General features: G+C 39.9%; 1 protein-coding gene, 1 non-coding gene and 1 pseudogene across 2 annotated transcripts; 2 read left to right on the forward strand and 1 right to left on the reverse strand.

Annotated features, from left to right (window-relative positions):
- The first annotated feature begins 10,195 nt into the window (after positions 1–10,195).
- rdh8a (retinol dehydrogenase 8a) lies at positions 10,196–26,804 on the forward strand. The gene is made up of 6 exons (XM_088330490.1): positions 10,196–10,545; positions 20,104–20,265; positions 23,379–23,558; positions 23,663–23,756; positions 25,529–25,712; positions 25,782–26,804. The coding sequence occupies exons 1-6, from the start codon at positions 10,437–10,439 to the stop codon at positions 26,007–26,009; spliced, it is 957 nt and encodes a 318-aa protein (XP_088186616.1). The 5' UTR covers positions 10,196–10,436; the 3' UTR covers positions 26,010–26,804.
- Positions 19,220–19,301, forward strand: trnas-gcu (transfer RNA serine (anticodon GCU)). The gene has a single exon. It is a non-coding gene; the product is annotated as a tRNA-Ser (tRNA).
- Positions 26,805–62,633: 35,829 nt separating the features above from the next.
- Positions 62,634–62,793, reverse strand: LOC148373959 (U2 spliceosomal RNA; annotated as a pseudogene).
- Positions 62,794–72,089: the final 9,296 nt, after the last annotated feature.

Below are 72,089 nucleotides of genomic sequence, written 5' to 3' on the forward strand. Positions count from 1 at the left end.
TGAAATGTTCTACACAAAATAAAAATAACATCAAGAATTCATATAATAATGAGCCAATCAATTAGTAATAACAGATCCATCATTTGCGTCAGCTGCATTTACCCTCAAGGGAAAATTATTTGACCGCTAGTTGTCACTGTATATTAGTACTGCAATAGAAAATGAGTGTTAATAAAGCAAAAGTAAGAATGCAAATTATTACTAAACCCTACCATTTTTTTTTGTTTTTTTGCCCGGCCTTTAGTAAGATTTTTGTTTTTTTAATACACACTGTCCTTTTAACCTTTCATACTAAGGCAGGGACTTTAAAATATGATTCCGCGGGCCACAGTTGGCACCCAGGCTAGTCTGAGACCACGGCCCTAGGTATTTTTGTGTTTTGTTTGTTTTTTTAATCAACGGCAAATGGCGCTAACCATAATGGCTCTGTGGTATGTAGGCCTTTTCTATCGATTTTTTTCTGGATGACATTATTTTGATGTTTAACCTTGCCTAAAAAAGTGATGTGTTAATTTTTACTTGAACTTTTGTTTGAGCTAGATTAAATCGCTATGGTATTATCTCAACGTGTCTTGTCTTGTTGAAAGATTTAATGAATTAAATATAACTGGCACATAAGATTTTCAAGGGTTTTTTAGGGTTGTGGGGCATTGACTGGGGGAGTGGGTAATCACCATGATAACTCAAAAAAAATAGGATAGGATTGATATATTTGTGTTAAACTGTCAGCTGGGATTTCTTTGGAGTACAGAGATACTTCCATACTTTATGCTTCGGTTATCGCTGGTTCACTGCTTCACACATTTTGAATAGAATTAAGTTGTATTTATTGTCATGTATACTTAATTGGTTGTTAGCAGACAGCACAGAGCAAATGCTATCACGGGGTAAGGTTAGAGAGGGTTCGGTGTGTTGGGTGGGCGTAATTGTATGACTGTGATAGGCTTGTGTTGCTTTTAGTTAAACAGCAGGGCGTGCACACAAGTCAATGTGTCCACCCCTCAAATACACTGTGAAGCACTGCTGCAGCTGAGCTTGTTACATTGAAAACAAATTCATCAATGAAATCAGACTCTGAAGAAAGTAAAAAAAAACTGCAAAAAATATGGTGATTGTCAGTGGGTGCTCCGTGGATTTTTACCAGGTCTGGGAAGTGACTGAGCCAGCTTCAGGAGAAGGCAGTTAAGAGGATGCAAGTCCGGTCTACTGCTTCAGCTAGCCTCCCAAGCCTATATCTCACCAATACCAGATCCACTACCCATGAAACGGATGACCTAGGGCTACAACTCGTGGGATACCGCCACATTTGGGAAGGTTGTATCTTGACAATCCAGAAAAACCTTGCTCAATCCGGGGATTCTTGATACAAGCATGCAGCTAGCCAACTGCTCTCTAAATCTCTTCCTTACACTAAAAGGAAAAATCCTCCAGTTTGTTGTACTTTCAGATGACAAAAAAGACCATTCATTTAACTGTAATTCTGTGTTTTTATTTGTAGATCTACAGCTGTTATTATGTTACAGGTGTATACCCTCAGTAGCTAAAGACATCATTTCGAGGTAGGTTTGACCCTTGGGTGCTTTTATGAAGGTTCAACGCTACTTTTTCACTTTTTACAGGGGGGTTCTGGTTCCCATTAACCGTAATAACCAAGGGATTACTTTACCTATTTATTGATATAACAATTACTGAGATAAAAAAGTGATGTTAATGCATTCGTCTGAAATATTTTTGACAAACTGGCAAAAAGTCAGACCTAAGACAGAAAATCTGCACGTGCATCTACAAACTATCCACAGGAAATTGAGTGTAAAGCTATAATAGAACGCTGTGAGGAATTAGGCTGTGTGGGGAATCAACCGATATGGAGCAACATTGCTTTTGAATGACATCAGGCCCTTCAACTCTTGCATGTGAACGTTGAGGTAAACAATTTGCTTTCAGGTATCGGTGCTGAAAGCTTTTTGTCAACGCTTCAGGCGCTGTCCATCGAAAGGAACTCCGACTTGAAATGAAGAATAAGGCTGCACCGGAAAGGATGGGGGTGATGTTGACAAGTTTAAACTTGCATTGCCTCTTCTTTGTCTCGCCAGCTCACTCTCGAGTCTTTCAGTTGTCCGAAATTCCACAGTGGCATCTTTTGGGGATTACAAAGAGGCCCGCACCTCATCTTCGGCTCCATTTACACCTGTCCACTTTCTCGACATGAGAATGCAGGGAACGTCTCTCCCCTGCTCCAAAGGTGGATTTAGAAAACCTCAGTCAACCCCCCAATCCCCCATTGCCCTGGCTTTAAAAAGGTGTCAAGTGATGGTCAAGTTATTGTTTTGTTTTTTCAAACACATTTGTGTAAGAATTTCTTGGCCGTACCTCTTCCTTTAGTGGGAAGGGAATAGATGTATGTAAAGGCAAAAATTCAAATTTCTAGTGAGTGTTGAATTTCTTCATTACAGGTGTCAGCTTGACGAAACAGTGAGAGAAATGAAGCTTGAGCTCTGTGCAAGCGGACTCTGAGCATTCTGTTGCTGCATTGATATTTGTTTTATCACAACTGTATTGAGCAAACATTAATTTTACAATATTCTAATCTGTTATCGCTGGTTCACACCTATGCGGATTTTCAATGTGCATTGTGTTCTGCATTCCGATTGGCTAAACTGAGGAAGATACTCTATATCGCCACAAAGTTGGACCTTTCCACCCACTAAACCTGTTCATGTTGGGTCATGAGTTCTCCCAGGTGGATCCATGGCAATTTTTCAAAAATGTTTGGTAATGGAAGGATATATGGTTTCTCAGGACAGCACCGGGAGGGAAATGCAGTTTTCCATCACGTCCATATGATGGCAGCAAAGTATCATGTAAAGTGAATTGGATCAGGTCCTTATTTCATTAAGTTGGGCAATAAAACAGCTAAATATTTTTCGACTTCAAGTTCCTCTTGAAGCCGTCATGTTAGCAATCATGGATCAACACAAGCACCGGGGGCCGTTGCCAAGACGCATAAGAAAGTGCTTTCTACCACCGACAATTTTGGACTTCTCCACCCGCTAAACTTGCTTCAGAGCCGCTTGTAGTTCTTTGGTGCTCCCTGGTGGCTCCATGGCGATTTTTCAAAAATGATTGGTAATGAAAGGATATGTGGTTTCTTTAGGACAGCACCAGGAGGCAAATTCAGTTTTCCATCACGTCCACATGATGGCGGCAAAGTATCATGTAAGGTGAATTGGATCAGATACTTATTTCATTAAGTTGGGCAATAAAACAGCTGAATATTTTTCGACTTCAAGTTACTCTTTAAGCCGTCATATTAGCAATCATGGATCAACACAAGCACCGGCGGCCGACGCCAAGACGCATAAGAAAGTGCTTTCTATAGCCGACAATTTTCGACTTCTCCACCCACTAAACTTGTTTTGAGGCCGCTTGTAGTTCTTTGGCGCCCTAGTTGCTTCCTGGTAACTTTTTCAAAAAATTTTGATCATCAAAAAATGTATGGTTTCTGTAGAACTTCAACAGGAGGCAAACATTCGTAACGTTTTCCAATGAATATAGATAGATACAGTATGTGTTTCTATCTATATAAGGCTTATATAAGGCTTTTCTTTTTTTGCGGCTCCAGACATGTTTGTTTGTTTGTTTGTTTTTTCGGGAAGGGGGGAGCGGTTTGTCTAATATAGTTCTTTCAAAATTTTGTGTAACCCCTGCGTATAGGAAGGTAAAAGCAGCTTTCCATAACGCATATAAATTATAATGTGACAGCACAGAAGTAATTGGAAAAAACTTTTATGAAGTACAGTAAGTTTATTTGTTAAACAAATGTTTGGGCCAGTGAATTGTGTTTGTTCTTTGGATTCAATGTACAATAGAGTATCTACTAAAATGAATAAAAGTTCTTTTTGTACCTTCTTGGAACACAACACCTGCAAAAAATGACCTTATATAAATTTAAATATTGAAACATTAATATATAATTCATCACACACCAAGGCTTAATTTGTCTTTACACCACCAACTAGATGGATCTGCATGGCCGCAAGAATATCTCCTTTCTGATCTATGATGGAAATCAGCAGCTGCTCCTCCACAGTGGAGGCTACATTTCACCTCCAGAGCATGTAAACATCTCCTGGCCTCCAGACTGTGGCCCCTTCTGGCAGCGTGAGTCCTTTACATAATTCCCTGCTGTGACCATTCAATGACTTTTACACTTTGCAAACATTTTGTGTTTTGACCAGTTTGAAAACAGAAACCTTGGAGGATTGTGTTGCCAATACTACAATGGAATTGGCTATTGCTATAGGATAGGCAAAACAATCATGTACGGTCATGCAGCTGTTGGGTCAAATGTTCCTCCGGTGTTGTACAATAAGTATCTCAGCACTAAATCCAAAACAGACAAACCAATCAGGAGTTTATAAAATTACAATTAGAATCATATTTAATGTAATTTATAACAAGATAGGGAATATGTTTACAATTTGATTATAAAAAAACATTTAACAAAATACATGTCAAGTCAAGTCAAGTCAGGTTTATTTGTATAGCCCTTAATCAAAAGAGTCTCAAAGGGCTGCACAGATCAAAAACTATTGCAAACTACAGAGTATTATGACACCATCCCCTGATCTAAAACCTACATGAGGGCAAATAATACACAGATATTGTCAACATAGAATAAAGATTATTCATATGCAATAGAATATAGGTGTGTTTTAAGTTTAGATTTAAACATTTCCACTAAAGTTGCAGATCGAATCTCAGGGGGCAGAGCATTCCACAGCACCGGGGCCCGAATAGAGAACGCTCTCGAACCTGCGTCTCTCTTCTTGGCTCCTGGGATCCCTCGTAGACCAGCGTTTTCAGAGCGAAGGCAGAATGTTAGGATAAACTGACAATATTTACAAGCTATAATAGCATTGGGTTTTAATTTCTTGTGCCATTGCATTAAACTTAATTCCACCATCTGAAACATATGGCTTTGCCTTACAAATGATACTGATTAAAAGCAGGGGAACATATTACTTGCGAGGGCATGAATGGCTCTTTCCGTGAGGCCATATGGCTCAGAGGTCAAATTTGACTATACTACATTTCTCGATAGCGTCCCAAAGTCAAGTAATTCGACATTATTTCAATATATGCAAGTCAAAGCTTGATATAACTGACCCACTGTTCAGTCCACTGTATGTAGGACACATTCTCAACTACACTTTACTGTCAGTGTGTCACATAAAAATGCTTGTTTCAGCAGTAGGTTGCCAAGAAGTATTATAATGTAAGTTCATTCAACTATATAAGTTCATTAATGAGATAAAAACTCACAAAACAAACTGCAAATACCCTAAAACCACAGCAAACCACCCAGGGCAATTTTATTGGATGAACAGTAGAGGTGGATCCCTCCACAGAGCGCAAGGCACTTCCTTCTCTCGCTCAGTCCAATCCGTGCCGAACGTAAATGCGACGGTATTCTTATTGTTTGCAGTATTTTGTTACATTTTTGAAAAATAACTTTGCTTGCACCTTGTTTTGAAACCATTATTGAGGACAAAAACAACAGTCTTAACTAACTGAGGGAGGGAGACAATTAGTAAGTGGTGTATACATTTTGATATGGGACAAGAGCTGTGTGTTATTATTGTTATTTCATATATTTGATCAAATCAAATGAAATAGAGTGAAATAAAATCTGCTGAAGAATTAGTTTTTTCTTTAGGGTGTGTCAGTATTGCTGAATTATGTTTCCAAATATATGGTGTGGCTCTTTCATAATGTATTTAAAATTACTTTGGCTTTTATTGCACTTGGGGTAAAAAAAAAAAGGTCCTGAGCCCTGCTTTAAAGTGTATGTTGCCTTCACATGTAGAGGATCAGATCGAAAAGGTAAGCGTGACTTTTTTTCTGTTGCTGAGAGGTTAAGGCGTTGGAATTCTAATTTATTGTTTACTATTGTTGTTTTAAATCCCATTGTGTGCGTTTTTATGTATGTTTAAAATGTGACTCGTTCTGTATTTATCACAAATGAACCATTACATATACATGGCTCCCGACTTCCATTGGAAGGCTGGACTCTGTTTTATTCATTTTTCTTAAACAATAATTTTGCCCTCTGAATTTGATATCCTCTTGAGATTGATGTCTGGCGACGGGTCTCTGTATATACCGTGTAATAATGTATACAAAATATGTTTGGCTGCCTTTGCTTGTGTTATGCGTTGTGACCACAAGATAGCAGCACAACCTAAGGCACAATTCGACTTCAACTGTTGTGTTTATAAACACCCTTCAAAATAAATTTTCTATATAAATTGCATGCGAATATTCTACACGAATGAGCTATATAAGGATTTGAAATGAACACTGTGTTATTCTTAAAAGAGGAACCCCTAGTTAAGGGATAAAAGTAAAATTGAGCCATTTCTGCATAGTTAGAAATTGTGTTACTGGGGTGCCGTGAATGTGTAACTTGATTTTTTTTATTTTTTTATTTTGTGAATTGATTCATAAATTGATCAAAAATACATATTCATTTTGTAATGAAAAGGCGAATACCGTGAAATATTGGATTTTTTTCCTTTCTTAATTTCGAAATGTTTGTTCCTGTGATATATTTATTTATTTTTGTTTTTTAGATAAAATATCGCATGATAGCTTATAATCAAATGCTGTGTGACGAAATAACGTATTCTACAATTGAATATGTTTGCAAACTTTTACATATAAAGATTGTAACTGGTTGATCAAAATGAGCTTTGAGTTATCGAGTTTAAACGGGAAACAAACTAACGTGTCTACGGACGTGTTTCCCACAGGATGCGTGCGCAATGCTGACCCTAAACAATGGCAATAGCAGTATGAGTTTGAATCGAGCGAGAAAAGCTTTGTATGTTGAGTTGCATTTTTAGAGTCGCAATTTTTGAAAAGAACATTCCTAGCTCTTGCTTGTAAAAGTACAACTCACTTATTAAGGAACACAATGTTTTTCGTAATTTCCAAAGGAAACAGGACCTTTCAAAAGGAGGCTGTGGATGCGAGGCATTTAAATAACTGACTGGACCGAGGACATCATTAGGTATGTCTGCGTTTGCTGTGCCCATGTCAAATCTGGTAAATTATTGCGGCGGTCTGGTTTGGATTTACTTGAATGCCTTGGTAAGTGTAAGTAAGATAAGTGTCAGGTAATTATGTTTGTTACCAATTCATATACAGTAGCAATCTGTAAGTATACTACAACTTGTTCTAGCTAGCAGATCTTTATTAATGATTATAATTATGATTATTATATCAATAATGATAACACGATTATTTGTTTATATTTTATGATATATATTTAATAATACTGTATATCATATTTTTTATAAAATCAATCAATGATTAATTGTCATCATTATTATCATTACTGATCCCACCAACACTAATAATGTGTTTAAAGGGACAGTGTATTTCGTGCCTCCAAGTGGTAGAAAAAACTTTCCTCTCATAAAAAAATACATTGATTTGAATACTAGTCTATACCAGGCATGTTAATCAAACGGCCCTTGGGTCTATAAGTAAAAAAAATTTCCTTGTTGTTATTATTTAACCGTACTTCCAACATGCTAAAAAACATGGTAAAAACATGACAAGCTGTTATTTTAGAAATGGATATTAATCTGGGTGCCCCTTCCACTAATTAGTAGCAAAAAGTATTTTTTGGCTTGAAAATGTTGGGAGACACATGGTTTAAAGTGTTCAATGTGAAATCCTAATTTAGGTTAATATTGATTTACTAACCCGGCTTTTATTTCTGTTGCAGTTTAATGACCGGTCGTCTACTCTACTTTTGGTTCATAACCCTTTATTAGTCAATAGTCATTTATGCCCATAGATAGGGTTGTAGAGTTAATCTAAATTTGTTCTGTGTCAGAATTTAAAGTCACACAATAATACACTTTAAATTTCAAGAATAATTTAAATAAATGACAAGAAGTTAAGAAGTGAAGAAAAACAAGAAAGTTTATCAGCTAACATAAGAAACACAATTCTGATTATTTCCAACTCAGGGGATCCCAAAGCCAAGTGTGTTGCTCAAAGTTCATGAATCCACAGTCAAGATCAGGGGAATGATCCACTGCCTACCGCGACCTTGATGTCGAGTTCTATGGTGAATCAGATCCTGGATTTGGATTCTTGGTTCCGAGTAGCCTGGCACAATTTCCAGTCATCCAAGTCGTCCCTATTATAATAATGAATGACAATTGTCACAAGCCAGAAACGAAGACAGGACCCAATAGCGTTCGTTTAACTCAGTTTTATTGAAAACGAGAGCAGTGCTTGCTTCCACGATCCGATGATCGTCGGACACGGGTAGCAGATGGCAGGAACGCGGAAGTGGCAATTAAGTGTCGAGCGGGGATAGTCGTGGGTGGCAGGGAAGCTGGTCGGTAGCCGGGACAGGGGAGCAAGGGCGGTAATCGAGTTCAGAAAAAAGGTCGGCAACAAGTATCAGGCAGGAAACAGGGCAAAACAGGTCGATGGCCGGGACGGAAGAGTAGGGCAGAAGCGGGTCCAAAAACAGGTCTGCAACAGGTAACAGGCAGGAGAAAGAAGAGCAGGAGATTGTAGGAGGGTACGGTGCTTGCCTAGCAAAAGCGTAGGTTCGCAGGACGGTCTGACGGCAGTTTTACACCTGCACCAACTCACCACACTGTACAAACTAAAGTGGGAGCAATGGAAAAAATACATTTTGCCTTAATTGTCGTACTGGTTTGAAATAAATACAAAAATAAATACAAAATAAAAGACATAGCAGTACATGGGCAATAAGATTAGACTACATCAGTACAAACGACTAGGCTGGGCATGCTAAAGATGAGATTATATCCTTTACTGCCCTCTAATGGTCAGAGGGAGATTTTATTTTGGATTTATTTGAAAACAAATCATAACTTTTGATAGAAATTACCCAGAGACTTGCTTCTTTTTTGACTTACTTTGAAATGTATGGTTGAGAAATGCACCCCTGCCGAAATTTGTCCCCCAAAGCGGAAGCGCGCACACGTCACTCCCGCTACTATAACCACTTTTACCTCGTTTTATTTCACTCTTATCTGACTTTTCGGGAATATAATAGCGAAAATGTCACCAAAACCATTTCGTCTTGCATTTGTTGGGAATGCAATATTACTTAAACCATTTCGTCTTTTATTTGTTGTGAATGTAATCGAACGGTAATGCACATATAAATCACTTTTAAGCAGGTAACTTGTTTATTTTGCCTTTTCCTACTCAAATCACTGATATTGAAACTGTTATGCACTCTACCATAAAGCGTATTATGCTGAAATGAACTGTCAAATCATCATACCTGTCAACCTCCTCAGCTCCATGCCCTTACTTTCCTTTCCATTATTTTCCCTTACAAAATAGCAAATAATCTTACACCATATATTTTTTTCCAAACCTGTTTATTTATGTCGTTTAACATGTTATATTGCACATGTGTTTCGTTATATCATATATATTGTTATTTAACATTTTGTTGTGAGATACTGAGTTGCTCGACATGAATGAGGTTTATTATAAAAAAGTTCGAAAATTAAGTGGCTTGGACGTTCACTGTAGAAGGAAAAAATACATGCAAATATGATTAAGTAGAATAATGCATTGTCTTATTCAAATTATTAATTCATTTTCTGCTTTAAATTATTGTTGGTAATATACTGATTAAAGGGATAACCACAAACCTGTATTTTTTCATTTCCTCATTTTATACTTCCTTTTTTTCTTAACTTCTTTATACAACATAATAATTCGTAATATAATGCATCAAAGCAAGTGAGCCGTTTGAGAGCCGGCTCTCTTTAATGAGTTGAGCCGAAAAAGCCGGTTCTCTAAAAAGAGACGGACTTCCTTTCACTACACAACTCGAACTCGTTTGACTTGATTGATTTGCCGTTTCGTGATAGTCGGTGTATACCGGATGGTACCCATAATTGACTAATTTTTCCGTACAGAATTTCTTGTACACGTCTTAAAATGCATAATAAACATACTTTGTACGGCAAAAACGTACAGGTTGACAGATATGAAATCATCAACCAATGGGCTGAGAGTCCGGCCTGCAGGCCGTATTTTTTTACTTTAATTTGGGGGAGAAAGAGAATGGGTGTCACTTCGTGTAATTCTTGGTCATCACTTAAGCTCTGCCCACCCTGTCACGCACACGTACTCACGCGTGCGGACTTTTGGTTTCGTTGAATCCCTTTAACCTGATTTTAGTAAGTCGAAATACGCATGGGTCCGCGCGCGACGCCAAGCCCCCTTGCGGCCGCTGTTATCCCGCCGCGAGAGCATGTGACCGCATTAGACGCTCACATGGCCGCCTCGGAGATCCGCTTTTAGTCTTCGGCCGAGCGAGCGCAATCAACTGGAGGACCCGAACGGCGCTCATCATGGCGAACGGCGGCGGCCAGAAAGTTGTGCTGATCACCGGCTGTTCCTCCGGCATCGGGCTGAGGATCGCCGTCACACTGGCCAAAGATGAGAAGAAGCGTTACCATGGTAAAGTTGGATTCTTCTTCTTTTTTTTTACACCGCAGAGGATTTGCAAAGTAGGTTTTGTTAAATCGAGTCCGTCTTTTACTTTTTGATCCCCCCGCAGAGGCGAACCCTGCCACAGAGGAACCTTTGACGCGCTCCGTGTCTCGCCCACGCGCGGTTAGGTATCTTTAGCACCCCCGCCCCCCCTTCCCCTTCTAAAGGAGGCTCGTGAATCAGTCACCTCTCTGTTTGTGTGCTGAGCTTCAACTATTATCATGTAAAGGCTGACTTCTTTCCTACGCCTCGGGGCCGCTTTCGGAGCGTTTTCCAGGCACCATCGTAAAAAGGAACTTGCCACTTCTCTTTCATGTGCCTTCTCCGCTACGACTAAGCCCCACTCCCACCCCACTCCGTATTTTTTCCCCTTAAGGCTGCTCATTGTGGGAGTATGAACCACTCGCTCCACTTTAGTGCCGTGTCTAATGGGCCTTCGGTGCCAGCCCTTCAACCACGGATTTTATGAGAAGCGAGGGGAGGGGGGGCAGTTGGAGACCTGTACGAGTTAAGGCATATGTGTCAACCTCAAGGCCTGCGGGCCAAATATGGCCCAGCACAACATTTTTTTGTGGCTTGTTAAACAATGCTGAGAAGCGCATGACAAAAATGCACCCGACAAACAATGACTTGCAGTTTTAAATCTATCCACTGGATGTTGCCAAGGCCAGGTGCCAGTTATAAAGCACCCATATTGTATTTGCTGACTATTATCAACCCCGATGGCATGCAGGTACACTTTACGTACATTGTCGTGTTTTTTTGTACAGACGCTCCCCTACTAATGACCACTAGACGAAAAAAAGTAGATACGAACGTTTTGTCAGGATGTTGAAAAAATATCCAGCTGTAAGTTGGATTTTGCATTGTGTGCACCTTTTTCCAAGTACAAGACATTACTGTGGTTCTTCTTTCGCCACTACTGGTGCTGCGAGAAATCACCCAGCATCCACTCCGAAGAAAAAAACAGCTTCTACTTCCTAGTTCGTGTGGAAACATACTACATGTACTGTATCTCTACCGCGCTAAGAACTTTGACGTTTTTATTGTTTAATATCCCGTGCATCCATTCCATCTGGTTGGTGTAAAGTGTAAAGAAAAAGCAAGCCGTCTTATTTTTCAATGACAGTGGAATAAGAAAGATTGATGCGGTTGATAAAGTGGTTAGATCGCTTTTTTCTTCCACTTTCTACCATGCAGGACGGTGTAGCCTAACTCTTGAAACTCATTTTCCACAAGTAAGTTAAACTTTAATTATTTTTATAGAGCTTATAATTTTATTAAATGTTTATGATTTAGTACAAAACAATACAGGTTACTTATACAAATCTTAAACATACAAAATTTAGCACTGAAGCAACTTACGAACAAATTCAACTTGCAAAAAATTGTTTGTAAGTAGGGCAGCGTCCGTATTTAAAAATATAAGAAAGTAAAAAGTGAAAAGTAAACACTAAAAATTTTCCACAAGTTGTGTTTATATGTAGATGTTCAAATGGCAGTTTTGATTTATATGTTATTACATGTGGGACCCAACAACATTGTACACACAAAACCTGTTTACGGCCACAGCACCCTGAGAATGCCCGATCTCAGCAAGCTAAGCAGGGTTAGACCTGGGTAGAACTTGGATTGGAAACAGCCTGGCAATACCAGTTGCTGTAAATCAGTCCGCTGGTGCACTCCCTTCTGCAACAGCAATGACTGAGACCACACACCGCCCCACTTCCAAACCCGGTAGAGTCCGTGAATGGGAATTTTCCTAACGAGACCAAATAATTAAATAGAAAACATGCTATATGTACATCATTTGGACTTATAGACACCTGTTATAATTAGTAAATTTCAATGCATGTCCTGAGATTTTGTTATTTTTATCTTCTCTGCTCTCGAGTCAGTTGTTTCCGAAGTACAATTTTTTTGTTGCGTGTTCAAACACCTACACCAGCAAGTGGCATCAATGCCCAAATGATAGTGGTTCGCAGGAATAATTGATAAGTGAAGTTTTAGCGGAAACTGCCGTTGTTAAAAGTTGGTATGTATTGAAATACCATCCATCCATTGACTGCACCACGGGGTGTGATGGAGACCATCACAGCTATCTTCAGGCAGTGGGCAGGGGACACCCTGAACTGGTTCCCCGCCAGTCGCAGGGCACACACAGACAGACAACTCCCTAGTTCATTCACCTCCAGGGACAATTTGGACTGACCGATTAACCTAAAATGCATGTTTTAAATGAAAAACGATATGTGTATGGCTAGCTCTGATGCCACTGAACATTTTGAGCGGTTAGGATTCATAAATGGCTGAGTTATCACACTTTCAGTACATGTCCAAACAATGTACACTGACATGCATTGTGTCACAATGTCACATGCCACGAGAGTTAATCAACAAGAGAACACTGAGGAAACCCATCCCTATGTTATTTTACTTAAAATAAAAGTAACAGATGTGCTGTCTTTAAAGAAGTTTAAAGAAACTTTCATTCTTTTCTATAATGCATACAAACTCAAACAGCAAAGTTCCAATATTGAGTTAAATGTTTTCAGTCAAAATAAAGCAGAAACGTTTAAATCATTAAATCAATCATTTAGATATGTGTTTGTATGCTATTTTTTTTTTAAATTTTGTTGCGGATAATCTAACGAGGGTTTTCTAGTGACAAAGCAAGAGTTTGTGTGAATCATTTGTCTCTGTACTACAACTCCACGATGCTTTGCGACATCAAAATATCCCGTATCACGTGTACAGTGTAGGATATCTGTCAACCCTCAAAATAGTATTGTGTTTTATCCCAAATCACTTACATTGACACTCATATAGCATACAAGCGGTCCATTCCATATTATGGTCCTGCTTGAGTTACATCTAGTGTAGCATGCAGACGATACTTGATCAAAAGTGTGTCCGAAGGAATGTATTGTATTAATTACCCTTGAAAACCCAAACCGTTAGTAGCAGGTCTAGACTTAATGTTAATCGAAATGTTGATTCGATTAACTTGAATCAACTCCAGTAACCAAAATCATCCGATATGAAAGTATCTTGCACCTGTTAGGTTTTTTGTCATTGTCACTGCTACCAAGGTTTTTTGTCATTGTCACTGCTACCAGTAATGTCACTTATAATCTTGGAAAATAGGGCTGCGATATTAGTATTCCAACAGAAAGGCTGGATTGACACACCCTATTGTAGCTCCAGTTATGGCATATGTGCATATATGAGGATGAGCAGTACTGAAAATAGATGAACGGATGAAGAGGATTCAAATGTACTTCTACCAAGTCATGACTCATTGTAATATTTTTTTAACTTTAAATTTTTTGAGATTATTTTTTTGTGTTATTACCCTTCCATTTTGTTATTTTTTTCTCAAGAATATTGGAGGTTTAAAATACATGCTAACCTGTCCAATCACAATAAACCTATTGTTTGAATTGAATTTGTTTATACTATTTGATGCCAAAGTATTATCTCATCAGGAGGCCATTAATCTGCATGTTAATTACAGATTGCCTTCAATCTTCAGTGAGTTGTTATCAACGACATCAAAGTCATATTCAAACTATTGGTTTGAAATGCAATGTTTTGTAGTTTTTAGTGAAAACAATTACAGTTCCTTTTCTGACTTAAATGTTTTAACATACATGCAGAGCGGCTAAATATCGTTTTTTAGAACGAAAAAAGGCATTTTTCAGATTTGGAATGTTTTTCATAGTAGCATTCAGTAGTGCCATTTTATGTTAAAAGTGGTCCTCATGGGATTATAATCCTCTTAAAAATGCCAAACAAAAATTAGAGATCATTAATAACTTAATTGTACACCTTTGGTATAAGCATAGGTCTAACTGTTCAATGTTTGTAATATTCATTGTATTTGTAAAAATCAAACTGTTCAATACAGATATGAACAATGCTCGATTTATTTTCCGATTTTGGTCATTTTCATGGAAAATGTTTATTTAGTGATTTGCTAAGAACTGCCGTTGTAAATCATGGAAGATTTGTGGTATCTGGTAGCTCTGTACAAGAATTTTTTAAACCATGCCAGTGATTATTTATCTTAACTCTCATCGGTCCTTATGTGTATAATTGTGTCCAACCATGAAATGTCTCAGAGGTAACCCTATATCTAAAAATGTTTTTTTTACCACAAATTAAAAGAAAACACATTCTTGATCCTCTTGGCCCCAATTCACCACACCTCCCGTCTCCGGCCTTCCATCGAGAGGGCGCATATCGATCAAGCATTGGGGACCCAATAATTTCCTAAGCCCCTCCGAGAAATAAGATTAAATATTGCGTTAAAGCAGCACTCTGTTCGCCCAAGATAAAGCGAGCCTTCGATTGTGCTGTGGTTCATACAAGAATGTTAACCCGGCCCAACAGTGATTTCTGCAGGAGCCCCTGAGAACAATGGCCCGCTTGTTCGACTCGCAGCCAAACATACGTTCCTTTGCGACCTCACAAACAGCTACATTGGACTTCTTTCGCTTCATGTTGGGAGTTGATATCTGAAGAGGATTTCCAGGCATGCTGACAATGTATAAACTGTATTACAGTTTAACCCGCCTCTTGTGTTAGTTTTCAGGTAACATGCCCCAAGCGGGTCGGTGGTGAACCAAGTCTTAAAAGACACAAAGTGTTTTAAGTGTGTTTTGAGTGCAATATCCCAATTCTAATGCAATATCCCAGTTGTGTATAGCTTTTGTTGTTGATGAGAATGCTTTGTATTAGAGGTGTTTTAGTCTTTATACTGTATTTTTTATGCCAATTGTATTGCAACTTTAATTTCGTTGTAGCAATACAATTATAATAAATTTGATTCTGAAAACAATAATACATCATCCATTTTTTATCACCTCTTAGATACTTTGTTAGGCTTCCCTATCAATGGAAATATCGGTATTTTTTTTCTATTTTTGCCGTGTGTCTCTGGTCCTTTTCCCAGCCCCTCGATTTCATTTTTTTTATGTGAACCTCTAAATAATTCTATAAATAAATTAAAGGTTGATTGTTATCTAGTATTTAGGAGTATCACAGCATATCTGCTAGCTCTTTGATTTTTATGAACTATGACTTCCTGTGTGGAGTTTGTATGTTCTCCCCGTGCTTGCGTGGGTTTCCTCCGGGCACTCCGGTTTCCTCCCACGTTCCAAAAACATGCATTTCAGGTGAATTGGCCGGTCCAAATTGTCCCTAGGTGTGAATGAGCGAGTGAGTTGTCTGTCCCCGTGTGCCCTGCGATTGGCTGGCAACCAGTTCAGGGTGTCCCCTGCCCACTGCCCGGAGATGGCTGGGATGGGCTCCAGCCCCCCCGCGACCCTAATGAGGATGAGCGGTACAGCTAATGAGATGAGATGAGATAACATTTATTGTGTTAAGTCAGGTCATGTTTATTTGTATAGCCCTTAATCACATCAAAGGGCTGTACAGAAAAAACACAGACATTATCAAAATAAAATATAGGTAATAACAGAGTTTTTAAAACTTCTTCAAGCTCACAATATCCATTAACATTATCTAATAAGTTGAAACAGGACTACATTAAAAAACTCAACTAAAATAGTTATGTAGACCGCCCTCGATATTAATTTTCATTAACTACATAATTAAATTATAATTCAGTACATACTTTATTAGGCAGCACGGCAGCGCAGTGGTTAGCGCATGTGCGGCACAGTTCATATCTTCAGACTCCAGACTTCCTGTGCGAAGTTTGTATGTTCTCCCCGTGCTTGCGTGGGTTTCCTCCGGGCACTCCTCCCACATTCCAAAAACATGCATTCCAGATGAATTGGTCGGTCCAAATTGTCCCTAGGTGTAAATGAGCGAGTGAGTTGTCCGTCCCCTGTGATTGGCTGGCAACCAGTTCAGGGTGTCCCCTTGCCCACTGCCCGATGATTGCTGATATGACCTCCAGCACCCCTGAGACCCTACTGAGAATTAAGCGGTGAAGCTAATGAGATGAGATGAGACATACTTTATTAATGTTTTGAATTGATTTTAGTATGTGCCTATTTTATAGTAGTTTAGGATCGGTTTGAATCACGGATATATATTTTAAGAACAAGGCTAAAGGCTGAGATATCACCTCCAGTTGATGCACAATATGTCCGGTCCACTTAAGATTTCAGTTTTGGCTGCAGCTCAGTTCATAGGCCTTTTTCATGGCCAAATTCAGTTTTATAATATTGTTTTTATAGCTGGGTCGAAACCAACACCAAAATACAAATGTAATATTGCAATTACAGCATTTTATAATCCAAGAACATTTTTTAACTTCATTTTGTTAAAATAAACCATGCTGACAAAGTCAAGGAGCCTTGATGTAATAAAAATGTGTGAGATTTTTGTATGAATTCAAATCTAAGACAGGTCAGTGGCCTCCCTAACACAAGAGGACAGACGAAAAATCTCCCAGTCATATATAAGAAATATGTTGTTGTTGTTTAAGTATAACATTTGAGGAAAACTAAATTTGACGATGATTTTTAAGTTTGAGATTCATTAGAAAGGCAAGTTATTTTAAAGTATTTCAACAGAAATGTAACACTTTATTTTGTATTGTTAGAAAGTTTTCAGTAACCCTTGACGTTTAAAGGGACAGTATAACCACTTGATGTTTCTGTATTTTGCCGTGCAACCGAAAATGAGCCCAAGGAAGAAAACAAACGATGGACACTCAAAAGTGACCAAAAAGCACCAGTTTTCTCCTCAATTTTTGAGGATGTAACATTAAGGAAAGACCCTAGTGAGGATGAGCAGTACTGAAAGTAGATGAACGGATGAAGAGGATTCAAATGTACTTCTTGAAAAATATCCTTTTTGCAAGAGAAAAAATGAATTTTAAGTAGGAGTTGCAAAAATCTATTCATCCATGATCTGCACCGCTTATCCTTAGTAGGGTCGCGGGGGTGCTGAAGCCCACCCCAGCTATCTTCGGGCAGTGGGCAGGGGGCACCCTGGACTGGTTGGCAGCCAGTTGCAGGGCGCACACAGACAGAAAACCATCCCCTCACTCATTCACACCTAGGGACAATTTGGACCGGCCAATTAACCTGACATGCCTGTTTTTGGGATGTAGGAGGAAACCCGAATGCCCGGAGGAAACCCACGCAGGCACGGGGAGAACGTGCAAACTCTACACTGGGAGGTTGCATTAGCTGGACTTAAACCTTGAACCTCTGTACCGTGGGGCTAACCACCGTGCCGCCCTAAACTGAAACATACTTTTAAAATATGAGCAATAAAAAACAGATTTTTAAAAGATTGTTCTGCCTGGCAACCGAATGTTTAAGGAGAAAATACTGGTCAAGCATCAAATACCTTTACCTTGATTATTCGGAACTTTACTTCTGTAATGACTCAGAGACTGGACTTGGGCCTTGGTGAAAAGCATTAACTCAAAAGGATTGTGTGGATTATATGACCACTAATCGTTGCTGTATGGTGTAGTGCATCTGAAAATGAGTGGCCAAAACGCACCATTTTACTTCAGATTTTTTTTACCAGACTTTTTGAGGTTTTTGGTACCCGTAGAGGTAAGATGGTGGACTGTTATGTCCGCTACCTCTAGGTAAGGCTCGCATTATGTCAAATGAAGGCAAATTCCTTGCCCTACGAGAATCTTAAATAATGCACATTTATTTGATGGTTCATGTAGTTTTGCTTATTTTTTTCAATCATTTTTTTAATATACAAATTAAGATTATTCACCATTTTGTGGCATCGAATAATACATACGGTCCCTTTAAATTTGGGTTTTCTTTTTGGTTCTTTAATAGTTTGCTCTTGTAAAAAACCTGGGTGGAAAGTTTGGTTTGAGTGGTTACTCGATTTTGTTTGTTTGATTTGTGATCAATGCGACAATGACAACCACTGTACTCGATAAATAGTTTAGCATTCTTGTTTGTTTGTTTTGTGGTCAATGCAACAATGACAACCACTGTAGTCGATAAACAGTTCTACAGAATGCAACCTCAATTGTGACAAAAGCGTCCATTCTAGCTACCTCTCCCCCACTCTGTCACTTGTAAAGAACCTCAAACGCAGTTAGCCTGAATCTAAAAATATCAGTCTTTACTCAGACAAGTGAGGTGAGGCTTAGATGTTTATCATTTGAGGCCTTGTTTGCCTCTCTGTTGTGCAAGAATGAAACCCCCCCCCCCTTGATAACGTCACCAGGCCGACTCAGCAAATGGTCCAAAGCCTCACAGCCAAGTTGATATATGCCGTCCACTTGTCACTAATCATGTGCTCACCGTCGACATTGTCGACTAATGCACTCCCCCGTGTGTAAAGGTCAAACCAACAGAGATATGTGTTCTATGAGGCGTGCTTGTCTTGGGAACTTTGACCCGATGATTACTTTCTGGGTATGAGTGCGGCTCGATGGTGTGTAAATAGGAAATGGCATAACGACTCCCTCTCAGAATAAAGTGCTCCAAGTCACACGTGCCACCTCAGTGCTGTGGTCATTATTGTTTACTAGAAGCCATAATATTAGATACACCCGCACCTAAGGTTGTGCTTATGTAGAGGGAAAAATTCCAAAATTAATATTTTGACGGAGGCCTGAATGTTTCAGACGGATTGGACATATTCAAGGGGTACCCTCAAGTGACAATATTCAGACGAGGTGGCCGAGTGGTGAAGGCGATGGACTGCTAATCCATTGTGCTGTGCACGCGTGGGTTCGAATCCCATCCTCGTCATACGGTCTTTATTGGATCACTTAATGTCACTGACCTGTGTTTTGCTGATTATGTTGCCATGCTGGCAGGAGTACAACAGGAACTCAGCAATCTGGTCATCACATGGACAAAGCTTCAACCCAGTATGGTACGGAAATCCGCACAGAAAAGACCAAAGTAATAACCAAAGCCCGTCAAGGTATCTTCACAAATATCACCATTATAACCAGTTAAAGGAGCTGGTATATCAGAAGAGGCGTCAGAACCAAAAATAAAGACCGGGATAGCTCAAACCACAGCCGCACTTGCCAGGCCGAAAAAGAACTGGGCCGACAACATCAAGGAACAGACTCATACCACCGCCAAAAAACAGGCCTGGAATTATCAACGGTGGACAAAGCGGTACAGAGTTGCGTCCTCAGTGGTGTCCGGATAACCCATGTTGGCCATGAGCCACGTCTAAAATATGTCCAATCCATCTGAAACTTCACAAGATGTGTTTTCTTATGGTGTTACGTCATATTCAGGCCTTCGTTTGTCAAAATATTTATTTTGGAAATCCTCTCTTTATATAAAAGGACCACCAACCTATAAGAATACTAAACCAACATATCTTTGGGACACATTTGAAATAAGTCTGATTAAAGTCTGATTAAAGTGAATCGTTTTCTCATTGTTTCACTCGATATTCTGGCCTTCGCTGACAAAAAAAATTCAAGTTGAAAAATGAGGACCACCCGAATCTCTCTCATGATTCCCAGTAGGAACACAAACTCATTCCAGTTGAACAAAAAGTCTTACGTTGTGTTCTTCGTTCCTGTAGTAATCGCGACCATGCGGGACTTGAAGAAGAAGAACAAGCTGGTGGAGGCGGCAGGAGACGTGTACGGGAAAAACTTGGTGTTGCTGCCGCTCGACGTGTGCAGCGAAGAATCGGTCAAACAGTGCATCAACGAAGTGAAGGACCGTCATATCGATATCTTGAGTGAGTCGTTACCGCCTGCATTACTAATATGTACATTTGATTATAACTGATGATCCATAAAAACACATGATGGTCATACTAAAACGTAAACGTACATTAAAAGCATCGCGGAAAGAGGAGTTGACGTGGCTTGTAGCAGACAACGCAACGCAAACATTGCATGAATAAAGATGAGTAAATATGGGTACAGACTAAAGGCAGATGGAAAACAGCGGTGTCGTATACATGCAATGAATGTTCTAGGTAGATTTATAATAAACTTAACTTTAAAGGACTGGCCAATCAACCTGACATGCATGTCTTTGTAAAATTGGAGGAAACCGGGGTGCTTGGAGGAAACTCATGCATGCACGGGGAGAACATGCAAACTCCACACAGGGAGGCTGCTGTAGCTGGACTCAGACCCTGGACCTTTAAGCACAAGTTTTCTGTTACACTACGCCATACAGCAACATCTAGTAGGCAAATAATACACATTGTCCCATTAAGGTCAACGATTGAATATCTTATAAATTGACCAATAATGAAAAACTCATACAAAACAAGTATTAGGTATTTAACCACAGTTAAAATGTGTATTTATATGAAACAATAAAAGTAAACGTTAGCTAATCTAAGACAAGATCCTAAAACTAAATATCATTCAACGCAAATCCCCCAAAATCTATTGTAGCTTTTATTGTAGCCATTCCAGAGGAAAAAGTTCACTTTGTTTTGTACTTGAACTTGCACTTGTACTTCCCTCTATCTTGCCTGTGTCAAACTCATGGCCAACAGGCCAAATGTGGCCAGCCACATCAAGTTATGTGGCCTGCCAGGGCTTGGGCGTCTAAAATATACAGGTCAAAGGAGCGCTTTGACCAAAATGCCTACTGACTAGGATTTCCGGAAAAACACATTCAAATACAGATTAAACATTAAAATACAGTGCTAAGATGAAGAGGTCTCTAGTGGTAACGTGTGGACATTTTTTTAACTCCAATTTACTCTCGCCGGGCAAACGTGTTGCTCAAAATACATCTTTTATCTTAAATACTCCTTGCTCGAGTAGCTAGTATGTAGAGGTACAGACACTGTCCTACTCTTGAACGAGATAGGTTCCGGACGATTGTTAGTTATAATTTGTTCATAAGTTGCTTCAGTGCTATTTTTTGTATGTTTAAGGTTTGTATACGTAACCTGTATTGTTTTGTCCTAAACAGTAAACATTTCATAAAATAATATGCTCTATAAATATAAAAATATTAAGTTTTTATTAAGATGAGCTTCAACAGTTAGGCGACTTCCTCCTCCGTGGTAAAAAGTGGCCCAAAAAAAGTGTTCTGACCATTTTCTCAACCGCATCAAGCTTTCTTATTCCACTTTCATTTCAAAAGAAACGGCTCGCCTCTTCTTTACGCTTTACACCAACCATTTTGAATGGATGCACGAGATATTAAATAGTAAAAATGTCAAAGTTCAGCTGGGTGACCTCTCACAGTACCACACACTGGTAACGGCGGAAAGAAGCACTACAATACAGTCCTGTACTCAGAAAAAGGTGCACAAAACACAAAATCTAATTTACAGCAATGTCCAAGTATGTTTCGACGTCCCGGAAAAAATGTTCGTATCTACCGTTTACCATAAGTTGAATGGTCGTAAGTAGGGGAGCGTCAATATCACTGTATTTAATTTAGAACATATTTTATAAGTGTAGTGACATTTTTGACAGTTTGTGACTTGTATGTCTAATAAATTCAAAGTTACTTTCTATGAAGGAATAGTTACATTAATTTCCAATAACAATTACATTTATATTTTGCATTTACATCAGGCCCTTTGAGGACACCCTTTACGCTGATGTAGCCCGCAATAAAATGGCATTTTACACCCCTGCTCTTCACACTCGATTCCATTTTTTTCTCTTTAAACGATACAAATGTATCTTTATTCATAGCCCGACTGTCACCATGTCGTAACTCAAATAGTGGCAAGAACAACAGGAAATAGCTTATACGAAAGCTTTAATACTAAAGTTAAATCATGTGTTCAGGATTTAGTGTGAATAAAGGTTGTGTTTAAGAGCTTGCTTGGACTCGTACAAAGTTCAAAGCCCCTTCAGCTCATTACTCAAGACCCATAAGGCTTTGTCTAAACCTGCTGTGCTTTACACTTTACTGTTGTGCTGTGACATATCGACCTCTGCTGGCAATTCACAATGCCGCAAGACCACTTATTATGTGTCCCGTGACCCTCACCTTGCAAACAATATTTTCTACTTAAAATAAAAGGGAATGTGATTTCGATTTTACAGCTTTAATATATGCTTTGTGCTTTTTAACAAGGGTAGTACCCTTTGAGAGGCTGCTTGTTTCTAAAGTGAATCATATTTGCTCTCCCGTAAAACACCATACTCTCTCAAATGCACAACTACCTGTATAATCTTATACAAACACAGTGATACCATGCAATAACACGACTATACACTGTCATATGCACAACTATACTCCCACACACATACTACGAATACTACAGACTCTCTCACACAGTATTATACTCTCACAAAGAGAGTATAGACATATGCGTGAGAGAGTATGGTAGTGTGTGTTTAAAGGTATAGTGAGAATGTATGTGAGAGGGTGTAGAAGTGTGTGCATGAGAGAAAAGTAGTATGTGTGAGAAAGCATAGTAGTGTATGTATGTGTCTTTCATTGAAAAAAATCTCACGTTACGCCACCAGTCGATAGTCGTTAGACCGCACAGGCACACAAATGGGATCATTTCCCACAGCAAAGTACGACAATTACTGTATGCATGAGAGTATAGTAGTAAGTGTAAGAGAGTATAGTAGCATGTATGAGAATATAGTAGTAACTATGAGAGAGTATAGTAGAGTTTGTGCATGGATATGACGGTTTTTATGACTGCATGGTAGTTCATGTGTGAGAGTATGATAATATACATGAGAGCAATTACGGCCACTCATAGTAGTCTAACAGTGAGCTCACACATCTTTAGTTGTGGAAAAAAGGGTACGTTTTATGTCGGCAGGCTATAACCGTTTCCGGAATCATTCCAGCGCTTTGAAGCCTATGTTTTTGTGATACTGAGTAGTGTGTGCACTCTGACAGTTAACAATGCAGGCGTCGGCTTGCTGGGGCCCGTGGAGAGCATCAGCATCGATGAGATGAAGCGAGTGTTCGAGACCAACTTTTTCGGTGTGGTGCGCATGATCAAAGAGGTGATGCCTGATATGAAGAAGAGACGGTCTGGGCACATTGTGGTCATGAGCAGCGTCATGGGTCTTCAGGGTAGGCATTGCTTTCGCTAATAGTTGGCTATTCTGCTTGCATGGTATCTTGTACAAAATATTTGAATGGATTTGTTTGTTTTGTGTTGGCTGGTCCTGGAACAGGAGTCGTGTTCAATGACGTGTACACTGCTTCCAAGTTTGCCATGGAGGGCTTTTGCGAAAGCATGGCCGTGCAACTGATGAAGTTCAATGTCAGGTAGTGTGTGATCATTTTAAGAAGTCTATCACACAAAATAATTACATTCAATATGATTAACTCAATCATATTTTTTACAAGAACCTTTTGACATATTCTCATATTTCCGGCTACAAACTTATAGATAAAATAACAAATTGAAGAGTTGTTCTTTTAAAAACATTGCCCCCCTTTGAGTCAATACTTTGAACAACACCGTTTGCTGCAATTACAGCCACAAGTCTTTTTGGGTATGTCTATGAGTTTTGCACATCTTGAAACAGAAATGTTTTCCAATTTTCCTTACAAAACAGCTCAAGTTCCTTAAAGTTTGAGGGTAATTGTTTGTGCACAGCCTTTTTCACATCTTTCCATAAATGCTCTGTAGTATTTATGTCTGGACTTTGGCTTGGACATTCTAGCACCTTTATATTTTTAACCATTCTACTGTACATTTTGATTTATGTTTAGCGTCGTTTTCCTGTTAAAAAAGGAACTTTTGCCCCATTCTCAGGCTTCTTGCAGACTCCAACAGGTTTTTTAGCAGAATCGACCTGTATTTTGCTCTATCCATCTTCTCACAACCTCTAATGAACACGAGCATGTTGTCTTACCATTTTCATGGTATTCTTTCAGAAAGGGCTTTCTTCATGCCGCTCTTGCATAAAGCGCGTTATGTCAGGAACGACTAATAGTTGCCTCATGCGCAGATTTTCCCACCTTAGCTGTGTATACCTACATGTCATCTAATGTGATCGTATACCTCTTGGTTGCTCCATTGGTTAGTGTCCTCCTTGTTCGGGCCGAAGGTTTTGGGGGACAGGCAGGTATTGGTAGTTTTTTTTTGTGATCTTATGCGCTCTCTCCAGTTTTATATTATTGCTTGCACAGTGCTCATGGAGATGTGTAAATGTTGCCAAATTGTCTTGTATCCCATTGCTACTTTGAACTTTTCCACAACTTTATCCTGCACCCACCTGGTTTGTTCTTCGTTCTTCAGAATGCCTTCTGTTCTCCTCTGAGCCTGTCACAGAGCAAGTGCATTTAAACTGAGACTTAATGACACACAGTTGTACTCTGTTATTGTTAGTCATTTATGTCGACATTGGATCATTCAAAAGTCATCGGGGAAGTTCTGGAGTCCGTTGGCTGAGCGGAGAGAAAATAGGGACGTTATTTTTTGCAACCCATACTTTTCAGTCTTTTTGTTGAAAGTATAATATAAAATGTAGAATAGATTTGGTTCAAGTAGAGTCTCCTTTATTTATATAGCCGTTAATCACAAAACGTCTAAGGACTGCACAGGATACAATTGGACCAACCCCAGATCTTAAACCAACATTTGGGCAAGGGAAAACTCAAAAACCTCAACATGAGGAAAATTAGAAACCTTGAGAATGGCCTCAGAAGTGGTAATCCCCCTTTAGAATTTATTCTTAGAAAATATTTTTGGTCTTTTTAGCCTCCACTTTGTAGCCTGAAATGTGACAAAATGAGTTCACGAGGGGCAGACACTATCCGTGGGTATTATATTGTTCAGTGAATATTTCTAGGATTAAGATGCTTAATTCGTAAGTAGACTTTATGTTGAGGTTTGGAGTTGTTCACAGGTTTGTCACTTAAACTAGTGTTACATTTGACTAATTCTTGTTCCTTTTTGTTGTTTTTTTCTTCATTGTTGAAGGATGGTTACAAAACCAACCTGTCTGTTAAGGGAATGTATTGAAGCACTCCTCCTCCTCCCAAAGTTTTCAGTGTCCTGTTTGTTTATGCTCGCGCGTGTACTTTACCAGGTTGTCGATGATTGAGCCGGGTCCGGTGCACACTGAGTTTGAAACAAAGATGATGGAGGACGTGTCTAAGATGGAGTACCCTGGCGTGGATGCTGACACAGTTCGTTACTTTAAAGATGTCTATCTGCCGTCGTCTATAGATATCTTTGAGGCCATGGGTCAGACGCCAGAGGATATTGCAAAAGTAAGATGGGTGTACTTTTTATGTCGTGGCCTTAATCAGATTGCTGATGTTACTTGTCATCCCGTCCAGTGCACTAAGAAGGTGATCGAGTCGAGCAGCCCCCGATTCAGGAATTTGACCAACAGCCTGTACACCCCAATTGTGGCCCTCAAGTATGCAGATGAGACCGGCGGGCTGTCGGTGAACACCTTCTACAACCTTCTCTTTAATTTGGGACCTCTCATGCACATCACTATGAACATTCTCAAGTGCCTGACGTGCAGCTGCTTGCGCCGACGCACCGTCTCGCCTAACTGAGGACAATCGCCCGTCGAGTTGGACCACCAGTTTCACTCTTTAGGCAAAAAACAAGGCACCTTGATCTGAGGGTGGCCAGTACATGCCAAACTTATGAATCAATTTTTTTTGACAATAAAAGCACAGCTGCAGCATGAGATGAATGCCAGGGAAAGTCCCTAAGTCACTTGACAAATCACAACAGCGTTATCAGCTGCAGAAGAAAAATCAAATGATTTTTTATTGTTATTTTTAAGTCATGCTAATATGGAACCTAGCATTAAAGGAAAACATTTTATTGTGTGGCGCATCATGAGTCATAACTGCTGCGATATCACTTGTGTTTCTATTTCAATAGTGTTGCATTTCAAAGCATAGGAAGGATAATGTTTATAAGTTTTTTTCTTTTTATTGTAAATACAAACTGATTTACAGTTTTCGGGCAGAAATGGCATTATAAGTCTGCTTTGCTGTAATGCTTCTCTCGAGCAATAGATGGCAGTATTTTACAGTGTTTCTCCAGAGAGTCACAGGCAAGTTGGCAGATGAATGCACACGCAAAACCTTATCATCGTGATTGCCCAGCAATAATACAGATATGATATTTTATAAATATGATCATATTATTATTTTAGTTCTTGGCAAATTCCTGATACAACCGCACGTTTGGCAAGGTGTTAGTATTTACAGATCCTGCAGGAGTAAAACTAATATTATAAAAGGGTCACTGCTCTCTGAATTAAAATGATGAATAACTGTTTTACCAAATGGAATGTTGAGCTGATACAGTTTGAAATAAAGCGGGATATACATTTATATGCGTCATGTGTCATAAGTTCAACTTGAGTATATGTGTTGCACTGAAGAGCTTGGAAAAGCTCGTGTCAGGTTTATATATGGTGTCACTCCACACCTTCCTTTTTCCAAGAAATTGTGTCGTGTTTGATGTAAAAACTTGTAAATTAAAATAAGATACAAGCCGTTCAAAGTTCGTGGATCCCCTAACCACCTGAGACGTCGGGGCACTGCTGAGGACGTAACTCTGGAGAACTTTCTCCACTCCTGACCGTTCCTGGCCTGTATTTGGGTCCTGGTGAAGTTGGCACAAGTCAAATTCTTGATGTTGTTAGCCTAGTTCTTTTTCTGTCTTCCACTCCTTCTTCCCCTTGGAACTGAATGGGCTTGGCCAGTCCTGATGATCTTGTGATGTGACCATACCACTGCAGTTTTCAACAGTTGACAACAGTCCTTCATGGGATAAGTAGCTGATGCCTAGAGGTTTCTTGTAGCATCGCATCCTCATGACCTGGATTTTCCTTTCCAGCTTTTCTGTGAGAGTCCATGTCTCACAAGCAACGAGGAAGATGGAAGTAACCAACGCTTGAACAAGTCTGAGCTTTAATTTCACCACTATGGTCATGTCACTCCAGATGGGCTTAAATCTGGCAAGTGCACCTGTGGTTTGAGCCAACTTGGCCATGATTTCTGGTACTTGACCCTCTTCTTATATGATATTCAGGATTTGGTGACAGGTTCAAGCTCTTTGTGGTGGTGGTGTTTTTGGTGATGCGTTGGAGGTACTGACCAGGTCTCTGAGTTCCTGTTCTTCTCCTGCCAGTCCAGCGATCTCATTAGCAAAACTGAGGTTAGTGAGGTAATGTCCCCCAAAGCTGAGTGTACCTTCATGTTGGTCCAAGGCTTTGGTCATCTCCAGGAAGATGTTGAATAAAGTTGGAGAGAGAATGCAGCCTTGTCTCGCTCTAATGGTACCCTTTATCCGTACCATACAGACTGTTATAGCATTTGAAAAGATGGGGATGTACTTTGTACTCATCTCAGCACTTGTAGGGCTAGCTTGAAAAAACAAATTTTACCATGCACATCACTATGCGAGACACTTTTAAGTTTGAAAAAACAACACACTGTCATGTCCACTGGAATTTATTAGCAAAAAAAAATGAATAGGACCAAATTCAAGATGTCAAGCTGTTGCTTGTCTTCCTTATATTTCCAACTTGTAAAAATGAATCACATTTTTACGATGATTTGAAAAAACAATGTGGTGTGGCAGGTGCATGATGTCAACTAAATGTCATAGTTGAGTTCTCAGCTAAGAGGCCTCGTGCAGAAATACGTTTGCGCATTTGTCCGTGTGCACTTGCCCATTAGCATGTGTTTGTGTGTATGAATACGTTTTATGTGCACGACCGTGGGCCAAGTTAGTGATCTGTTGATGGATATAAAGAGGTCATGGCCCGCTCCCCATCAAAACCCTGCCTCCCTCCAACCCCCCACCCTTCTCAGGCATGCACCCTTCTTTGTGCCGTGTGAGAGAATGTGACCTGGTTCCCATCCCCAAGGAGGGGTGCACCCTAACGACGGCCTCCTCAGACGCACTGCCAAGCCCCGGGCCTGCCCTCAGCAGCTGGCCTACTCGGCCTGCCAGACCGCTCGGAGGTTTTTGTCCTGATCGTGACACCCTCTAGAACTCTGTACCAAGTGTGACTGTCGAGATGAGAGGCCGACGCAACCGGTTGCAGACCTGTTGTTTAAGCGCGTCGTACAATGAGCCCCTCGCCTCTGTGTACGTGTCTTCATCAGAGGCGACAGCTCCCCACAATGGAACAAAGGCACTGTCAATCACAATCAAATGGGTGTGTGAGGAGGGGTCTGCGGCAGTAGGGTAGTGTGGAAGACTGTGTAGTCCTGTTTTTCCCGAGTGTTCTGAGGATGCCAGTGTTAGGACGCTAGAGGCATAGGGCAGGGTCCCATTGGGGGGCGTTAAATTTGGGAAAAGAGTAATTTTGGCTGCTTGAATGGGAGAGCTGTTTACTAATTGAATGAACACAGAAGATGCAGAGAAGTTTCATTGAAACAGGGCGCTCATCAAACCATTGTTTCACAATCAAGAGCCTAATTGCAACATAATGAGGGCAGCATGTCATGTCGAGGTCTTCGTTGTATTGTGATCGTGTCACATGTTTAGAAGCACTAAACTCACACAGCTGAATGTGAACTTGTTTACCATCCCAGACGCATAATGAAGAGAAGAGTGTCCATATTTATCTATGGCATGCCGACAGAATATTTAATGTGCATGCAAGTGGCCTGCTCTCTTGCGTTGCTGGTTGATCCACTTTCCAACATATTCATTACGCCCATTGTCGCCCATCAGGAGCACCTTACCTACTTCTACTTTAGAAAGTGATGAGAAAGACGCGCTGGCCTAAAAATAAAAATTCAAGGTCAGGAAATGGTGAGAACCGCGTTCAGATAACTCAGATCCAGACGAGGAAAAGAAAAGGCCTTCAATGCTTGGGGAAGCCAGCATTAAAAGGAGCAGCTGTCTAGATCGAATGCTTGAGCCTGATCCCGGGTCAGCCAGGCTCAGAAGCAGACTGCTTTCGCTTATTGCATCCCTCTGATTCATACTTAATGCAAAAAGAGGGTGCAGGTTAGGTTAGTTTTAGTAGAAAATCCCATTATAAAATGCTAAAACATGTGGTTAAGTATAGCAACTTATTTCCCCAACCTTAAAATTTACAATTCACTACAAACTGGATGCATTTAATTAACAATTTACGACAGTGGACCGGGGAACTCTTAACTTGTACAAGTATTCCAGTGAGTTTGGTGCAATCTGTAAATAAGCCCGTGTTAGAATAAAACCATAAAAGTGTTCCCGTAAGTCTCTGCACAACAGTATTCATTTGTTTTGTTTACGGTGAACAAAGTATTTATTACAGTTTAAAACAAAACAACTCTTTGACAGGTGTTTAAGCATTTAAGGGTGTATAGTGTGAAACATATTTTAGGTGTTAGTCTAAGTGGTCAGAATTCAACAGCCCACAACAGAATTCAAGTGAGTCCATGTACAATAGTATTTATTTGTCTTTTTTTTTGTTTACTGTAAACAAAGCATATAGTACAGTTTAAATAAAAATAATAATAATTCTTTAAAGGTCTTAAATTGACATTCTAGGCTTTAGAGTGTAAAATATATTTCAAACTGTAATTATCTTCTCCAGTTTTTTAATGTTTACACTCTAAAGTAGGGGTCGGGAACATTTTTGACCCCCCCAATTTTTTTAAACAAATTTTAGAGAGGCAGTAGCCGTATGGACATCTTGCACCTTGCTGTTGGCTTTCTGTGAGAATTGAAGCCCAATCCATTCCCGACACAGCAACTGTGAATAAAAAAAAGAAATCTGACAGTGAGGGCCGTCGCTTCTAGGAGAGGTGGAAATCGGAGTATATTTTTACTGAAATCTGAAACAACTGCGTCTGCCTAGTTTGCCAAGAGACTATGGCTGTTTTCAAAGAATATTATATCAACCCCTGGTTTAAGTGCTTTCTGTTTTACTCAAATTAGGAGAACCTGGTCCAGCCAAATTTTACCATTTTGACTCATTTATGAAGGCCTACAGAAAATTCTGTTTGGTAGCTATATAGGCATAGGACATATCCAAAGAAATCTTCAAATAGAAAAAAAAGATGTTTCTAGCTTTTATCACTGTTTGATAAACCACAGTTGAACATTGCTTAGTTTCTTAAAAATACTCTTTTGCAAGAAAACCTTTGAGAAAACACTTCTTTGTAAAAGGATGCATTTCAAACAGGACTTTCACTTATTTGCTTTTTTTTTGCATTTGTGGTACCAATATTTAAAAGAATATTTCCATAAACACAAGGGCACCTTTCTTGCAAAATAATATTTTATTTCAAGAACGTTGAACTATTGCATGGACTTTGCATGCGCGATGCATGAACTTTGCAAGATCCTTCTCACAATCGCGGTCACCATGGCAATCGTGTTCCCTCGGACGACTGCGTTCTTCGGATGTGCATGTATTATCATCCCTCTCTGACCAGATGATGATGATTGGAATTCATCATCTTTTTGAAAGGAATAAGCTCTGTCAAAAAGTTAACCGCCTATTACTATTTGTCCATTTCTCGCGACTCACAACACACCTACCCTCCATACGGGGCCTCCTACGCACTCATTCGCCATATACAGGAAGCGACACTAGGAAGTTGGGCTTCCTAAATGTGTGAACAAAGATCGAGTCAAAGCCACTCTTGCTGTCAAATGGTGAAATCATTCCCAAAGGCTTGCTACTTACGGATGAGCAGTGCTAAACCCTTTAATATAGTTTTCTTTTTGTTTTGTTTTTAATAAAACAGGAAAGTGTTATTTTTACATTTTGGCACTCAGCGACAATGCTTCTGAAAATGTATTTACACTTAATGGCATTGACCGGTAATGGTAGTCGGAAATCACCACGACCAAACAGTGTCAAGGTAAGGTCCGTAAATAATGCGTAAACACGGCATCATTGTTTTTACTAAATTTAGGTGGAAAATTCCACACGGATATCACTATAAACCACTCCATCCATACCAATTCGCTCATTTCATTCAATCCAAAAAACAAATCATGACTTCTTACGTGACAATTAAGTATGAAAACAAAGCGACTTTCATCATGAACCCCTGTATGCACCCATGTTACACTGTTAGAATTACATCTCATCTCATCTCTTTAGCTGCACCGCTTATCCTCAGTAGGGTCGCAGTGGTGCTAGAGCCCAACCCAGCAATCATCGGGCAGTGGGCAGGGACACCCTGAACTGGTTGCCAGCCAATCGCAGGGCACACAGGGACAGACAACTCGCTCGCTCATTCACACCTAGGGACAATCCACCTGAAATGCATGTCTTTGGAATGTGGGAGGAAACCGGAGTGCCCGGAGGAAACCCACGCAAGCGCGGGGAGAACATACAAACTCCGCACAGGAAGTCCGGTAGCTGGATTTGAACCCACACAGGAGGTCCCCAAGACCTTAGAACTGTGCCGCACACGCGCTAACCACTGCGCCGCCGTGCTGCCTAGAATTACATTATTATTGTTATTATGATCGTAGTAACTCAACATATGTCTATTGCATTTTAAAGCAAGCTTAATATGCACTCCTTAGACTAACTTCATTATTTTATTTCCAACCACATCTTGACCCACTTGTTGGGAGAGGCTGTTCTTTGACCTAACATGGAGTGTGAGAGGATCACTGTATGTCTTTCTCAAGTCAAAACAAGGAGAAGGCCAAGTTGTCCTGTGGTGTCCATTAAAGCAACGGAGACAGCAGGGAGAAACAAACTGAGCACATCTATCTCACCGGACTCCACTGTCTGTCTGCCTCCTTTTTGCTTCTGTCCATCTTTAGCTCCGCTGTGCACTGACCTCTCGCACACCCAGCGTGTTTATTCATGAACGGCAAGAGGTCATTTGCCCTCTGTTCTTAGTCCAGACGCCTGTTCACCAGATCATTTGGGAGCATTTTTCAAAGGAGATGAGTCACGCATATTGTTTGTCGGACAGAAATACTATTGTGGCGAGCGTGACATGATTAGCTCGGTCTCCTTCTCTTCAGACCAGAACACCAACAATCTAAGGGAGTCTGTGCTCAGATCCTGCGGCTGCGATTAGTGTGTCTGTGTGTGTGTGCTTTTGTGTTTCCCAACAAGAGAATTGTGTGTAATTGTGCAAGGCTGGGAAACAATGTCATTTGATACAGGGTGATGGGATGCTGCTCTTGTGCGGTGAAAAATTACGTAATATTGGTGTAAAATTGCACCTGAAACTCTTGTTGGGACATCAAAAGACCACCAGGAAAACAGCGCAAACATGTTTAGCGCTGTAATGGCAGGTCTCTGCTTCAAAGGTGAATATCTGTTCCCGTATTGTCTCTAACTGGGAGGACTTCAAATCTACCTCCAAAAAATGCACTGTTTAGCATAAAATCTTTGCTGGTCTGTTCAATATCTATCCACCTATTTATTTTGATCTAGAGCCATTCCAATCTATATCATACGCAGGCAGCTTTGGACGAACGAATCATAGGAAAAAATATACCTCAGACATTTTATTTCCCAATAGTACCTACATTTAACTCACATCTAAAGTGAGATTGTCCCTTTTGATAGTTTACGTGAAGGCTCATAGATATAAAACCTTTTTATTAACAATCACACACAGCCATTTGTTTTAAAAATACAGACGCTCCCCTACTTACGACCATTTGACTTACGTAAAACGGTATATACGAAATAAAATTTTGCAATGTCGGAAAATATTTTACTTTAATTTTTTACTCATCTTCCACAAGTATGTTGAACCTCCTTTTATTTATCTTTATAGAGCATATTATTTTATATCATGTTTATTTTTTTAGTACAAAACAATACAGGTTACTTATACCAGCCTTAAACATACGTACATAAACCTTAAATATACAAAATATGGCACTGAAGCAACCCATGAACAAATTTACCTGACAAACGATCGTCCGGAACCTAACTCGTTCGTAAATAGGGCAGCGTCTGTATTTCACAAACCCAGAGGTGGGTAGAGTAGCCAAAGATTTTACTCAAGTAAAAGTACTTTTACTTCAGAATAATGTTACTCAAATAGAAGTAAAAGTAGTCATCCAAATACTTACCTGAGTAAAAGTTAAAAAGTACTTGGTGAAAGAGTTACTCAAGTAACTGTAGCAATGTCGTAGTTATAGATTTTTTTAAAACAACCAATCAGATCATCAAATTATCAAAGTCCATCTAATCAACAAAAAATACAAGTAAAAAAAGGATATATATACATACATATATATATATATATATATATATATATATATATATATATATATATATATATATACTACCCACTACCCACCTCTACACAAACCTAAATCTGTGTTTTCGAGCTCTTTCAAAAGGTAATCAATCGAATCACAGTGGTGTGAGATATCGTAATGCTGCTTGGATCAGACAGCTTGATTATTGCACAGACAAAATAAAAGACATCTCCCATAAGAGCAATTTGCTTAACACAGGGATATTGGTTCTAATCTATTATGGCCTCATGAAGACACGGCTGTTAGAAGCATCAGTTTGTTTATTCATGTATAGATTCTTCGATCTTTAGCAGTATTTGATGGAGAGAATAAACAAGTTAATTGGGATTTCACTTTCAAATCCACAAAACATAGACCAACAGTTTTGTAAGGTTTCCCTGTACACAAACTGTCACCACCTCCACAAATCTTGAATAGCAGTTCCGCCAACTGTGCATTTTAGCCTGTTACAATCTACCCACCCCTTAAATATCTGGCAAATATCAAGGACTGAGCACCACATTACGGGGCAGGAGATAGAGCGCTCGTCTGGGGATCAAAAGATCGCAGGTTCGAATGCCGGCTCCTCCTTGTTACATGTTAATGTGTCCTTGGGTAAGACACTAAACCCCTAATGCCCCAAATAAGCAGGTTAGCGCCTTACATGGCTGCACGGTTGCTATTGGGAAATGTGAAGCACATTGTAAAGCGCTTTGGGAAGTCATTGACTTGAAAAGCGCTATATAAATGAAGATCATTTCATTTCACATCTGGGTTGTCTGGGGACTCAATGGAATATTGCCCCTAAATACAGATTGGAGTTTCCTGTTCCTTCTTCCTTCAAAAAGCACTCATTCGGTTCAGTTGTTCAGTTCATGATAAAGTCATATTTATGCCTTGTTTATTTAATGATTTGATTATTTATTTTGCCAGATACAAACCATCTTTGCACACCGTTCGAATCTTCAAATGTTTACTTGAACAACTGAATCTTCTTCAGGCCCTTCATCCTCAAGAGCAATGAAAATGTTTTGAGTGCACGCTGTGCAGCCAGCGTGCATATTTTGATCGCGGCCTCCACCACAAGCGGGATGAAGGGAGTCTTTGTGTTGCGCGACCATTGATTTTTTTTGCCCCCTCCTCCTCTCTTACCCCGTCCCTTCATAAAAACAAAAGAATGCCTCCATCTATTGACCGTGAAAAGATGTTCGTCGATTTGTCCTCCATGAAGCGACGTCTTTGTTGGTTATCTCCATTGGTGAGCTGCCTCCATTTGGCTGGGCCTAATCAGAACACAAACACTCCTCTGTCGTTTGGCTGATCTCCCTCTCAACCCTTATCGGCCACCCCCTCGCCTCTTTTTGACAACAGCAAATTAGATTGCGCTCATTTTTACGATTTTTCCACCCTTTGCTTGTTGTAATGCAGTACATGTTTCAGCTTTGATTTGTTTATTATCTCGTTTTATCTCATCCGCTCATTACATATGGTGTAAATCACTCCCCAAGCCACAAGCCTAGCACAGTTTTGCCACAGCCAAGTCCTTCCCAGAGGATATCCCACAATGGAGGGAGGGCATTTTACTAAGTATCTTAAAGCAGTTCTACATTTTTATAACGTGCATCAATCTTTAAAAAAAACAGGGCAAAAAGTCAGAACATCTTACACGGGATATAAGAAAATAACAGGAAAAACATGCGAGATGTGCAATTAAGACAGATTTAATCGTCTCTATGGCTTCTGAATACCCACGTTGTGACTACGGTTCATGATTGCAACTCTGGACAGTTTTCTCCACTGCTGACCGTCCCATGCCTGAGTTTCGGTTGTTGCAAAGTCCTCGATGTTGTAGGCCCTCTGTTTCTTCTCCTGTCCCATTGGCCTTTGCCCTGGAGAATGATCTTGGCCAGTCCTAATGAGCTCTGTGACGTAAAGATATGACTGCCGTTTTTGTCTGCGCACAGTTGACAACAGCTTTCTGTACGGTCCTTCCAAAGTGTCCTCTGTGGTGTTGCACACTTTTTTGTTTGTCACATCGACTATGCAGCTTATGCCTAGATTCTTGTTGCACTGCATCTTCATGGGCAGGATTTTCCCTTGCAGATTTGCTGTGAGAGTCCATGTACTGACCAAAAATTGTAATTTTCAGTGACAATTGTTCATTCTCTTTAGTCAAAATTGTCAATTATGATGCGATGATAGGGGCAACATTTTAAAAACTATGCAGAACAGTTTCACACACTGACTATTATAATGCACAAATGCACTTACTAAAGTTCTAGCTAAACAATGGAGTTCGGGATGAGACCAGTGTATGTTGAAATTCAGCAAATTATTGTATTTTTCATGTATTATCTATTGTTTTAAATGAACGTTATGCTTAAAAATGTAAACCATACAGGTAAAAAAAAAAAACTCAGCATAAGCAATTCAAAATGACCGTTGGAAGTTCCAAGTACTGTATTCCCTTTTGAATCAAAGCAAAGAGTTTATATTCCACATTAGGGGCTAAGTCTTTCTCTCCCACATTCAGGCCCGCAGCCTTTTCCCCTGACCTGTGCAGAATAGACTAGCTGTGGCTTTCGCCAAAGGTCGGATCGGGTATGAGTGTCGTACAGGACCCACACTCACGATCACCCACTCCGCTGATTGTCAGCCAGAAGAGAACACAGCTATGTGTTTGCCTGGCGGTGGGAAAGTCGTCCCATGGAATTTGACTTTGAGAGGTCTTGTGTGGGTCTTGTTTTTTCCGTCACAAGGCCTCCCCTCTTGCAACTGTGGGAAGGTCAGAGGGTACCAGAGTGGAGTACCCACACTCTAACTCATAAAAACGTGTGGCTGATGCAGGAGCCCCGAGGGCAGCAACGAAAATAACTGTCTACACATGTGCAGCCACCACATTCTGTTCTGCGGAAACTTCATAAAATGTCATGATAAGAGTTATGAGAAGTACATGGATTTCATGCACTTCTCAAACCAAGAAGAATGATCTGATGCCTCAGCAGCTGTCTTCCCTGGTCATTCACGACAAGATGTTCTAGCATGCAGCCTTTCAAAGCTGGAAATGCTTTCGTACCCTAGGGTCTCACGGAATTTGAAATCTGTATCATTTCAAAATTTGACCGTCTTATCCTGTCTTAAGGTTCAAATTTTGACAAAACCCTATTGATTATCGTTTAAAGAGACTCCTTTTATGTAGCGCTTTTTAGGTCGCTGTAGACCTCCTAAAGTGCTTTACAATGTGTCTGCTTTCATAAGGAATTTTTTGTCATTTTTAAAAATGTGATCATCCTAATAGATACTCTAGGTTTAGTCGTTACCAAATAAAATAAGTAAACAGCTGAAGGGTGCCAATATTTTTTCTATTTCTTCTTCTGTTACTTCTGTTACTTTTCAAATATTTTTTTTATATTTGATCTTGCTAGTATGACTGATACTGGATTTTGGTGAAGATGATAATAAATTTGTCAAGAGAATTATGTTTTCTCATGTCAATTGTTCAATCTTTGTATTTTTACAGATCTACATTAGTATCAGGAAAACCCTTCAATCCAGTCTCTTTAATTAGCGGCTATTCATTGCATAAACCCATGAGTGTGCAGGTCTGTGGTCTTGCCTGATTGAACTAATTAGCAATCAAACGTTGCAGAAGGCATTTTTTTCGCCAAATTTAACCGCTGTGATTTGAAAAACAAGCCGGCTTAACTAACAATTTGTTAAAAAAGAGAAACAATGGTGATCAATGATAAAATTTGCAGCCTACCACGCCTTTTCAAAAAAAGAAAGAGGAAGAGAACTGCTTGTTTTCTTTAAAGTGTGTTTATTTTAATGTATGTATTGCCTCATTTAATATGTCAACAACCTATCAGTTTTTTTTAAAAGACTTTTTGTCGTGATTTCAAACACTTGTACGTCAAGGCATTCGGTCACATGACTTCCAGAAATGTGAAGTGTTTCCATTACACCTTAACCAAAAAAGTTTATTAATTTATCACAAATCACTTTATGAGTACATTATCACTTATTACGTTATTTGAGGGCTTTGTTTTTGAAGATTCCCGATTTTCTTTTCTTACTTTTGCACAGCTTTGGACAAAGCTAATCGGTATTGGAAACACACTTAGTAAGGACTTGAAATATTGTAAAAGTGTAGGTGGTGCAGGATTGGGCTATTTGTTGTGCAGCATTCACAAAGCTATCTTTTTTGCTGATTTGTATTCCTAAATCCTTTGCAAAAATAACTATCTGCAAATAAGATCCTTCCATGAACAACACATTTTCCACCTCTCATCAGATGCCACGCATGGTTTCTATCACAAATCTTTCCTGTCAGTCAAGAAGACTGTGAGAAAGCATGGGAGCAGTGTTCCCTCTAAGCTGCGCACTGCTCGCACATTCTCGCGCACAAAAATGAGGGCTCAAAATTACGAATTAAGAAGCGACTTAATTCAAAGTTACAGTCCATGAAGGTAAAAATACACGGGTTCCCCTGACGTTGTGTCCTAAATGCGGTATTTTGAAGTCGAGTCGAAGTAGAAAGAAGTTGAGTTAAGTTGGTAGAGTTTGTCGAGAACCGGCTTCTTCAGCTCGGCTCACTAACAGGAAACGGCTCTTTCGGGTCCTAAACAGCTCTTCAGGTTGTTTTTGCTTCTTTAATCCCAACATGACCAAATATTATGTAAAATTATGCACAAAATGACTTAAAGGAAGGGGGTAATAGAACAAAAAAGAAAAAAATACCAAAATGGAAAAAGTAGTGAAAAGCTGAGAAAAAAAGAAACAAAAGGAAGAGAAAAAAATAAGGAAAAATTAAGAAAAAAGCCAGAAAAAAGAAAAGAAAGAAATGTAGGAAAAAAGTAAATAGAGAACAAAAAGAAAAAAGTAACAGCTCCGAAAAAATAAACACGATGAGATTTTTTTAAAGGAATTCAAAAAAAGTAGAAAAAAAACACGGAAAAAAGAAGAAAAAGTTTGTGTTTCATTTAGAAAAAAAGACAGAAAAAAAAGGAATGTAGGAAAAAAGTAAATAGAGAACAAAAAGAAAAAAGTAACAGCTTGGAAAAAATAAATACAATAAGATTTTTTTAAAAGGAATTTTAAAAAAGTAGAAAAAAAAACACGGAAAAAAGAAGTTGCATTCAAATAATTTCCAATTATATCAAGTGAATCTTGTTGCCAACATTGTACTTCCACTAAAAAATGTGATTAAGTACAGTTCTGTATCTTACAACCGACTAAACAAGCCCCCAAAAATGTTAATGTTATGCGACAAAATATATCAGGAAGTAAAAAGAAATGGATATCTTGTGAAAGAATTGTAAGAACAAACAATGTTTGTAGGCCGTACAACCTTTGCAATAGTACATTAATCAATTCATTTGGAAGAGAAAAATAATTGTGCATTGCCGGAAACTCAGCAAAATGTAACTTGATGTCAAGTTTTGGACATGTTTGATAATTAATTATCTTGCCACACTTGGGATTATGGTTGCTCACTGTTGTTTCAAGCGTTGCTCACCGACTTTGTGTAAACGCTCAGACCCGTGGAAAATTAGAGGGAACACTGCATGGGAGACAATTCCCTTGTCCTGACCTATTCCCCTGCTTCCTCATGACAGAGCAAGCCCAAGCATAAAATAATAAACAGATGAGCATTATGTAAATGGCTTGGAGCAAGATCTGCAAGCCAGTCAGCCTCCAGTAGTTTTTAGGTTCTCAAGACCTGAGAGAAGGAAAAAGGCGGAAGAGAAAAGTGGACAGGACTAAACTTGACTCTCTTGCATCAGCAGCAGAACCTGAATTACTCGACATAAACCACCGTTAGCTGTCACTTTTTCTTCCACAATTCACGGGCGGCTACACATTGCAATGTACAAGTCTGGGCACAAAACTCAGAGAGTGAGGAACTATCTAAATAAAGGAATCTGGCAGCTCATTAGTTTTGAGTGTGTTGTTTATGGTTCCTTCACTGGGTTCGCTGTTTATATGCCCACGGATGTGGTGCACGTTACAGAGTGATATGCAGGCAATAAACATTTAAATTCATGCTCTGTGGTACACACATATGACCTGAAAACTATAAACATTCAAGCAACTGCTTCCATTTGATACCATCGGAAGGTTTAGATTGCCTCTTTTTCTGTTACATATAAGTTGTAAAACGTGAAGAAACAAAACATGTAACCTCTGTGGAGTAAATAGTACAGGCTTCATTTTACTCTCTTTCTTGTCTCTCCCTCTCAAAGCTTTTTTTTACAAAGTTCTGGCAAGGCCGTGCACAAATTAAATCCAGAGTTCCCTCCCTCCGACGTTGAGCTGACAGCTCCAGAGACGTGCCAACACTACTAAACGTCTGCAGATTAGAAGGTCGAAAAACTCTGGATTACGGTCCGCATGTGCCAACTGACTATTTTGCTTGGGTTCGACACTAAACGCTTTTGTATCATTTGGATGCATCTGCAGTTCCCCTGGAAAACCTCAATCACGGGGACCTGATTATGTGTGTGCCGGACCTAATTATTATTGCTGGTCACACTTCTGCGGCTTTAATCACACGTATCTTTCTAAATTCAATCAACCTGGCTCGCTTTGAATGTTTGGACCCCTAAAATTACTCACAATAAACATTGGAGCCAAAAAAAATCTCAAATAAACCCACTTGTCAGCCACCTTCAAACACTTTTCTCTAGTCTGTTGTGACTGTGATATGGTAGCAGTTGCATATTTTTTTTTACTCTCGCCAATGGTTCACTTGAACTCTTGCCCAATATTATTTGGTTTTAGAAACAAAACACCGGTGTTGCTAGACAATGAAATCCAGACCATGTAAAGGAAGAACAAAACGGGAAAAAGTGACAAAGACAGCAGTGACATCGCAGCCAGATAAATGTGACGAAAGCAAGTAAGTCTGGACTTGATCAGTGTGAGTCATTCTACTGTACACCAGGTCTGCTGTGTGGGAGCCAGTGGCTTTTGGGAGGTTTTCACTTCTCCAAGCAATGTCTGGACAGACAGCTTCCTGGGTCACCCTCTAACTAACAAAATTCTCATTATCTGATGTTTGTGGATACTGACACTGTGTTGGAATGATAACATTCCGAAGTCTGCCAGCAGTCAATTGATAGGTACTTCATTTTGGAATCCTGCAAAATCTTAGGGGATTCAATGTGCATATTTGATAACCAAATTTAAACTAATTCAAGATCAAAATCTTAACCCATCATTCACACCTAATGTGTTGGTTGGAACGACTGAAACTACAGTATTTCATTACACAGGCTGTCAAAAAGTAAATGGTTATTCATTCTATCAATCCTGTTTTGGCCTTTACAAATTAAAGAGCATCATTTCTATTTGTCCTCATGTTGGTAGTCAGTAGGTCATGTCCCTCATGGTGTTACCAATCAGAGATTGCTAAAAGGACAAAGAACCAACCAGTCGAGTTGTTGTGGCCTGGAGTGGTCGTTGTTGCATTGATGGTCCCCAGAACAAGCCCTTGTATGGTGAAAGGATGCGGACTACCATTCCTGCAGCCTTACCAACAACTATTTTGGGCAATTTTGAACTCTCCCACGCAACAATTCAGGGGTTACTTCATGTATATGTTTTTATTATTTTTTCCTCTCAACCACTAAATCCCAAGAGGGGGTCTTGTCAAGTTGTTTTTGGCCTCAGATTATGTGCTTGGGGAAGGGTGTGATTTTAGCCAGCAAAGTGACTGGACTGGACATTCTTTCCGCCTAATATTGCCGTCGCTATGACTGCCATTCAACCTCTGAGGCTCATTGCAAAAGGTGTGTATGTTACATTAATCCCCCATTCAAAGCTGCTGAGGTTTGCGCATGCCCATGAACAGAAAATGAATGTGCCCGGTGGGGGCGTGGGAGAAAGCCCAAGCATAGAAACTCTGGCAGCAAGAGGGCCAAAAGTCAAGATGTAATTTGTATTTTTTTTAAACTTGTGGAGGTAACACTGAAACATACATGCACGGACAAGTTGGGCATATTTTACTCCTCTAATTTTTGGGTTTCAATCTAATGAAGGAGTGGCCTGCCAAAATCAACTCACGGAAGTCCATTTACAGTACTGCATAAAGTTATGATATTTTCGTCTAAAAAATAATTACCTTCCTCAAAAACTTTTTGACATATTGCCATATTTCCGGTTACAAACTCAAAGATAAAAAACTCAAATTATTTGCTACAAATCAAAAACATGTGAAAAGAAACCAAATGTATTCAACATTTTATATTGGGCTAACAAAAATAGAATTAAAGATTTGCAAAAATATTGGCCCCTTTGAGTTAATACTTTGTACCACCTTCTTTTGCATTTTCACAGCTACAAGTCTTTTTGTGTATGTCTCTTTAAGTTTTGCATATCTTGAAACAGAAATGCTCTATAAGGTTGAGGTCTCCACATTCTAATACCTTTATATGGTTAGTTTTTAACCATTCCATTGTATATTTTGATTTATGTTTAGAGTCGTTGTCCCATTGAAAAGTGAAATTTTGCCCCATTCTGAAGCCTCTTGCAGACTCCAAAATGTTTTTGAGCAGAATCGCCCTGTATTTTGCTCTATCCATCTTCTCACAACCTCTAACCATAGTGACAGTCCCTGCTAAAAAAAAAAAAAAAGCAACCCCAGCGCATGATGCTGCCACCCCCATGTTTGAAAGTGGGAATGGTGTTTTCAGGTGATGAGCAGTGTTACTCTTACGCATTGCACTCAGCCCAAAAAGTTCAATTTTTTTGTCTCAATTGACCAGAGCATTTTGTTCCACACAGGTGCGCTTCTTTTGTCATTTTATTCATGTAAGTCGACATGGGATCATTCAGAAAACATTAGGGAACTTCTGGAGTCAGTTCGCCTAGCTGAGAGAACAGGGGGACAGAATTTCTGTTACTCCTATTTTTTGTTGTTGCGAATACAAAATAAAATGTTTAAATAATTTGGTTTACATTTTACATTTGTGTCTCACATGTTGCTGATTCTTAAAAAAAAGTTTTCAGTTTTTTAGCTTTAAGTTTGGAACCTGGAATGTGGCAATATGACAAAAGCGTTCTTGGCAGGGAAATACTTTTGTTTGGCACTGAATATCACACATACGTATGTTGTCACGATCATGTCAGTTGCCCGCAGATTGCCCTCACCTACGCTCACTCCTTCAGCCCAGCTGCCACCTGTTTCCTAATTATCCCTCTGCCTATTTAAGCGCTCCCTTTCCGGTCAATCTTTGTCAGTCTGTCAGTGAACCTCAGCACACGCAAGGCAAGCACTTTTGGATCCCGTTTTGATTCCCACCTGTTCCTGCATCCTGCAACCTTCCTGCCCACCTCGTCTTCCTGTCTTCCCCTGATTTCTGCTATCGATCCCCTGCCCCTGGCTTCCCGATCGTCTCTGGATCCCTGATTTGCTTCTGATCCCCGACCACATTTCGTTCTCCTATCCGACTTGTTTCAATCCACGACCACGCTTCGCTCTATTGTCTCAGCTATCCAACTTGCTCCGATCCACGATCACGCTCTGCTCTTCGGCCCGGGCGGTCCGCCTCACCACCTGTCAACGACCAAGAGGGCTTCCTGTTCCACCTGCCCAGCAAGCACCAGATCGCTGTTTACTCTTCTCCCGGATCCCCCTGATTCCTTAATAAAGTGTTGTGTGAACGTTACGCATTTGGGTCCCCTGTTTGTTCCGGTCGGGACCAGTGTTCCCTCTAAGCTGCGCAATTGCGCACTGCTCGCACATTCTCGGCGCACAAAAAAATCTAGCCAGCGCACAAAAATGAGGGCTCAAAATTACGAATTAAGAAGCGACTTAAGTCAAAGTTACAGTGCATGAAGGTAAAAATACACGGGTTCCCCTGAGGTTGTGTCCTAAATGCGGTATTTTGAAGTCGAGTCAAAGTAGAACGAAGTTGAGTAAAGTTAGTAGAGTTTGTCGAGAACCGGCTTCTTCAGCTCGACTCACTAAAAGGTACCGACTCTTTCGGGTCCTAAAAGGCTCTTCAGGTTGTTTTTGCTTCTTTAATCCCAACATGACCAAATATTATGTAAAATTATGCACGAAATGACTTAATGGAAGGGGGGAATAGAACAAAAAAGAAAAAAATACCAAAATGAAAAAGTAGTGAAAAGCTGAGAAAAAAAGAAACAAAAGGAACAGAAAAAAATAAGGAAAAAATTAAGAAAAAAGCCAGAAAAAAGAAAAGAAAGAAATGTAGGAAAAAAGTAAATAGAGAACAAAAAGAAAAAAGTAACAGCTCCGAAAAAATAAACAAAATGAGATTTTTTTTAAAGGAATTCAAAAAAAGGAGAAAAAAAACACGGAAAAAAGAAGAAAAGGTTTGTGTTGCATTCAAATAATTACCAATTATATCAAGTGAATCTTGTTCCCAACATTGTACCTCCACTAAAAAATGTGATTAAGTACAGTTCTGTATCTTACAACCGACTAAATAAGCCCCCAAAAATGTTGACATTATGTGACAAAATATATCAGGAAGTAAAAAGAAATGGATATCTTGTGAAAGAATTGTAAGAACAAACAATGTTTGTAGGCCGTACAACCTTTGCAATAGTACATGAATCAATTCATTTAAAAGAGAAAAATAATTGTGCATTGCCGGAAACTCAGCAAAATGTAACTTGATGTCAAGGTTTGGACATGTTTGATAATTAATTATCTTGCCACACTTGGGATTATGGTGGTTTACTGTTGTTTCAAGCGTTGCTCACCGACTTTGTGTGAACGCTCAGACCCGTGGAAAATTTGAGGGAACATTGGTCGTGACATATGTATCCACAAATAAGAAATTATTTGGTTTCATGTTGATGATCTGATGGGAGAGTTTTAGCGCTCCCTAAGGGGCCGGTCACACAGCCGTTTGCGGCTGAATCACGGCTAAAATTTTGCGTTTTTTTTTTGCCCGCGGTTGCCCGGGATGGAAAATGCGCAAAATCGGCCAACCCGCTGTTCATCGGTGGTATGCCCGCAAAACAGACGCCGGCGACTGTTCCGCTTCCTCATCGCGTCATTTCTGCGTCATTTTCTCGTGTGGACCACGGGTATAAAAGCTCCCGAGCCGGTGTTGTGCCCAAATCCGACTCCTACGCAACAACCACACCGCCCCACCCCCTCGCGTGACTTTTTCATCCACGTTAACAAACGCATTTTGTAGAATACGATCGCACTTTATTGTTTAAATAAACGCGTTATATAGACTACGGTCTCCCAATTGTTATAATTAGCTCGCTTCATAGTTTTAATAAGCGTTTTATATAGAATACGATCGCTTTCGTTGAAAGTGCAGCAGAATGCGCGTTCACGCGAGGGGGGGAGGATTTTACCGTTCGATTACGTTCACAACAAAAACAAAGACGAAATGGTTTAAATTGTATTACATTTTCAACAAATGCAAGACGAAGTGGTTTTGGTTATATATTCGCCATTACATTCCCTAAAAGTGAGATAAATCGAGGTTAAAGCGGATGTAGTAGCGAGGGGATGCAAATCTCCGCACCGGGCTGTAGAAATCATAACCGCACAAGACACAGTCCCGTGATGATCAAGATTTCAAGCTATGGCATCATTTTTATTTTATTATCTTGGAAAAAATTGTCAAGAAATAAAATGGATTGAGACCAGGTCACTATGTTAACGGGGGGGGGAGGGGAGTGTGGTTAATGGGTTATTGGTCTACCTCCTTTATTCATTATCCATTATTGATCAGTTCATAAAACGCTACAAAGCTTAGGAGCCGGGATTCTTACTCTCAGCCAAAAGGCATAGCTAAGGTCCTAGCATTGAAGCCTTGCTGCGACCATTGCGAATGCACCGAAAGATTTATTCGAAATGAAGAGAAACTACGCTGATCCATGTTCACCCCCTTGACGTCTCGAGCACAACTGACGTGTGCTCGGCAAATCGCTCTGTATATACGCGGAGAAAGGCGTTTGACTGTCACACGCGTAACACGCTAATTTCACGTAATAACACCGCGATACAGGCGCAGAACATGCTATTACCATGCTCCACCCACGATTACCCGCTGAAATTTTCCGTCCTACCCATGTGTAAGCACGCCCTGGCCGCGGCCAGAGCACGTCGTTCCGCGTCATTTCTGCGTCATTACCTCGTGTTGACCACGTGTGCGGCACGCGGTTTAACACGTGCTCAAACTTTTGAGCAGCTCAAAAGTTTTGAACGCGGCCAACCACGTGAAAATTTCCGACCGCGAGTAAAGCACTGCTCTATCTCGTCTATATGGCGGTCTCAATACGTCCAACAGCGCCCAACGGCATCTGCTCCACGGCCAGAAATTTCTAGCCGTGGTTCAGCCTCAATACGCTCGTGAAAGGCTGTGTACCCGCGCTCTGAAGTATTAAGCAGTGCAAAACTTTTTCGCGCTGCCACCCGCGCGCGTAATTCCGACCTCGTGTTGAGCACCGCTGTATCTCGTCTTAATGGCGAACTCAATGCTTCTAATAGCGTCCGCCTCAAAGGCAGAAATTTCTGGCCGTGATTCAGCCGCAAATGTCTGTGTGACCGGCCCCTAAGCCTGATGCAATGATAACTAAAACAATTTTATCAATTTTACTCATAATAACATCATAAATATGTAATGGAAATTTAACATAAATTAGAAGCAGATAAGAATCATTTCTCCAGTCATCAGTAAATGAAGAAACATTGAATCCCCAACTGTATATGCTACTTACGTGCTGCAAGGCAGATGTTGGAGCTGCGTCAGCAAACCACATCTGAAATTTTGCAAAAGCTCATAATTAGACATGCTTCTATGAAACCAGAGACATTTATCCAGCTGTATTCTGGCTTTCCTTCTTTGACCTGACATCTCCGTCTAATCTGTCACGGTGACCAAAGATGTCTTTTTGGCACTCGTTCTTTGTGCGTGACGGTATCTTTGCACACGAACCCTCATGAGGGTCTACCACGCTGCACTGAAGATAAGACATGTGCTTAAGGTGTTGTCTTTCTGATGTCAACTTTATCACACAAGCCCCTTGAATGGGGCTGCATAGTTAAGCAGAAAGTGTAACAATAACACACCTATCACATGTACACACACACACACACACTTGCACACACACTCCTACTGTAGCGATGAGTGCGAAGAACAAGTTGTCATACTATCTCACAGAGATCAAGTTCCATACGGCAAGTTTAAAAAAAATCCTTAAAACAACAGTATACTTTAAATACAAAAACAAGAACAACGGCTCGGCATTGTCGGGGATTCTATTTTGGCGCTTGCCGGTCCATGTTTATTGATTTTGTCTGTATTTATTGGGGTGTCTTGACACGAAACCTGACTAAAGACACTCGTGGAGGACTAAAATCGCCACTCCAACTCCTGTGAGTGCTCAAAAGGGAACAACCTGTGGGAGAAGCTGCTGGTGAAATTCTACAGCGCTACCATAGAGAGCATCTTAACGTACTGCATCACGGCGTGTTACGCAGGATGCTCTCCAGCAGACAGGGAAGCCCTACAGAGGATTGTAAGAACGGCCCAAAAGAGCTACCCCTTACCTAACCTACAGGACAATGCCAGTTCTCGCTACCTCAGAAAATCTAAAGAAATCCCGAAGGACTCCTTAAGCCCCAGCGAGTGTTTTTTAAACATTTACCATCAGGCCTACGGTTCAGGTTCGACAAGGCCTGAACAAATAGACTGAGGGATAGCTTCTTCTCCAGAGCTATAAAGACACTAGACCCCAATTACACATAGGTGACGTCGAACAGTTTTAAGTGTAATAACCCAGATGTGTAAAGTTTTTATTTTACATGTTATATTTTCTCTTTTTCATATATATATATATATATATATTTTTTTTTTGCCAACTGGAGTGCAACTCTAAATTCATTGTAGCAACACAATGATAATAAAGGTGATTCTGATTCTAAAGTACAATTATGTAAATGAAAATCGGTTCAGCCATTTCGAAACGGAGCAGACCCAAACGGAGCATCACAACTCGTTAGCCGAACAATCCCTCGTGCCCGGCACTCTCATCCATCCGCCCTCCTGTGACAGCTTGGCGCAGTACGGCTTCCCGCCTGTGAAAAAAGTGCCGCCCAGAGCGAATGGCTATGAAAAAATAATGAAGTCCCGCCTCACCTATAATCACACCAGCTTAGCCTAGTAGCCAATTGTAACGCACACTTTTCAACAAACCATGGCCCCAACAACCTCGCCTACGTAGAACGCCCCGCAATGCCATATTTATTGATTTTGTTGGTATGTATTTGTTTATTCCAGACGCTCGTGGAGGGAATAGAATTTTCAAAGTAGTTTAAATCAGAGTAAAATTACAAAAACACTCTTGAGCATATTTAAGTGGTTTTCTGCATGTTTTCCACTTATGTTTTGAGGTAACATCTGGTTTAATATACAAGACAACAATATTTTGAACGGTCGTATAACTATCCCCAACGTCTTTAAAAAAAAGTGCATTCATATTCCTCCACTCGCAACCATTTCAACTGTATGAAGGATGACAGATGTTAGATAACAAACATCCATCCATCCATTATCTGCACCGGTCATTAGGGTCACAGGGGTGCTGGAGCCCATCCCAGCTACCTGAGGGCAGTGGGCAGAGGACACCCTGAACTGGTTGCCAGCCAGTCGCAGGGCACACACAGACAGACAACTCACTCGCTCATTCACAACTAGGGACTTTTTGGAGCGCCCATTTAACCTAACATCCATGTTTTTGGAATGTGGGAGGAAACCAGAGTGCCCGGAGGAAACCCACGCAAGCACGGGGAGAACATGCAAACTCCACACAGGAGGTACGATTTCATGACATCAGAACTGTGCCGCACACGCGTTAACCACTGTACCGCAGTGCTGCCCCTAAATAACAAAGAACCACGGAAAAAAAAATCAAACTATTTCAAATTCAGTCTTTCTGACTGAAAGCAGATGGCCCTCGTGATTGGCAAGTACTTCCCTTTGCAAGGACAATACCGAAAAGTTCAGTCTTACATCATCTGTCAGCAAGGGAGTATCCTGGATGGAAAAGCGAATACAGTACTGTACACATGGCAAAGACCTTTGGCTGAATTCTTTTAGCGAAACTGCTCAAGCATTTACGTTTTAATAACAATTAAAAGAAATATAAAAAATACATTTAAGGTTTTTGTCATTTTCATTGTTTTTGTTCATTTTAGATTTATATAGGTTCAGTCCAACCATTCTTTGCACTTATGCTGTAAGGTGACCTATTGGCTCGATTGTATTAATGATATTAAGTCAAATGGGACTAGTTGCTCAATACAGTTTGGGGAAGTTTCTCAGGCACTCAAAAACATGTTGCAAAAAATAGAGACATACATTCAAAAGTAAGCTATGTTTCTTTTTATCGTAAACACTTAAAAGTAAAATGAAGCTGAATTCAAACTAACCAGGTTGTGTAACGTTGCTAAAAATAATAAAGTTAAAACAAGTAATCCTGCATTCTTCCTCATACAGTGGTACACTTTTTCAGTTGTGCTATTTTTCACAAATCTTATTAATTCAACGGATGTTTCACTTTAGCGCTACACTGTTGCCAAAGTTTCATCATTCTATCAACCCTGAAAGGAAGTAATTTTCCTGTGTAGGTTTACTTCTTTATATGGATGAGTCAGACATGACCTTCGATGTTTTTCTGGTTTGCATTCCATACAGATTCTGCCTGGGCCTGTAAACATATCTGAATCATGTGATTTGATTATATTTTGTTCATGAATACTGTTCACGGTTGACAGTTCAAGGATCCCTTATCCGCATGGGTCGTCGGGGCAACAATAAGGATGCAATTCTGGACAGTTTGCTCCAATGTTGACAGTTCTTGGCCTGTTTTGGGATCGTGGAAAAGTTAGCACTAGTCGAAATTGTCTGTCAGCTTTCTTCTATTGCTTTATCTCAGGTTGCGTCGCTTCCAGATATATACTTTTATATCCAAGCATTTAACCAATGACATTTCAGACTTGTTCTTAGTTCTTGCCATGCTCGGAGGCCTTCACAAACGATTCTGAAGGCGGTCCTGTAGCGTATCATAGTTGTCGATAACTCTGTTGGTTTAGCTAATGAGATTTAGAGTAAGGGCCTTGTATATGGCCGCGGGAAATGTCAGCGAGTGGGCAGTAATGCACCAAAGTCTAAAAGCTACCACTCGACAAAATCATAATAGCGTTTATTTTCTTCACTCTGCGGTGAACTTTTAACTTATTTAAACTTTGAACTTTTTTATACTAAGAAACTTTAATTTCAAGCAACTCAGAATCTCTGAAAACACACACAACAAAATGTTAGTTATAGATATTGACTTTTCAGTGCAGCAACAAATATACTATGAAATACATGGAAAATAAAACTTTACATTTATTATGTAAAACACATTATTCCTGAAAAACCCAGGAAATATAAATTGAAATATTTATACCAAAAAAGATAAGATACAAAACAATTTTAGACATTCTTATACCCCTACGGTCTTCGACTTCAAAGAGCTGGTTTGTTCGGAAGCAACACATTACTAGAGGCCATCACTGAAGGCCTAGGTGTGAAATGCATGGTCTACTTCTGTGTTTTTTTTCTTGCTGCCTTGGATAAGCCTAATGGGAACTGCATTGACAACACAACTATTCCAAGTGTGTGGGACCCCATTCTAATTGAAAGAGCGTGGGAGAAGAGAAACTTATGGTTGCAATTTGAAAATGCTTTTTTTAGTAACTCTTAAATGTGGGAAGTCAAAGTCACTGCAGATTTCAGTTAGAGTGAGCATGAGATCTTGAGAGAAAGAGAGAGAGAGAGGGGGAAGTTTATATAAAATTGTGGGATTCTCTCACTTTCAACTCAGAGAGGGAGGGCTTTGGGGGCATGTGTTTGTTGAAGGTTACGCATGCTTATTTACATTAGATTGATTCCGTCTGTCACAGTAAAAGAGCGACGCATCGAGTTAATCTTCAGGAAACGGAACATGGAGCCCTCGCCGCATGCTGCTCTCTCTCTCATGTGGGAATCCTGCACCACATGGCGCTGTAATTTTGGGGGGGGACTTGGAACAGTGGTGCTGATTATATTGACGATTCAGCGGGGTCCGCTGGGTTTTTGTCTTTTTGAAAGAAATGAAAGAGAGGGATAGAAGCAAGGGAGCAGAAACAAACAGCGCATGGGGAGAGGGGGCGAGGGAGGTGCAAGCAAATGCTTGCAATGGTCCAGAGCGCATCTTAGATCTGCTTGCTGGTTCCCAGAGTTAGAGCCAGCTGGATGGTTGCCGTTGTTGCTAGTACGCAGCTGCCATCCAAATGAAGTCCGGAGGATTGGCATCATCTCTCGTATTATCCGTCCATTTTCTTAGGGTCACAGGGATGCAAAGCTCGCCATCTCGCCCACCAAACATTTCTTTAGACTGAGATGGGAAACTGGAGATACTCAAGGAAAACACACTCATGCATAGGGAAAAAGCAAAACCCCAGACAAGTATGTTAGTTGGTTGAGTCCATTTTGGTACAGATACCCGTCGCTACTAGATTTTGAATTGGATTGTCTTTCCCGTTATTGATATCAATGTATCATGCATTGTTTTCTGAGCAGACAGCACACAGCACAGGCTATCATGGAGGTAGATTAGGGAGGGCTCTGTGTGTTGGGTGGGCGTTACTGTGAGCGTAACTGTGATAGGCTGGTGTATGCTGTTCGGCAATCAGCCAGGGGTTGGCGGGCGCACAGGTCAATGTGGCAACCTTCGTTCCCGCCCCCCAAGCAAACTGCGCTGCACAGGTAAAGCTGAGCTAGTATTTTAGTGGCTCATTAGATTGAAAAGAAATTTATCAATTAAATCGGAGTCTGAGGAAAACTAGAGAAGGGGGAAGAACTGCTGATCATTAGCAGGTGCACCGTGGATTGTTATCGGGTCTTTGAAGTGACTGAGGTGGCGTCGGGGGTAAAGGTAGAAGCGAGGCCGCAGGTCTGGCTTTTTGCTACAATTCGGTAACAACGCTCTTCAGCCACGCCTGACAAGCCTGTATTTCACCAACGCCAGATCCATTACCCATTAAACAGATTAGTTGGAGCTACAACTCGTGGGAAACCATGACTTTCGGGACGGTTGTATATTAATCATTGCGGAGACTTGGCCCAACGCAAGGACACGTGATACCAGCATCCAGCTAGCTAGCCACTCTCTAAATAGCCTTCTTACACTGAAAGATTTGAATTCAGAATTGTGTTGTACTTCTGCATAATGGCAATAAAGACCATTTAATAAACTACATTTCAGTTACCTGCGCTTTTACTTGTAGATCTAGAGTTATTTTGTTCCAGTCGTATACTCTCAGTCGGTAAGGACATCGTCTCGAGGTAAGTTTGACCCTTGGGGGGTTTTATGAAGGTGTGACGCTACTTTGCGAATTTACACTTTCAGGTCCTCATTAACCACAACAGTACCTCGACTTTCTTACAACAACCCGTCATTACCAGTATTGCGTTAAAAAATGTATTCGAGTTATGTTTTAGTTACTTTCAGAGTCAATGGCCAAATTAATATAGAGCAGCAGTCGGCAACCTTTTCTGTTCTTCAGTTTATTGTATAACAATATTCCCGCGGCCTGGCCCACTAATGACATTATTAATGAAAACAACAATAATAAGAACACTGTGTTATCAATAGACCACTATGGATCTGTATGACGTAGGAAAAGGCATTCAATTGTATCTGATTATCACAGTATTTTGACTCAAGGGACCACGTTGTATTGCCATTAAATCTTGAGGACGAACATGATTGGTCAATCGTTATACGTTATTTTGGCTGAATCAACGCAGCCAGAAGATCATCGGCTGCTCTCTGCCCGGTCTGGAGGACATTGCTGGCTTGCGATACAGTAGCAGACTTATCGACATGACTCTTTCCAACCCGACCACCACCTCTTTGGCCTGTTTCCACCTGGTATGCGCTATAGCAAGTCCCTCAATGCGAGGACAAACAGGCTCAGGGACAGCTTCTTCCCTAGAGCCATCACCACCCTGAACAAGAACACAAAGCAGCGAAAACATATTTCCTTTTTTATATGGATTTTTTTTTTTGATTTTTTTTTTGTTGCTGCTAAATGTTATTGGAGAAAGCTCTGAAAATATATAACATTTGGCTTATTTGGGGTATTTTTTTTTTTGCTGCTTTATGTTATTGCACTTGTTTCATAGCGCTTTTGTTTTTTTTTTCACTTTAATTTTTATTCACAAACATTGCGCTCCAAGCACTACATTGTAAATATAATTTCTTCTTTTTATTCAGACCGTATTTATCTTTTATTTTCTTTGAAGTCCTTATTACAGGTTTCCTAATGAGTGCCATGTCTAATCTTGTTGTATACATTGTTTTTTAGGTTGTTATGAATGACAATAAGGGTAATTCAATCCATCTATTCCACTTTTTATGACTTACACAAGAAGCACCTGTTTTATTTTAAATGTCTTTCTAGGAGGCTTGTTTTTAACAACGCAACAACCAACACAACATTAAATTCATGCCCCGGGTTTGGTGTCGTCTTGAATTCCACAAATAACAAAAGTGTCGTTTTTCACGATTCAAAATCTTTAATTACGCTTAATCTGTTCAAGTTTTTTTTTAAATGTGTTTATTGCATCGCTATTACTACAAATTCGAGCATATATGAAACTGAAAAGAGGAAATTTTAATCAACTCTGTGTTCCAGTGGTGGACTGAGCATTTCAAACCTACGTCTTCAGTAGTGCTAGATCCGTCCAGTCCAACCGAGGTTAGATTTCTGACTGAGGCAAGAAGTAATGGCTGAAATGTGATGCTTAAATATATAAGCAAACATCTGGAAGCAGAGAAACCAGTGTAAAAAGCAATGAAGGGAAGCTGACAGACAATTTGGAATTAATTAAGAAGTATTCATGGAGAAAATATAAATAACGTCACATGATTCTGATATTTTTAAGCCAGCGGAGAAGGCCTTGCAGGCCCTACGACCCCCCACCACTGGGTTACCTTCGGATTGGTGGCAACCAGTTCAGAGTATCCCTTTCGCATACTGGTTAAAGACAGCTAGGAAAGGCTCTAGCATCCCAGCGACTCTCATGATTAACAGTTGGACATTTAATTGATGAATGAGTAAATGCTTTTTATATTTTATTAATTTTGATGGAAATGTAGCTAAATGCCCACCCTCAATCGTTCAATATTAGTTCATGGTTGCCATCTGGATTTATAAACAGATCGTCCCTTGCAAATGTGATTCAGCCACTTTTAGGGAATCATGCATTTTGTTTAAATCCAAGTTGAAAGGAAACCAGTTGACAGATGTCAGGGATAGCCAGCGTCACAGCTGTAACCTATACGGACGTGTGTTTGCCTGAAACGTGATACGTCCGTCTTACGTCCATAATACAGTCCGTCTTTGCTGTGGTACATAGGAGCAATCACCGTGTTAATTTGCAGTAAGTCCTCTCAAAGGACTCAGTTCCTTCCTGTCACTCACATAGAGGTTACAACTTCCATAGGAGTTCAACATAAAAATTGACTAAATGTGGCTGTTGTTGACCTTAAAATCCCTAAACAGCCAATCAAAGGGGTATTTTTTAGAGAATCCATTGCAACCTTGTCATCATTTTTATTCATTTATTTTTTGCTTTATATTATGCTTTAATTATCTTATATTTTTTTGTATTTTTTGTTAATGCAAAATCCATTGCAGCATGGTCATCCTGGAAGGGGGATTACTTCATGTGTGGTCCCTTCTCAAGGTTTCTTCATTTTCCTCATGCTGAGGTTTTTGCCCTGATGTAGGTCAGACAACGGTGTAATAATAGTCTGTAGTTTGCAATAGTCTGTGGTCTGTTCACCCCTTTGAGACCTCTTGTAAGTTTCAAACGAGTCTGATGCAGCAATTAACCAGTGAGCCATTCCATTTAAAGAAAGTCAGATCACAACATTTTCAGTCGGTTATTATTCAAGTCTTGCTTAAAAAACACATATTATAAACATTATTGAGACATTATCCCCTTTTTAACTGAGAAGCCGTACTTGAGTTAGGTATTGTAAACAACCCTGTAATAATTTAGGTAAATTTATGGTCGTTTAAAGTAAAAAGTGGAAGTTTCTATCACTGTTAAATTCATCCAAACCCAAGTCAAATAGTCTGACTTAAATACAGCATCTTGTAGATGCTGATGCAAATCCTCCAATCGCTATTACAGTGTTCTCGTTTGCCCGTGTCCCTGCGTCCTAGACGCATCATTTTTGCTGGGGACGCATCTTGTCAAATCAACGTGACAGGAAATTGTCATGATCATTTTTTAACAAAGATTTACCGCACTCCAAACTTTTCGTGAGGCAGATCCAACATTGTTGTTTTGGTCTCGCGGTTCGAGTTTTCGTCTGCACGCCGATCTCCAGTTCGAGTTGTATAGTGAAAGTCCGTTTCTTTTTAGAGAACCGGCTTTTTTGGCTCAACCCATTAAAGAGAGCCGGCTCTCAAACGGCTCACTTGCTTTGATGCATTATATTACGAATGATTATGTTGTATAAAGAAGTTAAGAACAAAAGGAAGTATACAAAGAGAAAATAAAAAAAGACAGGTTTGTGGTGATCCCTTTTAATCAGTATATTACCAACAATAATTTAATGCAGAAAAGGAATTAATAATTTGAATAAGAAAATGTATTATTCTACTTAATTATATTTGCATGTATTTTTTCCTTCTACAGTGAACTTCCAAGCGACTTCATTTTTGAACATTGTTTTATAATGAACCTCATTCATGTCGAGCAACTCAGTGTCTCACAACAAAATGTTCATTAACAATATATATGATATAAGCAAACACATGTACAATATAGCATGTTAAACTACATAAAAAAACATGTTTGAAAAAAAAGTTTTTTTGTTTTTTTTTGTATTTTGTAAGGGAAAATACGTCAGTTTGTAGGGGCATGGAGCACACTAAATTTTGGGGACCCATAGATCTCTGTTGGGACCCATAGATTTTTTAGCATGCGAGTCCCGGGGACCCATCACTTTTCAGAGGTAAAATGAACACTGCTATTATATATTTAGTTGGAGCAAATGACCAGTCCAAGTGTCCAGCGGTATTATAAAGTATGCCATTATCAGCATGCGTGGATATCTTTAAATTGGGTAATCAGATTATGGGCCAGTCGGCCTGTGTTATCTGGCCATGGTTCACCAGTCCGCCCATTCTGCCTGTTTGTAGCGGGGGTGCACTTTTCCATGCAGTCATAAAGAAGAAGTCAAATTTGGCCTCCCTCAGCACTGTGGGAAAGTGCGATTCCTGCTTCCTCTGCCTTTTTCAACCAATAGTGTTCTAAATGGATGTTTGCAAGAACTGCCTAGAGGCGTAAAGTCGCATCGATTGCACTAAGGGAAAGGTCCTCGAGAAGAGTTTCAATTCTGGTAGGACAAATAAATACGAGGGCAGGATTATTGGGAATAAGTTGTTTACATTACAGCAACAAAATATTGCATCCGATTTTTTGATTTGGGAGCATGAAATTGATGAAAGTTATGGACTTTTTTGACTATTTTACATGCTTGAGGCATCGTTGCTGTCATGCGCTTTCCGGACAAATTTCAACATGTTACCTAGTCAAGTCAAGTCAAGGCATGTTTATTAGTATAATCACAAGGATTCTCAAAGGGCTGCACAGACCACAGATTATAGCAAACTACAGTCTATTGTTACACCATCCCCTCACCTAAAACCTGCATGAGGGCAAGGAAAAACTCAAAAACCTCAACATGAGGAAAATGAAGAAACCTTGAGAAGGGACCGCACATGAGGTAATCCCCCTTCCAGGATGACCAGGTTGCAATGGATGTTGGAATAATAAATAATACACAGATATTGTCAACATAAAATGTAGGTTATTCATGTGCTATAGAATAGAAGTGTGTTTTAAGCCTAGATTTAAACAGTTCCACTGAGGTTGCAGATCGAATCTCATGGGGAAGAGCATTTAATGGAGAACGCTCTCAATCCTGCGGATCTCTTCTTGACTCTTGGGATCACTAGTAAACCAGCATTTTCAGAGCAAAGGCTTCGAACCGGAACATAGGATGAAATTAAATCTGAAAGATTTGGGGGAGCAAGTCCATAGATGTTTTTGTATACCACCAACAGAACCTTAAAATCACATCTTAAACTAACAGGGAGCCGAAGCAGTTTAGCTAAAATCGGAGTAATTAATCAAACGTTCGTGTCTTAGTTAAAAGCCTGGCTGTAGCATTTTGTACCAGCTGAAGGCTCTTGATTTTGGACTTCAGGGGAATGGATAGTAGTGCATTACAGTAATCGAGACGGGAGGTAACTAACGCATAAATAATAATCTCCGCATCCGACTGAGACTATGTTTGTGTCCTGTTACCGAATGCTAAATCTATTCCACCCTGGTCATCCCAGAAGGGGGATTACCACTTGTGAGGCCCCTTCTCAAGGTTTATTTTTTCCCCACGCTGAGGTTTTGAGTTTTTCCTTGCCCGCATGTTGGTTTAAGATCAGGCGATGGTGTAATTGTAATCCTGTGCAGTCCTTTGAGACATTTTTGTGATTAAGGGCTATACAAAATAATGTGACTTGACTTGACAAATTGTTAAAGACTACGGCATTTCTGACGTGTTTTCAAATCCAGGCTGTGATGAAAAAATGAAGCTAAAATGTAGACATGTGTTTTTGTAGAAAAAAGGGGGAGTATTGCTATAGGGAAGGATCATTGACTAACAACACTGAGCTTCTTAAAGGGACAGAGTGTATTTAAAAATCTTTCTACCAGTAAAAAAAAAAAACATTAATTTGGATACTGGGCAAAAGTACATGTACTATCATACCAATGTTCATATGTATGAATAAAAACAATTCTATGTTGAGAAATGTGCATTTCTTTTACACCGTGGAGTCCCCACTTGAGTAAGCGCCATGTTTGTCCAGCATCCTGCCACCACGTTGTGCCGTGTATCACAGGCCCTCGCACATAAAAGATAACACATAGCCATCTAGTGGTCAAATATTACATATCGGGGCTTTAAAAAAAAAAACTACAGGAAAAAGTTATTTGCCAAGGCCACCCCAAAAACAGAAAAAAGGATTGAGCTGAGTTGACAGTCAGCTGTAACTCGTTTATGACACCTCAAACTGCAAACATATTGCAAAATCTACAGCTAGTTGGCTTCTCGGAGTGGCTGGCTTGTTCCGTATCTCCGTCTTGAGGTTGTAGCACCGTAGCAGTTCCACTGTTATGTGAGCCATTAAAGCCCGGGCCAGAAAAAGACGCTATAACTGTGACTATTTATTGGCCAAGTTTGGGATCGGAAGCACAGCTGCACAGACAGCGGTGCTACAGAATTCAGAGCGCAACAGGTGCTGCATTAAAATGCTTCTGAAGCCAAACCTTATGGCTTAACGCTGATCCATTTGCAGACACTCATGGAATTCCGCTTTCATGACATGTTGTTCATGACTGGTGAGCATGTCTGCCTCACAGTTCAGTGGGCCTGGGTTCAAATCTAGCTATCACCCCCTCTGTGTAAAGTTTGCATATTCGTCTTGTCTGAGTGAGTTTGCCATTTTTTCCAAAAACATGCATGCATGCATGCATCAGACTGTCTCCAGGAACAAGTGTATGAGGTAACGGTTATCTGTCTCTGTGTCCGGGGTGTTACCAGACCACAGCATTCTGAGACCATCATGAGGATAACTGCCTGGAAAAAGAACGAATGGATGAAAACGAGATGGATCTGAGGATTTTGCAGATGACCAACGATTCCGTGTCTGTGTCCACACTGTTTTGAAAAATTTTTTACTGTCTGGTTCCGTTTCATGCGAAATGAAGCAGCATTTTTAATTTAAATGATGAAAATAATTTTTAAAATAGTAATCTTTTACGGGGTTCACACCTTCCTAAAACCCGTGATTTGGACTCAGTGGTAGCAGCTGTCTCTGTTCCTTGCACCATCCTGCTTCTCAAAGGCATTACGCTTCTAATGAGTGATTAGTGTCAGATTTCTGGCTCTGGCTGCTTGCTGTACAGTCCCAACTGTGGGAAATTACTGTGCTGGTTGCACCCGATCCAAGGGCTCAGTTTAGAGTTTCCGACAAAACCAAAGAGGAACGCCAGGTTCCGGCTTCAAGACTTTAAGAGACACACTCAACAAACCGGTATTTCATTATGAGTACCTCATGCCTGACACTAGTTTGGAGCTTTTCCAACCAGAAGACAACACGTGCAAATAAACCAAGGCTTCTTCCTTATAACAGTTTGTGTCTTAGATGACCTTCTGGGAAACACAAGAGGAATGTCATCAGGTCCACTGAGATGAATGAAGCCATAGCAAAGACAGAACCGTCCACTCGTTGAAGAGTTTAGTTGATGTGTTAACTGTAAAAGTCATCTAAAGTTATGGTGTGATTTGTGTTCCCTACTTTGTTTTATTGGAAAAAAATGTTTGTTTTCTGCTGAAAAAAAAAATCTTCCATTTGTTTTCACTGTAGTAATTGGTTCTTGGATCCTCTTTCCACACTTTTTTATTGATGTATATTGCATTTTTCTGCATTATGAACTCCTGGTTCCTGCGGTTCATCGTTTGAGTCATGGCCTGAGTGATGTGGACCATGTGGTGCAGACAGCAGCCAATCAGCATTAGCTTGCCTGTGCAGCTGTTTCACTGATAGGAATGAATTACAACATTTGTATTTGCTATGGTTTGGGTGAAGTTCTTCCTTGCAAATGTGTTCCACCGTTTTGAGCCCACAGCTAAATATCTAATGTGTGTGAAGGCTACGTGTGTGAAGGCGACAAAGTCTTGCCGAAGACAAAAGGAAGCTTGGCTACAGTGTGATCAAAAAGCATCGTATATTGGACCTGTGTGTCATTTGCACAGCATTCATCTTGCTGTTTATCTGTATGCCTTGCAAAGTAAAGTCTGTTCCATCCAAAAGGAAATGGACCACACACATTCACCCACTTCAACCACAACAAAGGCCAGTGAGAGCAGTTGCAGAGGCTCAGGAGTTCACTATACACACATGGCTCAGATTTTTAAAAATCTTTACTTGTGTTGGGACTGTCATTGAAAACAGATGCCTGCATTTATTCCTCTGCGTCCACTTGAAGCTTCTATGGTGTCTCTTTGTGTCTTGATACCAATTCATGGTACACCTCTGCTACGTGCACATATGACAGGACACTGAGTAATTTAGTTCTTCTTGATAAGATGTGCGTGAAACACCATGGTTGATGCCAGTATTCACATTATTCAGAATGATGCAGGAGACATGCACCTTTTGATCAAAGAGATTATTGATTGTATGCTGAAATCTATCCCTATAAGTCAATTCTGGGTATTATTCATCAGATTATGTGGTTAACTTTTACAAAACATTATTGCGAGTAATTTATCAAATGCCAGAGTATAAAATTGAGTTTGTGAAAAGATCCAGAGGAAAAATTAAAACTCAGTCGAAATAGAAACTAAATTGTACGAACAGACTGTGTATTAAAACAGAAAGCCAATACCTAGTCTGCAGTGTGGGGCCAGTATCATCTTAACTTAAATTTTGCCTCCTGTCCTTTTTTTGTCCATTTGTACATGTGGAGCGGCTCTGTACAATTAAATCTTAACATAACATGACAGTAGGCCAATACGAACAGAGGAACAGAGTAAGAGATAGTCATCATGTTGACATGGCTGAGTGGAGTACTACGTAGGTGGAAGATCAACTTATCCTTCCATCAACTGATTTCTAAAGCACACTTAAGGAACACACACACACACACACATTAAATGCTGGGAATTTCTAGGGATAAGTTGTATCCTAATCCTCCTCGTCGCTCCATGTTTTTCCTTCCAATGTTATGAGTTTCCCCAACTAGATGTTCCTATGCTCCCACATCCTGCTATCTGTGCCCTTGGTTCACACGCCCAGCACGGATGGGAACATCACAAAAATGACTGGCTGAGCTAATAAAATAAATAAAAATAAATAGATCAAAATGTGTGACGTTTGTTAAGATTCTCCTTAGAGGAAAAAAGACCGATACGTTCCTGGTTTTGTTTCTTTTATAGAGGGAATGCATTAATGTTGAATCATCTAGGAATATGCATCAACTCTAGTTTTCAGATCTTATTGGTTTCACAGAAAATCTATCTAAAAATCTATAATAAGAGTTTGTCATTAGTATCTTCCTCCTCATTCTTTTTTTTTTTTTGCTCCGGGGAATATTTCCATCTTCTAGTATTAAACCAAAAAAAAAAAAATCATTATTTTTGGATGAAATTTCTTGTGAGCATGCCAAATGAACACAACTATTTGATTTGGTTAGACACCAACAATTAAAATCAGACTAGCGTTAAAATGCTGAAAAATGGAATGTGTGTTATGTTGATGTTTTTAATATAGTGTGCCGGGTTCATCTTTTTCCAGGCGAGATTTGTTTACTTTAATGCTGCAGCAAATACTAAATGAAATATTCACTCTTCAAATGCTATTAGCTGCCAAATTTGTCAATGGTCAATTTAATTCTTCTTGGCCTTTGACTCTGAGCCTGTAAGTTTACTTTTTTTGTTTAGTTTTGTAGTGCCGAAGCAGGGAGGTAGCTTGTTCCAGAAGTGGCCTTTTAATGTTGAAAACAAGGACATTCTCACACACAAATAAAGGATCTCCACGCATGTTAGCCAAGGTCGGTGGACACCGTTATCTCTCCTGCATTGATCCTTGTCGTACGTAACAGGTTTTCCCACACAAAGTCACCTCACTCAGGGTCAGTTTTTGTGACACAAAAAACTCCACCTTGTGGCCTTCATTGAGTGGCGTGCTTTAAAGAACTTGAAGGGAGGTTGCACAATCCAATAATAAACATTAACATGTTCAATTTGCCAGGCTGAGTCTAAGGGGATCATATTGAGTGTCCGTGAATTGTTAATTTTGTTTAAAAGTGGTGTCATCAACCTGAAATTCTGCTACTCTCTGCCCCCATCTGCTGGCTTAAAGTCCTAATTGCAGCCTCTGTCTGCTCATTCCTCAAATCCTAATTAACTTTAATTCTTTCATATTTTTGGTGTTTGGCTTTGTTATAAACATTCCTTTTCTTACTTTCACCATTTTCAGGCTACAGTAACAAAAAAGAAACGTATACGAGCATGAAATCACTCTTCACCCCTCCCTCCTTTCATGCTTCCCAAAATGTTGCGAGTCCTAGAATGGCAGTGCAAAAAGCAAGATAAAAGCAGATAGAAGAGGTGTGACATGTTTTTACAGGCTCTTTGAACTCAGTTGGGTATTATGAACACATATAATAAAAATATTCTACTTCCAACTTTTTAAAGACACATCAATCTACGCAGCCCACCTTTAAGAAAGGCAACCTTAACAATAGCATATTGGTACCATTTCTCAGTCTATAATCTAATGAGCACCAAATTTCTCAAGTCGTTTGATAGCTTCACTCTGCGCTTCAATTTTGTTTATGGTCAGTTTAGGGACTACATGTATTTTTGATGTCCAGTCACGAATGTATGAAGATGTGTTTTTCTTGTATTCAATTGTGGCATCATGGTTATAACAAAGACTTTCTGTTCTACTCGCTCATGGAGACCATGTTGAGATACTGTACCATATAATTCAATGTCAGTGCAATGTGTTGCAAGGTATATTAGCCATTATGTTGTGGTAGGGTCTCCAGTGACCCGTATCAAGGTTATAAAATGTTATAACTGATGTATCTCAGGGGCCATAAAATTAAATTACAATTGGAATATAATATATGGGGTTTTTAAGGGTTATTGTTCTATCTTCGTTATTCATTATCCATTATCCGTTATCGGTCAGTTCATAATACGCTACAAAGCCTAGGAGCCGGGACACTTACTCTCAGCCAAAAGGCCAAGCTAAGGTCCTAGCCCTAAAGCCTTGCTGCGATCAGTGTGAATGCACCGTTCCCGGAGGTACTGCAATACCGGGCCGATGCGTGGAGTGGACAGAGCAAGCTCTTATTCCATCTCCGAGATGCAAAAATCAAAGATCATGGCAAGAGGTAAGGGCCAAGCTAAGGACCTAGCATCAAAGCCAAAAGGCCAAGCTAAGGACCTAGCATCAAAGGCCAAGCTAAGTACTTAGCTTCTATGCCTAAGGCCAAGCTAAGGACTTAGCATCAAAGCCTTGCGCCCAATCTTAATCTCTAAACCAATAGGATGAATGTGTCCGTTGTAATATTGTATTAACGATAATTAACTAAATTCCTTTCTTATTAGTGGTCAGGAATAAATTAGACCTCGGGTCAAAATTGACCCACCAGCAACAGTTAGTGGTACCGATTCATAATACAGCATGAGTGTTGAGGATGCATCAGGTTTTCAGCACAGAAAATGTTTTTGCCGAATATGAACATAAAGTAAATTTTGGTTTTCGGACAAAATTAAAAAAAACTGAAAGACATGAGCAGAGAAAAACTTTTTGTGAGCATGCAAGGTCAAACTTAAGGTGAGCCTCGCAAAGCTGTCTTTTGCCCGGTGGGAGTTTGTGCCCGATGCGGCAGCTCATCTTCCATTTTGTACACGAGAATAAGGGAGATTGAAAACATAGTCAAACCTGGAGATCTGCCTGGCTTTGACCCAGAAGAGTTTCTCTGAAGTTTGTGTGATTCTTTGCTCCCACGTTTCGGTAGGCACTCGCTAGACCTTGGCTAATGGTTTCATGCCACAGAGCTAACTTACTAAAGTTCGGCCTTTTTTACTCATGAAACACACACTTTGTGTGGGAGATTCAGCCTGTTTCTCCAGTAGTCAATTGGCTGTTGCTAAGCTATATGCAGCGAGACTGTTACTGTTCCCCCTAGTATTATTATTTAATATCATTGTTGTTTGACTTGGACAAATATGCAGGAGTGACTGGATTGTGGACAGCGCCAACTGCTGAACCATCATTGTCATCAGTTCCCTCCGATTTTCTTTTCACTATTTACTCCACTGTCCATCAATGGTTAAAATATGTATAGTAATACGTTTTTCAGGGAGGTTGGGCTTTAAAATTAACCTGAGACATATGAAATACGTGAAGTAGTCAGAATTAAATATTATGCACTATATGAAACGAAAGAACCTGTTAGGGTCTGGCGAGCCTCCGTCCACCAGAGGGCACCTAATCGGTTTACAATTGGTGCAGGTATGTCCTATCACCCCACCACTTTCCCTAATTAGACCTTGTTACTTTTATTTAGAGTTAACCCAAAGAAGTACGTATATAATTGTTATTTTAATCCACAGAGGGTTCACCCAAACAGTCTATATACACGGACAAACAAGTACACATACTTGTAATTTATTCTTGATTGGATAGACTTTGGTGATGAGTTGAGTTGAAGATGAACAATCAATAAATAATATGTTGGTACAGTTAGTCAATACTTGAGTAGTTTTTTCACCAAGTACTCTTTTACTTGTACTCAAATAATTACTTGGATGACTACTTTTTACTTGTACTTTAGTCATATTATTCTGAAGTAATAGTAATTTTACTTGGGCTCCTCTCGCCAACTCTGGTGTTGCCTCAACCAAGAATGTGAGCAAACTGGGGAGTGAAAGCCTGGTTAACATTTGAACACAGGAAATCTAAATTAGAGAACAACTTATCAAAAAAACGGAACCGATCTTCACTGTCCCACAGTTGAAATACATTTTATTGTGTCCATGTGATGGTAATACAACACTTTTAACCAATATGACTAAAGCCATTTCACAAAGAAACATTTTTCAGAAAAATTAGAGAACACACTGAACTGAGTAAGAAAACTACAATGACTTTGGCATGTAAAACAATTCTGATGGTTACCACAGTCATCAATCATTAAGAAGTGTACAGGCCTCTGCTGTGAATGACTTCAGCACATCTGCAGCCACAGGATAGCACTAGTCTCTCACACTGCTCTAGTGCAATTTTGGTCCATCTTTTTCCAGCCTCCTCCACAGTTCGGTGATTGTAGTGTTTTTTTTTAACCTAACGTTGTCACCCAAAATTTTCCTGAGGGTCTCTATTGGGCTGAGATCAGGACGTGTGAAACTAGCAGTTCAAATGACAGTTAAATTGAGGTTGACAGATAATCAAGGAAATTAGAAATAATGTGCTATTAAGGCACCATTAAGTGAGAGGCACCTGAAAGTGTTATTTTGTTTCCAACAGTGCATTTTGGGCAAAATACAGTTTTTTGTTGAAATGCCTTGTCCATTATTTGAATAAGTGTTGTAGTAGCATGGCATACACAAAACAAAATGTCCTCAAACTGTTGTGCCGTCAAGATGGCAGTTTTTGTATCAGAATTTGATTTTGATCTCCAGTGTATAATTAAGAAGTGTTTTCTGAGCACACACAGCCATCACAGAACATCTAGTCTCTATATCATCAAATCCTCTCTTACTTTATCAAAGACCAAGCTCAGATTGATGGACAATAAAAAAAAAACGTTAATAATCCTAATAATACTATCCATCCATCCATTATCTGCACCACTTATCAGTAGGGTCGCGGGGGTGCTGGAGCCCATCCCAGTCATCTCCGGGCAGTGGGCAGGAGACACCCTGAACTGGTTTGCCAGCCAGTCGCAGGGCACACAGGGACAGACAATTTGCTCGCTCATTCACACCTGGGGACAATTTGGACCGGCCAATTAACCTGACATGCATGTTTTTGTAATGTGGGAGGAAACCGGAGTGCCGGAGGAAACCCACGCAAGCACGGGGAGAACATGCAAACTCCGCACAGGAACGTTGGTAGCTGGATTTGAACCCATGACCTCAGAACTGTGCCGCACACGCGCTAACCACCGCGACGCCTTGCTGCCCCCCTAATGATACTAATAATGATAACGATAATGAACGGAGAAGCAATTTTTGTGAAAACACCAGAGCATTTGGACCCGAAACTAAGGCGAATAACCCTTCATTACAGGGTGTGGGCTTGATTTGCGAGTCCCTCACTCCCGTGCCTCCTGTCTGGTTGTGATTGCACTGTGTCTCTTCCCCCACGCAACCCCCAAGCTTCTCTTTTTGGAGTTATGTGGGACCATAGTACTTCCGCTTCCCTGTTAGTCCTCCAGGGGTTCAGCTAGAGAGGCCAAATTAGAGCAAGCTGTCGTAACACCACGTCCATGAAAGTTCAGGTCACAGAGAAAGCCAAGATTGCTTGCCTTGTAATGTGGGAAATCCAACTTCCAGTATTGAAATTCACATTGTTAGAGGAAGCTTTTGATCTGCCGTGATCAGCAAAAACATCATACAGTAAAATATTGGATGTGTGTTAGTCCAATAAATGCATTGTTAAGTCAAACAACCATTGATATATGTGTTTATTGTTTATTTCAGTAGAATATGACGATATAGCGTGTGGGGCAAGTGTATGCCTGTGCGACATACTAACCCATATAAATCAAATGGCATTCATGTGCTGGTTTGAGTTTCTAGTAATTTGCTCCCACAACAGAGTCAATACTGTAATTAGGGGGTTGGCACTGAACAGTATGTGGACCACATGTGAGATCCTCCAGGGTCCTCTTGTCTTAACTTGTCCTCCCAAGCATGAGTGTGAGAACCTCAAGCCATAAGCATCACTGTGTGTATAACAACCACCCAATAGCAACCTTACATGAAATAGATTACGGTACAATACTTGACATTTTTGAGGAACCACCACAGAGCACAATTAAAAACTATTATTAAATAATCCAATATTGCTTGAAAAAATGTTTCTTTTGGACATTATGTGTGAGAAATTATGTTTTCTATCTTGTAGTTGAAGATATACCACTCATATTTGAAATCCCAAGTGTAATTTTTTTAAGTACCAATAAAAACAAGAACATGTACTATAACCACATGGCAACATGGCCGCATGCATCAACACAAACCAATGTAATCTTGATGCATTCAAATTTTTTGAATCGGCACCATTTTACAATCTCCTAAGACCCAGTGTCGTGACTAATGGACAGTACAAGTCTATGCTACATTTTTAATAATATGTAAAGGCTTTTGGGAATTTTCTTTATGGTCAGTACTTTTGGTGAGGTATATAATCGATAAAAAACGTACGCAAATACCGGTATATCCAAAACTGTTGTTTAAAACAGGATAAGGAAAACAAATTTCCAAATTTGAACGAAATATTTTGCAAGAATTTACATTTGTTGGGATAAAATCACTATAAATGTAGCTGAGTATTTCAAGTTATCCTGTAACGCTTATAAATTTAAGAAGCTTTTTAATCATAAGCTCTCATGACACACATGCTCGATTCATCAGTCTGCTTCCATTCAACGAATGCAAGACAAAAATAAGCAACAGGTGACCCCAAGGCTGGTTTTCTCCTCAAAGGAACATGTTTTCCTTCCACTACTATGTTAAGCTTTCCTTTGCAAGTTTAAAGCTGGAAATAACACTGGCCATCTTCTCAAACAAATGTGGCCAATTCTGCTTGTCTGTAATGGAAAAGTCAAAGTTGTTGTACAGAAAAACTATATAATTGCAAGTAATGCAATTCGTTTTTTTGTTGAAGTTGTCCACTGTCAAAGAATATGAATAAGCCATTAGTGTATAATCAAGGTAAATGTTCTTGTTCAAAGTTTATTCTTTATTTTTTTAACAGTAGTTACACTGTAAAGTAATAATACCGCAATAGCCATTGCCAGATTTAGAAAGGGAAAAAAAACACCTTTTAATATTCCGTTTGAATTTAAGATAGTTTACCCGAGAATTACAAATGTTAAAGGATGATGAAGGTATGTGAAAACATTGGCAAACATGAATGATTAGTATATTGTTATTAAATTGCTCATAATTGTAGCAAGTTCCATTAGATGCTCCCATCGATTGAGGGCTTCTTGTATTTCTTAATCTAACCTGAAGTTAGTACCCTGTAATCTTTCAGGCCTACATCCTTACCTGTCACAGGTGCTATGTCAAGAGTAAGCATGTCAGACTATGAAAGTGGGTTAAATGGTGCTGTGTGCTCTTCTCCTCCTCCTCTCTTCCTCCTCCTGCTCTACTTATCCTGCACAGCTTTGATGGTTGAGGGTTCGCAGGACCTAACAGCTGCTCTTAAATTAGAGAGTATAAGAGGACTAAACGGCATGCAGGAATGTCTGGATTGTTTCCTTTGCCTTTCTCCTCAAGGATGCATTTGATGTTGACTAATACCAAGTTTGTTTAGCTGCACTGTATAGAGGCAAAATGGATTCCTGACTTCATGTAGTTCTGAGCACCGTTCCAAAAAGCCCAATTTGAGGAAAAAATAAGGACGGTCTATGATAAATTAAAAGGGTGGACACCGGGAAATGGATTCATTTATTTGGGGGTTTGCAGGCTAGCCTGGGGTAAGACCTCATGCTCTCTGCTGCATGTTACCATTTCCTGTATTAGTTGCCATGGAGACAGTGACCAGTTCAAGAAGGGGGTCGGAGTGTCTGCGGGCCGAGTTGTAAAGTTGCTCCAACAATAAAGTCATCCGTTTAGGATAGATTAGCAATGCCGAGCCTTTGAGAATTCACCCGGGGACAGATAAGGCAACCTGGAGCCACAGGACACACATCAAATAAACAAGTCGGGCCGAAAGGAAGGAGGAGCACTGCAGACGTCTCTATGGAGAAACATCTGTGGGGTGTTGTTGGGACTCCAGGAGGTGAAAGAAACAAAGACAAAATAGAGAAAAGACATCAGTGGACCTCTGTTTAACAGTCCTTTGTCACCTTTGACACTCACTAAAAAGCTTAACTGAGTCCAAAGACAGTGTTTAGACATTTTTAGAGCTTTCTAGTTATAATTAAGTCAAATCTTTAGCCCATTCGGGTATGAATTGGTAAGAAGATGGTGACTTAATAGTAAGATATTCTGCCTCGAAAGGTCTTGGGTTACAATCTTGGCCTTAGCCCACTGTTATATTGTATGCATTTTAGTCCTACACTTGCTTGTATTTTCTCAGGTAGTCTACCTTGCTCTCAACATTCCCAAATCATGTGACCAAGTTTCTGAATCTTCACTTGTTTATACGTGAACATCAGGGACAGGAAGATGAAATATATATGTATCCTGTATGTCTTGAGAACAGGTGTCCACTAGATTTATTTCGATAACATGAATGAGAGCAAATGAGTACACTACCGTCATGCTAATTTTGACTTCCTGTCTGACTGGCTGGCTATTTTCCTCTTTGTGTTTTAATAAAAGTGGAATTACGGCAAGCCCGCCTCACTCATTGAGCCCTGGGTGGAATGTCTGCCACATCAACCCACCCTCTCATGTCTCCAGACCTTTCCTTTTTTACCGCAGCCGTCTCTTTCCTAAGAGCCCTGCTACCTGCTCCAAACATGCACTTGACCTTCCCGGCCCACTTTTGAGAAGCTAAATATTAATAGCAGCAGACATTCTCTTTGTTGATCATTCCAGTCATGTATAACAAAAATAACTGTGTAAGCCTTGTGGTAAAGCCATCACTGACAGATAATCTATCAAATCAGCAAGTACATGAGTATGGCTGAACAAATCTGAAAAGCCATCAGTCAGCAATTATTTAGGATATTTCCTTTTAAGCCCTCATGCACAAAACACTTAAACCATGTCAACAACCAACACTTTCCTCTTGCTCAACCCCGTCTTATTCCATTACAGCTTCTCTTATCATTCAAGTGGGCTCTGGGCCACAGGCAGGAATGCAACTAGATCATTAAAATGACAGCCTAAATCTGTAAACCTGATAAATATTTTTAGATCTCTGTATTTTTTGTCGAGCAAAAATGTAATTTGCATTGTTTATTTCTTCCCTCCAACACCCCCCAGGAATATCTGAAGCTTCTGTGGGACCTGATAAAATGTCTTTAGCACTACTCATCATCACCACTATATTGAAGGAGGGATTACAATCACACATGTAAACTCACCCTGCTTCAATGGGCTTGGATTAAGAAAGCAGCCGGTTGTCATTAAGTGCTATCTGAATAAGAGGTTGCTGGGATGCTGGAATGTTTTACTTAAATTCCTTAAAAAATGTAATATTTCTCTGACCTAGACAGGGCACAAAATTCGAGGCAAATATTCCACCATTTGAAAGCTGCATCTTGGTTCACAAGTAAAGTATTTTTTTACTTAATTCATTTTCCATGCACCTGTCCTCACAAGGTTGCCTGAGACCATCCCAGCTGACTTCATCCCTAAGGAAGTTGGTACCTGTAATGAAACCCGATAACTCTGGGGCAGATGTTCTAACCAGTCAGTCAATGTGCCACACATCATTTTCAAATAGAAACCCTATGATTTAAATCAAGGGTCTGGAACCTTTTTGACCCAAAAAGCCCTGGAAGCAAAATATTTTGAATGTTTTTTCAAAAGAGCTAGCCACACCATATATTTTAAGACAAAATTCAACAAAACCGCTTTCCAAAGCCAATTTGTCCGCGCATTTACTTCACTGTTTGACCTTTGATGATGTGATCAAATTTAGGAAATAATAATAATGCCAGAGCCTTTGTCCCATATCATCAAATTTACCATTTGATTTTGTCTCCTCACTGAAGTTACTTTAGACAGTTGAAGATCATTTTGATCATTATTTTTTTTTGTAAATCATCGTTTTAAAAAAAGGTGCATGCAGCATTCTTTTGTAAAAATGTCACAAAATATTGCAAACAGAAAGTACACAAATGTGATTACCTTCTGCAAGGAATGCGCTGGGCGAGAGAGAGAGAGAGGAGCGCACTGTGTGTGCAGGGATCCAATCACTCCTCACATTCACCAGAACAAATTGCCCTGGATGTTTGGCTGGTGTTTTCAGTTTGTTCTATGGGTTTTCATCATAAAGTGTCTCAACGGTGAACATACATTGTTTAATGAGCTTCACTTTACAGGATTCCATAGAGACGTACAGCCAAAATGGAGTCTATTAGTGTAACACTGTGACTGTAAACTGTAGTTAAGACTGAGATATATGTATTCTGGACTGAATCTATCCATTCAAACTTCGCTTTGGCTTTGCTTATACTAAATTTGCCTTGACACAGAGAACATTTGCATGGTCTATATTTTATTTCCAAGCATGATCCCAACATTTAGCTCGCGACCCCTGATTTAAACCATTGTATTATTATGCCGCAAAATGTATTTAATTTTTGAAAGAATAAGTGATTCCTAATGTGAAAAATTCTCAATGAAAATCCACTGGTCAAGCACATTGTCCGTGAAATGGGAAATAGGATTCCGCTTCAGGGTGTTGAGTAGGTGTGCTCACAAATGGAATGTTTCTGTAATGATTACACATTAGTGGTGCACTGGTATTCGAACATGATGGCAGTTGTCGCGATTGAGCGTAAACTAGTTTAGGTGTTTTTATCTTTTTCCATGCGCTTTTGTTAATGATGGATGATGCCAGCTTAAATGAGCTCTGTTGAGACACGTAAAGGTGCAGGTGGGAGTGATGTGGGTGCAGTCTCTACCACTTCCCTACTGTGAAAGTGTGGGAACTACGCCACTGCCAGCAGTGCATGAGTAACATGTACCCCGAGGGATTGTGTGTTGTAATCTCTTCTAACGGATCCCTGCTCCCAATCTTCATGGAACACACGTAGAAGACTACGCAATCGTCTATTTTTGTCAATCAGCATGCGTCTGCAAGCCACAATTTACACTGGAACAACATTGGGACATATTTGTAAGAAAATTGCAATCAAGAAGAAATAAACTTGACATTGGATATGTTAACTCAAACAAAGCGCAACAAGTTTTTTTCTTGCACATGACATTGTTTTGCTACAGAATCCTGGAAAGAAGTTTCTATTTGTAAACATGCTTTAATGAGAAGAAAGAATCTATATGAACTACCCCAGTCTTACCTGAAATCAGTTTCTAAAAAACCATTATACTTTTTGACTTTTTTGGATTTGAGGAATGAACATACACAAGGGAAATGTTGTATGAGAAAAAACTTTGATGCATTGTCCTGTTTGCAGCACCTCCACCAGGGATGTCAAACTAAGTTTGGCTCTGGGGCCATATTCAGACTTCCTGTTCTCAGACAGGCCGGATCAGTAAGAAAATGTCAACTTCAAATGTTTAGCTTTGTTTTACAGTATTAAGCTTAATCATTTAGCCCACACTAGTAACCTACCTTACATAATATAATCTCGGATGACAAGAGATCTCTTCTAAACACAACACATTTCTTCACAAACAATGTAGAAAAAACAATTTTCGACTCACAATCTGTACACGAGAATATACGTTGTACAACGATTGAATACTCTTACTGTCGTTTCCATTCCATGGGCCTTATAGTTCAGTGTGCCATATATATGAAAAATAATTTTTGGGGGGTGCGATTTATAACCCGGTCCAACATAAAGTGCAGA

This window comes from Urocampus carinirostris, chromosome 1, assembly GCF_059441175.1.
Source record: "Urocampus carinirostris isolate Australia breed hairy pipefish chromosome 1, RoL_Ucar_1.0, whole genome shotgun sequence".
NCBI lineage: Eukaryota > Metazoa > Chordata > Actinopteri > Syngnathiformes > Syngnathidae > Urocampus > Urocampus carinirostris.

Bases quoted from the DNA above. Each gene is read 5' to 3' on its own strand.
- rdh8a (XM_088330490.1), top strand. From the start codon at position 10,437: ATGGCGAACGGCGGCGGCCAGAAAGTTGTGCTGATCACCGGCTGTTCC. The intron at 10,546-20,103 runs GTAAAGTTGGAT...TCGTTCCTGTAG, and splicing joins TGAGAAGAAGCGTTACCATG to TAATCGCGACCATGCGGGAC. The intron at 23,559-23,662 runs GTAGGCATTGCT...GTCCTGGAACAG, and splicing joins CAGCGTCATGGGTCTTCAGG to GAGTCGTGTTCAATGACGTG.